The sequence below is a fragment of the Micrasema longulum genome, unplaced genomic scaffold (assembly GCF_059751315.1).
Source record: "Micrasema longulum isolate JH-2025_06_02 unplaced genomic scaffold, ASM5975131v1 h1tg000566l, whole genome shotgun sequence".
Classification (NCBI taxonomy): domain Eukaryota; kingdom Metazoa; phylum Arthropoda; class Insecta; order Trichoptera; family Brachycentridae; genus Micrasema; species Micrasema longulum.
In genome coordinates, this window is record NW_028277762.1 from 947,387 (window position 1) to 1,009,178 (window position 61,792).

The 61,792-nt window shown below is 32.0% G+C and overlaps 1 protein-coding gene across 1 annotated transcript; it reads right to left on the reverse strand.

The window, feature by feature from the left end:
* Positions 1-19,570: 19,570 nt before the first annotated feature.
* Positions 19,571-56,737, reverse strand: LOC148280584 (roundabout homolog 2-like). The gene is made up of 11 exons (XM_088228162.1): positions 56,481-56,737; positions 25,442-25,750; positions 25,180-25,333; positions 24,966-25,096; positions 24,587-24,859; positions 23,397-24,475; positions 23,072-23,303; positions 22,644-22,986; positions 22,387-22,559; positions 21,933-22,306; positions 19,571-21,841 (listed from the first exon to the last, which is right to left on the reverse strand). The coding sequence occupies exons 1-11, from the start codon at positions 56,539-56,541 to the stop codon at positions 21,212-21,214; spliced, it is 3,759 nt and encodes a 1,252-aa protein (XP_088084288.1). The 5' UTR covers positions 56,542-56,737; the 3' UTR covers positions 19,571-21,211.
* Between the last annotated feature and the right edge of the window lie 5,055 nt (positions 56,738-61,792).

Sequence of the window (61,792 nt, forward strand, 5' to 3'; positions counted from 1 at the left end):
TCTTAAGGACTACCCAGCCAAACATCGGTGGTAAAGTATGAAGTATGCAGCAAGGGTGGTACTGGCACAATGAAGCCAAACAAGAAACACACAAGTCTTCTTACTTTTAGGGGATGAGAGCTATTCTCTGATGTATACGTTGTTTCGTTTACGTACTTGAAATGTATGAATATATTTATAATTATATTTTCATGTAAATATTTCAGAACAGTTACAATCTGAGAAAGATAAATGATTAAATATTTTAAAAACTTATTTCTCTGACCATTTAACCAGATGAAAAAAAATATAGTAGATACCATAAACGTTTCAGTGTGAAAATTAAGCTTTTTATAAAAAAAACATTTAGAATATTTGTAACGTAGGTTTTTATACTTATTCCAAATTATTTATTATTTTTATTACGTTTTTTATTTATTGTCAAATCAGAATGAAGATTCCATCTTTTTTTAAAAGTAATAATAATACATCAATTTTTCTGTTAGCAATGCAAAATATATTAACAATATTTATATTACAAAATGACTTTTTTAATACTACCATATTAACAAACATATACTGGTGATTACAAATTCGAAAGTATTTAATACTTTGTAACTATTTATTTATTTGTTTATTATCGTATTATATATATATATCATTTTCATTTATACAAAGTTGCTTTGACTATATAACTAAAGTTATTAACTCTGCTCCAAGACAATAAATAAAATATATAAGTAACAAAAATCAATATTCAGAAACAATAAAAAAGATAGCGGACATAGTGAAAAACATAGTGAAAAAATTGTACAAATCAAAGTTTAAAAAAACATTTGAAAACTCAGTAAAATACGCAGTAAAAACAAAATACAAGTACATAATAGGAAACATATTTAAAGTCATTGTAGCCAAGCAAATAACTTTTTCCTTTTTTTTAAATTAATTATTGTGTTAATTAAAAATTAATTATAATATTATATAAATTAAATCCCGACAAAAATGCGAAAATATTTTTTTTGCAGGGATTTGGCAATTTAAATATTTAAGTAACACAACATTATACACACTTTAAAAAGTTAATCTTTAATATGTATAACAACAAAATAAAAGTAAAAAAGTCTTTTTTTGATACAGAAATATATTTTTTTTAAATAAACAAAAAATACTTTTTTGAACATTGTTTTAAACTGTTTGCTTGCCTTTTTTACACACTAAATTTAAAAATTAAGATAAAGATTTTGTATAAAAATTTAACTCTTTTTCTTTATTTCGTCTGGGAGTCTTTTTACTTTGCCTTAGAGTATATACGCCCTGGTCCTCTCTCCATACGCATTTAGAGCTCTTTTTTCTGTAAAATTTCCTTTCACTTTTTGGCGCGTTTCATACTTATGGGATAAATTCGTTTTGTAGGTTAGAAATGTATAAACTTGACTATAATCATCTGTAAGAAGGTAGTTGTGTGCCTAAACACTGCATAAAATGCAAAACAGGTCAACAAAAGGCGCTCTTAAAACATTATATAAACTCAACAGCACAATATAGATCGCTTTTTTTCCACGCCGACAGTCTCTAAACGAATATTTTACGTTCAATCTCTAAAGGTCTTGAATCTGAATTATTCTTACCTTTTTATCTTCACCACAATAGGCCAAAAAGCTCAATTACAGTGATGAATCACAGCACAAAATACTATTGTAAACGCAATGAAAAAAAGTGTAAGTTATCCTTTTGGCGTATCATTTAATAATCATGACCTATTGTAACTGTAATTAATTAGTATTAAATATTGATAATCTACAAACGGATCATATCCCAACATCATAATCAGTAGTATTTAACACATCGTCATCAAAAACCAATATCATAATTATGAATATGATTAACAAACCGTTTGAGTTACAAGAAACAGTGTTATCGTGTTACAAAAAGTCCGGATTGGGATAAACAAATATAAAGGTTTTACAAGCTTTTCAAATATGTAACTAATGTAATGTAATACTATTTATCTACATAAATTTTCTTAATTATGTAATATGCTTTCGTCAGCGCCAACATAAAATTCACACAACCGTAGTACGCATACTTATTCACAAACTCATAACTAATTAACTTTAATTCTGGAAGATCAAAGAAAAAGGCAAATGTCTTCCTTTCGCGGTTTTATATTGCCTCTGCATATTATCCTTTGATAACAGATCACTTCTAAAATATGTTTTTTTTTTATCGGCATTAACTTTGTGGAACAATATTAAATTTGTAATCAGACCACTTAAAATTGTTTTTCTGCATTACTATACAGTTTTCGAAAACACAGATCTTTCCATTTACGAATTTCAATCTTCCATTTATGGAAACATCTGTACTTTTTAAAACTATATATTTGTATATGAAAATAAATCCAAGTGGTGTCGTAATAGAAGTCTTAGTTAAAATATACAAAACATGCATCAGACTCTTAATAACTTATGGAATCAAAGTAAGAACAGATACTGCTTTTGTCAATAATGTGTCTTAAGTTATTAAATTATCAAATTTAATACTTTTTGACAAAAAAACGTTAACAAGAACAAAACATCTCTTTAGAACTTCAAAAATTGATATATTGCAACCTATCGTAGGCAGAACACTCAGAAATAGGATATCTAAGGAAGAGATTCGCAAAATTTGCAATATATAGAAAATTGTGATATTTCTCAATTTTTAAAATTTATTTGTTTAATACATGTAGATACATTTCAAAAATATATTCAAGGCATACATAACATGAAAAAAATAACTAGCTTAAAATTGAAGTGTGATAGAAAGGTAAAATAAAAATACCCAGTAATTAGAATAAAAGGTAGCTATCATTTGTGTACTTTCAGTACCCCGAAAGATGTCGATATCCGAAGAAATGCGGTTGAGTAAAGACATTGCTTTTCTTACTGGCATTACCATTGGCAGGCTAGTTTTACAAGCAGGAAGATAAAACAGTTTAAGCTGCCTTTGTCTATTGTAGTTATTAGGAACATAAAGAAAAATACTATTCATTAGATGGAGATGGTAGAAAATACAATTCCGAAGAAAGGATGGACCCAGCGAGGATTCCCAAGACGAGACTTATGAGAGTCATCAACCACTTGGACGACAACCAAAAAGATGGAGAGAAAGTTGGTTCCCTTCATCACAGGACCAAGATAAATATCTTGTCTGAACAGATCATAAGATCTATAGAAAGAAAGAAGAAGGTCTCATAACAACACGTTTAAGTTAATAAGTTAATTGCATTTCTAAATTTATTGCAACAGAGAGGAAAAACATTTTTGAGAAGGGAATGAGGAAATCTAGGCATTTGACCTGTCATTGTCTGGTTTAATGTGTCACTTTACACATTGTGTAACATTCATCATTTTGTTCTTGTTTAAACATACACATTTCCCTAACTCTTCCATTTGTTGACTTTTGTGAAAAAAAAAGCTGAAACCTTTATTATGTGGGTCAAATTTCTCCGGCTCAACTAATTCACCGACTAGGCAACGCTTAAAAACATTTTTTTAAATTTTTATACTTTTTTTATACCCAATCAGTGTTATCAACAATGTTTTAAGTATGTCCTAATATTTGTAGACAGGCTGGACTTCTTCCCTAGGAAGCTATTGTGGCAACAAATTTACAGTCAAATAATTGCACATGTTGTCGTGTTACCCACTGATAATTTGAATGATATTTTGAAATGTAGCAACCAGCGCAAAGTCAATAAAACAGGTCCCCACTAGGACGCGACTCTCTCTTGTCAAAATGGCTTTGACAAGGAAGCATATATAATTTAAACTCGAGAAGGTGAATCACACAGAAAACAGGTTGTCACCTTAAACCAAAAGGATCGGGGTCGAATGGTAAGTTAAAACCCCATATTTGATTTAACCAATGTAGAATTGAACAAGGCACTCATCGTATTGAAATGTATACAGAGCCCCGACTTTCATTATCCTAACTTTAATGTCGTGTGCATATTCAATATTTTTATAATAAAAATAAAAATATTGAAAATAAGATTCAAGCTTTCGGATGAAAAATCCACTACATTTTATGTTACTTTGGAAATTATCCATATTTTACATTTATTGAAGTATTAAATGAGAGGTAGTTGCAAAGTAGATACCCACTTCATAAGGAATCTTTGGCAGTTCAAATAATCTTTGAGGGAAAATACATGAAGAAGATCATATTCTTAAGTAGATGACTAAAACACCGAGAAGATTGTAGTCTTATTAAATTTACCTAGTTAGATAGATAAATAGTTTTCTAGTTGTTAAAGTACAAACCGAGCGTTTATCGTAGATTTAAACATTGAACATCAGATTGCATTTATTCATATATATATATATATATATATATATATATATATATATATATATATATATATACATATATATATACATATATATATATATAAAATTTGTCATTCGGACATCTTTTGTTTAATGTTTGTCCGATCATCCATAGAAATCTGTGAGTACTGTCAATGGAAATGTATTTTTAAAGAGTAACTTGTGAGAGACTGAGTTGGTTTGGTTGGTGGGAACACTTTGTGACGGGATCATGGAGAAACTTTTTAGCGACTTCCCTAGAATTCTCCATGCACCCGGTCCAAAGCGTTACAATACTTAAAACCATAGAATTAAGAATAGTCCAGAAGGAGCGTAGAATCATTTTTGAATACATCGGACTGTGTCCAATAATCTCCCCACTATGACCAACTTTCGCCACGCGCATTCGTGATGTCGCCGCGTAATGTTGCACGATGGGAAAAAAAAATCATAACACAAATGTAAAAAAGTAACAAAGGTTAAAAAAAAGTAATCTGTTAATTTCTCTAAAATTTTATTGTTCACTCAGAAATATTGATTGACAAAACAGAGTAGATAAGTAAAGGGTCATTTAATAAGAGTAGTTGAATAAATGAACTTTAAACTTAAAATATAAAATAAATTTGATTTTACATAAAACGGATATTTTTATATCATGTTAAATAATATTTGATGTTTTGAATATAATGTCGGTCAAATGTTCACCACAGAGTTGTTTAATCCGAGGTCCAATTTTCATTCGTTTTCTCATTAGATGAGCAAAGTGGGGTAAAAAAATTTACTACCCTGGCAACACTTACGAAATTTCAATTTTGTTTCTTTGACAATCTGACAGACGGAAAAATAATTCGATTTTGAATTAATGCATTTGCTACTTAAACATTCGTGTGTTAATTATACATGAAATATGATACCATCCTGTTTCTTTAAGACCCTAGCAGTATTTCTACACTCTAAAAGGACACAAAACGGCATAGTTGAATTCAAATCAGGAGTTGCGTACTGAGCAACGTCTACAAAGAAACTAATGGGTCGAAACGTAAACCTACTTATTCATGAGTAGTTTAGTCGTCTTCTGATTAATGTACGTATGCGGTTTCTGGACTATTCTTAATTCTATGCTCAAAACATTGTTTACTGCATCTTTTTTACTTTGATATTCTACGGATGGTTCACAAACATATTATTGTCAATAATCAATTTGTTGTTTATTGATTGGAATAACGAAAACTGTGTCATCTCTCTGCATGGTTCGCAACATGTAATTGAGCAACTTGTCACCGCCTGTAATCCTATTTTCCGAGGTCCATTGTACTAGGCCGGTCAACATTGTTAGGACAGGGACTACATTTGCCAGTGCCGACGTAATACGTAGTTCCATAGTTCCATTGCACGTAATAAGCCGCTTTGAGGCGATGTATGATGCAAGAGCCACTTTGAGAGAGTACCACATTATGCTGAATTGGGCGGCTAAATAATGCTGATCGATAGCCGGGGGTATATTACGCACACAGGATCTAACAAGTACGTGCTATGAGATATTAGAGCAGTACATTACATATCGATTGCGTTTAAGTTAACGAGAGAGCTACCAACAAAATTGAAATATTGGTCGCTCGCGACCTTTATTTTAGGCGCCCGCAAACAAAAAAATGGACAGAAAAATACTTAATATCGAATTGCAAAGTTTATGTTATAATTTTTGACATTTAAGAATACATGTCTTTATAAATTTATGGCTATAGAGTGTAAATGTATCCATGTAAATTTTCAGGTTAAAACATTTTTATCTATGGTATCACAAACACGAACATGGCAATAACGCGTACGTCAAATTGTTTATCTCAGTTTATTCGAAGCGTTTGTATTGCAAATTGTGTAATTAGTATTTTTTACGTTGAAAGTTTTGTCTGCTAACATGGGCGATGAATCAGGGCCGTCAAAGAAGAGGAAAACCTATTATTTCAATAACGAATGGGAGGATTAATTTATTTATTATATTTATCAATACAACGAAAGTCGAACTGAAAATAATTACACTCCGTAGTGATATTGCACTTAAAAGTACTGTTAACGAAAACGATGCAGTTTTTAAGATAATGGACCCAATCAAATACAAAAATATACTCAAATGTGCACTAAACGTCAAAGCATTTTTTGGGTCAACCTATTTCGTGAACAGGCTTTCTTCCACTGAAAAATAATTAAAAACAGATACAGAAACATGTTGACAGACGAGCATGTAAAAAACAACATGATTTTGGCATGCACATCAGAGCAACCGAATTTTAGTAAGTTATTCAAAATTGTAAATAGTCAAATATCACATTATTTTTTATGTATATAAAACGAATGTGCTTTATAATGAAGTTTCTTTTATTATACATAACTGTATAAATTTATTTTATTCACAATATTAAATATATTCATAAATTTCAGTAAGTAGAATACATAATGTAGGAAGAATAAAACGAGCATTGAGCAGTAAAGATTGAAGTTAAACCAGGCGGTGCCCGCGAAGATGGCAATGGTTTCAAAGTAGTTCTTGGTGCGAATTCGGTTGAACACCACAGCTTTACACAAAACATGTAACTCTAAAAATGTATTTCCATGTCAAATCGGGATTTTTTCTCAATACACGTTTATAATTTGTAAAGATATAGTGGAGCATGAAAACTATAGATCCATTTCATTTGCCTACGATAGCCAAATGTGTGGTCATATTTTTTGGTATTAAATGTATGTATTTTTAAATCGTCTTGCGGTGCTATTCTGAACCGCTCTTGCGGCCGTAGAAAATGCTTTTATCTCGCGTATTTACATGCAAAATACGCGGAAAAGCAGAAATTTAACAGTGAACAGCATAACCCACCAGTTCAGTTAATTAATTATAATCTCAGCATCTACTATGAACATTACCAGGTTTTTTTTCGAAATTCTTAAATAAAACTTAACACTTGGGAAAAAAAAAACATTTCTGGTATTTTAGATCATTTTAAATTAAATGTTTGGTCCCTCAACATCTCCGAAAAAGACTAAATATCTAGTACTCTGATACAAAGATTTAAAACAGTCGTTTGAGAGAAAGATATGTAATTGTAATAAGATGCAAAAAAAGGCAATGATTATGAGTTAATTATTTCCTCACCTCAGATTACCTTGGCGGCCTCCACGATGTAGTGGTTAAGACGCTTAACTCATACACGAAAGGTTTCGGATTCGATTCCCGGTGAGAACACAAAAAAATAAATGTGATTTTTTTAAGCCTGGGTATTCTGTGATGTTATTCTCCAATGTTATAGGGCCTCTTGGCCTGTAGTGGTGCAAATTAAAAAATAAATAAATTAGGTAACCTCCTGTTACCACGCTGTGATTCGAGGGACTTTTTTCTCATTATTAATGTTCAAATCAAACATGAAAATATCAGCGTAATCGAAAATATGTGGGCAGTAATTTTATACACAAAGGTAGTTATAACGTTAAAACGAGAAATCATTTTATTCAAACACGTATAATAAATTTATAAATGATTACATGTTATATTTATATTTGTGAAAGAAATGCAATTGAACTCAAAGACAGTTTTTTTATTTATATACTCCTAATTCATTAATTCACAAAAAAGGAAAATAAATAAATAATACATACATTAAATACAACACCAAAAATTTAAGCGGCTATTTGAATTCTGATATTTTTATTACTACCACGAAAATAGAAAAGGCATTATCTACGACTCGTGCCATTTATTTTATTTATATTATGAATACAAAGCTGTTTTTTAACAGTTTAAATACATCTTTATTTTTACAATGTTTAAATGTCATCATACATTATTTAAATTTATACAGATAAAGATAAAACAACGTGGTACAGACGCATAGAATATCAAATTGCATTTTAAGCTTTGCCCGTCCTGAAAAAGACTTTTGTTGACTGAAATCATTAAGGCGGATACGGATACCTCGCCGAGTCGCAGGCGGTATAAAGCCTTCGCGGGGACTTCCTTTGAATTCCCACCGCAAACAGGAGTGTATCGTTTCCTGAATGTCACAAAGCCAGGGGTAGTTTTTAGGAGTTGTAGTATTGCATTATGCAAGGAGTATCACGCAGCTTACCCCATCTGGAGAAATACCATAGGATGGAAAGTGCATTTTCCACTTCACTCTACGTGAACATTTTACACTGTACCTGATTTATTTTTTATCGAGTAAAATATTAACATAATGAGGTTTGAGATGATTTTATTTGATGTTGAGATAAACCTTTTAAAAGACTTAGAACCTTTTTATTCCAATTTTTAGAATCTCTGTATACTTGTCAGGCGCGTGCGGTGAATATTATTAGTAGGGATACTGATACCAAAATAATCATGGTCTTACTTTTAGTAGGCATGATAGTAGATTTCAAATTAAAATAAATAAAGCATAAAATCATTTTTGTAAAGTGAGCTCGATGTATTATATTACGAAAATGATGCGATATAATTTTTCCATTATAATAATAAAAAATAACAGTTTAGAGCCGGAACGTCTAGCGGTGAGACTATAAACATTAGGACATTACCTAAAACTCAAGATGTACTTAAATTTTGGCCAAATTTTCATATTTGCTATTTAAATATTTATGAAATATGTTATTTGGGTCGTTATTTGCATTTAACGAGTTAGATGCTTTTATCTTCTGTATTATTTTTCTAAAACTGATTTATTGTATGTCATGTACGGACCTGTTTCACACAACTTTTTTTTTTTTGGTTTTATTTATTTCGTTTCTACTTGCGGGTGAGGTTAGTCGGTCTCATGGTGTAGTGTGGTGGTATCACGTGCGTTTAAACATTTTTTGCAATCATTTTAGGAATATTTGTAGATTTTCTTTTTCATCTATATATTATTACTCTAGAAATGATTGATTGCGTCTGACCGGTACGGGCTGATTTTCCGTGTCTAGGCAGATAAAGAGTAAAATTCTGTGGGTGACCTTAACCCGAGACAAGTGTTTTTGACCAGATGGCTACTCTCAATTAAAAATTCTAAAAACAAAACTGAGTGAAAATAAAGCCATCTCGTAGTGTACTTGTCTAGCGCGTTGATTCTGGGTTAGATTCCTGACAAGGTCAAAACGAAAAGTTTTCAAAGGTTGTTTTTTACGTAATATTAATTTTTCCTTAGGCACCTGGAGCGTAAGACTGATCACCTTACCTTCCATGAAAAAAATATCAAGATACACCGCAATTGGAATACCAATAAAGTGCCCTATGTACCGCAGGGTGCATATAAGGAATTGATAGTGATGATGATATTATTTTTAAATGTCGCTTTTTCTATATTTTTTCAAAAATATACAAAAAGTAAAATACAAATAACCAAGTCCTACTGAGCTGCATAAAATGCAGTTTGTCAGCAGGTGCTTATAGTAAAGCTAAGTTCTAATATTTATACATAACCTTTTCTCTTAAGTTATATAACGTATAAAAAACTCTTATTACTATGGAAAAAAAATATGCATTCTCATGTGCATTGGAAATATGTTACACGTAGAGAAAGAAAAATTGTTCAAATAAAAAAGAAAAACACAAAAAAAATTCAATATAAAAAGGAACGTTCTAAAAGCCAGATTTTCAGCATACGTCTTTTTCTTGAGCCTGATAAGTTTTTTTGTTTTTAAATATTTAATCAATAAAATGATTTAATTATTTTTTTTATCATTTTTTTAACAGAGATCGAGAACAATGTTAAGAAAGAAATATGAAAGTTAACACACTTTAGACACATATAGAGACAAAGCTTATAATCCGTCATCGACTTGTTTACGTAAATAATTAAATCAATCAATAATTAATCATATAATCTATAAATGTTTTCAATTCAAAACAATTGTCATCAAGCGGTGTCGATACGGTTGGCTGGGCCATATATTGTGAATGAGAGCCTTAACCATGCTTGCCTACTTTACAAGGCTTCAGGTTCTCAACGTCCTGGACGGCCGATGCTGGCTGTTCGTTGACAGTTTATGTCAGAACTACGGGACGCAAACGTGCCTTGGGAGGATGCACAGGAGTTGGCAGCCAACCGAGATGCCTGAAAGCTTTTTATGGACACCATTTGCTCCAATTAGGGATTGGACATGGAATAAAGATGATAAATGTCGAGACTTTCATATTACTTTTAACAATCTTACAAGCACTTATCATCACGCATATTTTTATCCCCCAAGCACATATGCATCTGCATGAAAACATCTACACAAACATACACAATAGGAAAATATCAAATACTACATATACCGATAAAAAGATGTGAAAAAAGTACCCAGGTACCCTCTTAAATTCAATATTTGAATATTAATAATTTTTAGTTTTGGTAGTCAATCATTAACAAGTAGCTAGGTACCTATTTATCAATGGAAAGTCTTTTTCCTTTTTTTTAACAGTTTTTGCACGCTTTGCGACAAAAAGCTCAATTTTTATGATTTTTTTATCTGTGTTTGAGTGGGTCCCTGGATGGCGTTGATTCACAATTGGACCCAGTAGGTAGCTGGTGATATTGCAGTTTTTTTTTATTTATTTTGCTTTGGGCAACAGTAAATCAGACAGCGAAACAAAAATATTGAAATGTCATACTCAATGTCACTTAGTTTACAGTTTTGTTGGAAAATTCGAATATCTTAAAAACGTTTGCTGAACCAGCTAAAAGCAGAAATTCCAACGTTTGGGCAGGACAACGTCTGTCAGATCTGCTCGTCAACTATATATTAACTACATCAATTGAATCAAGTCACGGTGAAAGGATTGTTAAATGTTGTTATCTTCGTAACAACTACGTTTCTTCTTCTTTATTTTTCTATACTCACTACTAAATGGTATGCATGGACATCACTAGACGTCTGCAGAAGATCCTATTGCCAGCCAGTACTCTCGCCTAACCCCACGTCAATTCCTTGTTCCTTGGTTCCGCCTATTATAATTACTTTCCATTTATAATTTTGAAAATGTTTATAAAGCAATCATATAATTAGTTTTGTCATTTGTGGAATATTTACTGTAGATATTACGACTTTGACCCCCCAGGGAGTCCTTCTTTATCCAAAGTCGTTCTCTTATTGTAAATATCCGTGTTTTTACTTACGTTTTTGTGTAAGTTATGTTTGTTATGTTACTATAGTTTTAAGAAATTAATTATGTTTATTTGGATACGTTTATTTATGTAAATTGTTTGTGTACATATTTTTTTAATTAAAAAAACAGAGGCATTGAGGGGATCTTGAGGGGTGGGGACGACGTGTTGGCTTTTGTCCATACGTCCTCCTCCCCCTTCCTTAATCTGCATAGAGTTTGTATTTCTTAGAAATATTAAAATAATTTTCCTCTATGCGCAGCTGATAGAGAGTCCCCCAGGACTATATAACAGCTGCGAGTGGATGGTGGGCTTAATGATCTCCCCTCAATGTAGGTATTATGATTATTCGTAAGTTTATAAACGCAGTTTGTTCCCAATAAATAAATAAAATAAATCCCGTCTCTAATGAGGAAGTTCAGTGTTTTTTTTATTTGTTATTAGACGATTCAACCAAGCTAACACTGTTTAAAAAATATTTTCAAGTATCTTATTGTCAGTGCTATGATTTTTTTAAGTTTCGTGATTTTGAAATTACTCCACCTGTGACGTCACAAGTTCTCTACATTGAGTAGTCCTGATTGGTTGGTTGGCTTACCGGTAGCCAGAAATGTATCACAACCCTATGTTATTGGTTGATTTTGGACAACTAGTGACGTCGCTCGACGTAGTTCATTTTTATTATTTTTTTCACACATTTTCGAGAAAACTTCGAAAACCAAATGTACTATTTTTTACCGCGCTCAGAAAAGATTTTTAATATTAAATTTTCCATTGCACTGAACTTCCTCATTAATGTATATCTGTATTTAAAAATTCTATTTTGGTTTATTTTAGAGCTGCAATGATTTCTTAAGTCAGATTAAAAAGTGAGAGCTTTTCACGTTTTACTCATGTAACATAAACTGTGTAATAATATCCGCGCTGCCTGACGTTTCGTACAATCCGTTTTATTTTAATACAATGCCCCGTTTCCGTTAGATGCATCAATCACCGTCACACCGTCCCATTTCAGATTCCCGTCTGCACTTCTGTCCCTCACAAATGGACGGACTATACAAAATTCATGGAGTGCCGTATTTTATTATCATGTTGTGTGGGTACTGGGGGGCAAGAAATGTGTAAACTAAGTTCAATATTTAAAAAAATACATTACAGATTACAGCATTACGTCTTCCGATTACCCAATGTTGCACTCATCATCATTTCCCTATCCGCACTAAGTGCTCCACCCTGCCAGGAATTGAACTCAGGACCTTAAGAATGGTAGGCGAATGCGCCGACCACTACACAAGGAGGTGGACTTATCTCCACTCGATATCATTTTTCATGGTTTTTACCGTAAATACTAGCTACTTAATTTCCTTTATTATTTTTTAAATGCTTATTATATTTGGTCTTGACAAAAGTGTGTACGTTTTTTTTCAAATTTAAAAATAATTACCAAAAATAAAACAAAATGGTAAAGTCATTTGAAAGAAAATATTCTGCTTTATAAGATGTTGTGTTTGCTTTTACTTTATAATTTTTATTTTTTTATTATTTAAACCTTTAAAATGGAATGTAAAAAAGTTCGAACACAAGTTCGCGTTCATTCGAGAGAATAAAAAGAAGAAATTAAATTAATTAATTAGATTGTGTATATTATATGTACCTATGTGTGTATGCGTATACGTATGGGTATATGCATGTGTGTATACATAAAAGTAAGTTTACATTTTATAACAATAAATGTAAATATGATAAAATATATAAATAAAAAAGTAGAATACAGTATTGACTTATCAGTTAATCAGCTGTTCTTTCAAAAACGGCATATTATTTATTTATATATTTATTGGCGGACTTAAGCAGTCCATTCAAACAATGGTAAATTCAATTTGTTAAAATCAATAAAGGTACTTATAAAATAAAATACAACTAAATAAAATTAAAGCTAGCAATTAATTTTTTTTTATCAAAGTATGTAAGTCAAGTCTTTGATTTAGATGATCATTTTGCTCTGGGACATTTATAATTCTGCCTATGCTTAAACATCCTTATTTATATAATTCCTCCAAATTATTTTTTCTGCAGATCTTTATGTATGTTCATTAAATTGTTATTTTAATACTTACCAATTCATATCATAATGGAGTATAATATAAGGTAAAATAATTATTTCCTATCCTAGACTTTTCTTTTGGCAGCCAACTCCTGGGCACCCTCGCGCGTCATATCCGCTTTTCGTAGTTTAGACGTGAATTGCTTAAGATTTGTCAGCAGATGTCTAAGACTAAAAAACCTGATGCCTTTAAAGTATTGTGGCGTAGAAAAAGTCATTAACATTGTTACTTAGCCAACGGAATCATTTTTTCTTAAATAAACATCAGTTCGCTGCATAAATCTTTTTTTTGTATTCTTTATAAAGCCACACCACGGCACACTCAGAAAATTGTTATTTTCTAAAGAAACCTATATTTAAAAAAATATTTGTGCGTAACGGCATTTAAAAAATGTTTATTTTTTAATCTATTTTATTTTATTTTATCAATTTATTCAGCAAAATGTCCTCTTACAAAAATTACATACAAACATATTTGGTTTAATTATTATAAAAAACACACATTTATTTTTTACCAAGATTTAGACGCAAAAATTAAATCTAAAAATTATATAACGCATTCAGTAGAAATTAAAAACAATTTAAAAATAAATGGTAAAATCAAATTAAATCATTTAACATTTCGAAGGATCACAAGAAAATAGAAAAGTCGCTAAAGTATAAAAAAATAGTTTTGCAGCTTACCCAATGTAAAAAATTGAGATTTTATTATTTTTGTAAAATCAAGAAACGCTGTATAATATACGCACCATTTAAAGTTGATAAGAAAATGATATTAATAAAATGAGATATAAGATAGGTACATATAATAATATAGATAAATTAATTAAAATTCATGATTCCAAATTTATAAATATATATTTATGCATATATTAAAAATATGTAGCATTACACTGATTTCCTATGGGATATAGAGAGAAATCAAAACAGTTCATACGTCTGACACTCATTTTACAATAAGACATTTATTTCGTATAAAGCTCTCAAGGACAAAAACTATTTTCGAGAGAGAAGTTAAGGCCTGGATTTTCCTTAGTTGGGAGGATTTGAGTCGGAAACTCCTTGATTATTTTACGAATATGTGACTACTTTATTTTCTCTTCAAGTGTTTGATTTTGCTCTTCGGCATATGAGTGTGCCATGTATTTTTTTTTAAAATTATTATGTTTTATGATCATACATAATATTTCTTGTAATTAAAAAAAAATTAATTATAGAGGCAACGGAATACAAGACAACAATCATATCAAAACAACATATAGGAATTGATTTTTTAAATTTAATTTATTTGGAATTTTCACAGCTATTTACATAAAAAAATAAGTTGAAATATACGAGTATTAACAATACTAGAGCCAATTCATAAAATCTACTGTTAATCTAATAATACATAATATATGAGAAAAGAGTTGGTAAAATTGTATGTGTTCGACGTTTGTAATCATGTTTGTGTGTTTGTGTCGGTGCGTAAATAAAAAAGCAATTTAAAACGTGTAAAAGATACAACTAAGTAAGAGGTTTGACTATTAAAAAAAATATTAATAAATAGTTTATAGCTACTTTCGAAACCTTTTTAAAAATATTTTTCCTAAATAATGTAATGTTTCGATTGTATTTTCAAAAAGTAAAGGAAGTTTAGTGGCAAAACCTTTTTCTGAATAAAGAATTTTAATTAGTACATATTGAATGAATTATGTGCAAAAAATAATTCTAATGTGTAAATTGTCATTTTTGTTGTGTTCCAACATCGAGCCTGAATTTGTTATTAGGAATGTCAAAACCATCAAAACAAGGTATGTGTGTGTACTCGTATGTCTATGTTAACCAATTACTCGTCCAAACTTTACCCTAGGACTTTTGGTTCCATGGATATGGGACTTGTGTTTTGAAAAAGGTTTAATAAATTGTTTATAAGTAAACAAACAAATATAACAAATAATAGTACATCTATACACGTGCCTTTTAATTTCGACTATTTTAGACATGTCCAGACTTATCCATGTCGTTCTTTTCCACCGTTTTCATAATCATCATCATTCCCTTTCCGCATCTAATGATGCAAAGAGCACTGCATCGGTACACCAATAGCCATTTTTGGTCATTTACGTTACATGAAGCTAAGATGATCGTCGGCCTCGTGGCTTGACATGGTTGATGTGAAATATTTATTCAAAGGGGTGTTTTCACGCAAGAATATTTCATCGTCCCTGGACTCGTACTTAAAGCGTAAGAGATGAATAAGCATCTTACCTTCATGTTACAAAATTAATCAAAATACGCTGCGATTGGTGTACTAATGCAGTGCTCTATGCACCATTAGGTAGGGAAAAAGAATGATGAAAATAATCAGTCTTACGCTTTAGGTTCGAGAAAATATTATATTGTAAAAACATCTTCTTAAATCCTACGTTTAACCGCTCATCATTGAAACAAAGAAGTTGTAAAAAAATATTCGATACTTAAAACGTTAAAAATGAATAATTTTAGTATTTTATTCTCGTGGTACAGATTTTTTGGGATTTTTTTCGGGATACCCTGTACTTTTGCGTATGCAGGCTGTAAGACTAGTATAAGCAATAAGTATACATGTGAACAAGTGTGTGTGTGTGTATGTGAATGTATTAATATTTTCGAGAACAATTTTGAGCCATGTCGATCATTTCTGTTAATCTTTATATTGCGTGTGGAACATATGAAGAAATACGTACTATCGGTTTGTTGCACAACGATGTATTTATGACTCAATTTTCCGTTACAAAAATGCAGAATAGATGGTAGAATTTTTTTTCACTTCATTCACATATAACAGTGTGGTCGTATGATTTAATCGGATCAAATTGAAAACTCACCAAGTGAAAAAAAAAACAACTATAAATAAATAAAATTATCCGAGGTTCATAAGATGTTTGAAAGAGAATATTTATCGTTAATAGTTAAAGAAATACTTATATTCTCATTGGTGATACAAACGATAAACTACATACGGAAATACACGTCTATAACTAGAGCCCAAAAAACTCTATTTTTCCGCTACAAAATGAATGACCAGAATCTGATACGAACATCAAATGTTAAGGATCTGGGCGTTAGATTTGTGAGCACCCCGACATTTCATGAACAGATAGAGACAATCAGTGGTAATACATTGAAGATGTTGGGATTCGTTCTGCGCACTGCCATGGTTTTTGAAAATACCCGCATACTGAAAACTCTTTACGACTCCTTGGTGCGAAGTAGATTCGAGAGTGGCTCAATGGTTTGGGGGCCACATGAACTAAAGTACTCTCTTATGATAGAGAAAATCCCAAATAAGTTTCTCAGATATCTCTACATGAGAGAGTACGGGTATTATTCTTGGTTCTATCTGACCGAGTTTCTCCAGGGTATGCTTGGCTACAACAGTTTAGAGACTAGAGGGAATGTGTATTTGACTACACATTTTTATCGATTGTTGCGCGGTATTGTCGATAATCCTGATAGTATGATGAACATTGGTTTGTATGTTCCTGATAATTATCTAAGACAGCGTCAGCGTAGATTGTTTCATATTCCGATATACAGGACCAACCTGCCTATGTTTATGCCTGTTGGAAGGGCTACCGCTATGCTGAACAACATCGCTCTGGATATTGATCTGTTCCATTTATCCGAAGGGGTTTTACGGAGCAGGATTCTCCTACTAATTTGACATAAGTTTCTATTATGTATTTGTTTTTATTTTATATTATGTACGCATTGAATGTATGTTTGTAATGTATATGTTTTATTTAAATAAATGAATTAAACATTGAATAAATTGAAATAAATGATAAATGTTTAGACAATAAAATACAACAAGGATCGATTTATGACTTCAGTCAAAAACTTAGGTATTATCATTCATAAGCATTTAGGGTGGCACGATCAGGTTAACGAAGTTAATCGTAAACTTTAAAGCACTTTGCACTCGCTTTAAAGATTACAGAATTTCTTTCCAAAAAGGAACTTAAGCCCTACGGGAAATTGGAAACAAAAAAGGTTTCTTGCGCGCGGTAAAAATTAAAGCATTACATTGTAAGTTAAATTTCTTGACAATGTACGAAAAAAAAATTATATATTTTATAAAAACGCACTACTTTGAATGACGTCACTGCTTCATATAAACCATCAAATGATATGAAAGCTTTGAAGGATATCGGGTTTGGTCAACGTAAACGAACCAATCTGAAGATCTGTAAGAAAACAACCTATGACGTCACACGCGGAGTTATTTCAGAAATTTAAAACTTTCAAAAATCATAGCGCTGATAATACGATATATAAAAATAAAAATAAAGTTAAGCTTAGTTTAATATTATATCACCAAATAAAAAAATGAAAAAAAGACACTGAACTTCCTCATTAACGTTAAATAAACATTAGTCAAGAGCTTACTTTTTCCATTCCTGGACTATGCAGATGTATGTTATCCAGATGCTGACTCTGAATTACTTGATAAGTTGGAACGATTGCAGAATGTTTGCAGGTATACGTTATGTCTTTGATCTTCGCAAATTCAACCACATAACCAAATATCGCACGCAACTACACTGGCTCAGTATCAGGCATAGAAGAAACATTTACATTCTATCACTTTTTCACAATATTTTACATTATTCCACTTCGCCTGTTTATCTTAAAGAGCTCTTCCAACCTTTATCACAACACGAACTATATCTTCGTTCTAGTAACGAGAGAACCCTTTTAATACCCTTTGATCGCTCTAATTTTCTTGCCTCCTCTTTTAGAGTAGTGGCTGCTCGAGTATGGAATAATCTACCCATTCTCTCCACAGTATCCATATTTATTTTGAAAATTAAATGACTTATTTTTTATCCATTTCATATATTTTTATCAGTATGTATTTTTATTTTTATTTTTTTTAGCATGTGATATTTTCTTATTACAATTTTCAGTTACTACATGTACCAAAACATACTCGTGAATGCAGCGCGAGCGGAGTAATGCAGCAGTGCATGTAATGTCTATTTCACGCAACCGCTGTAACCAAATTGCCGGAGGCTCGACCAAAACTCTAATCTCCGGAAGCGCCTTGCAAATTCAATTTTCTTCTGCAGGATTTCAATCTTCTTTCTCTCAAAGGATCCGTTCCCTAAAAGCGCATAATTTTAATGGGGAAAAAACCTCGTACCTTCTTTTATTTTCATAAATATATTAGTTTATGTGCATCACAGTGGAACATGGGACTCAATTGCAGTGATGAATTACACCACAGAACAGCCTGGCTAAAGAAAAAACACATTAAATTACTGGAAATCGAACCCGGAACCCAATGTGAGAGACTTGTGACTTAGCAATTACACCACGAAAATTCTACATCTAAATTTTATGTTCATTTATTCATTCCTTTCTGTGGTGTATAGATCACAGATTTAGTACACTAATAGGAACATATTAAATTTTGTTTTGTTATATAAAAGGTAAGGTGATCAGATTTACGCTTCAGGAACCAGTCTTCGAACAGTCAGCGGTGGACGTCCAGGACGTCGAGAACCCGTTGCCTTGTAAAGAAGGCAAGCGTGGTTAAATTCAGAATTAGTCAACTTTATTATAAAGATCACTCTCCTCCAGTTTTTTCCTAACTCCCAAACTTACTTCAGTGCTCATCTTTTCTTTTCGTATTTAATTTGTCATGATATACTTGTATGTCTGTGTTAACGAATTACTCAACTCAATCTAGGACTTTTAGTCCCATGGAGTTGGGACTTATGTCATGTAAAAATTTGTTATAAACTACATATCAGTAAATAAACAAATAAAAATATTTGTCTCTTTATTGTGTATTATGTTCTTTCATATATTTGCAAAATTTTTTAATTGAATGAATGTACTGTTTTTGAAACTTTATTGTTTTTTATATGACATCTGTTGTTTTTCCTAACGAAAATAAAATAAAAAAATACTTTTTTTTCAGCATCACATCAGGGTGTTAGTATTTAGTAACTTTATTGTTTATGTCTGTAATTTTCAATAAAAATGCGTTTTAATTTATAAATCTTAGGTACATTTTATTGATAATACAAATTTTTACCACATGAAGGATGATACAGTTATAATACTATGTTTTCTTTACATCTAAACTTATTTTAGTTATGGATATGCTCGAAAATCTTTAATAACGCTTATTATAATAATCTTTTAATAACTGATCATATACAAGGTTTAGTTTGATCTTTGTATAATTGCTACATATGTTTATAAAATGCTTTATTTCTATTTTAGGCTTTTAGCTTAAATAATATCGATATGGTTTAATTGCCTTGTGAAATTTTCCATAGTTTAATGTTTTATTAAAAGAATGGAAAATAGCCATATTATTTTCTCCTTTCAAATAAAATAAATAATATGTTATATCATTCATGTTCTCCAAAATTAGTTCTAATTCAGATTATTTTCTTGTTTCGTTTTGACTATTAAGTATGAACAATAAACAGAATAATAATTTATATCAGTTTGAAGCATTTCTTTATGATTTTCTATTTAAAATAAAATAAATTTAAAGCCGCTTTTTTAAAAATATTTATTTGAAATATTTCAAGGTCTAATTAAAAAATGAACATTAGATAATTATACCTTGATCAAGAGGCTTGCGTAACTTTGAAACTGGTCTGTAGAAAAAAAAAGTGGTCTTTAATAAAAATTTTTTTTATTTATTTTATTAAATTTTGACCACAACATTTGTTCTTCAAACAATTTTTTTTTTAAATAATTGATTATATATGTTTCAACTTTTTTTCAATGACTTTAAGAACGTACAATATTTTTGACACTATTCTATTTAATTAAACAAAATTGCAATTTTAAATAAAGCAATGAATATTAATTGTAAGAAAGAAACAATCTTTGCAGATGGTATAAAAACATTTAAATGTTGTTGGATCCGAATAAATTTGAAAACGGAATGGCTGAGTGTTTTAGTAAAATAAGTATAAATTTTGATAAGTAAACAATCTCAACGGGCTTAAAATTAAATGTTTTTTTCGATTGATGACACAATAAAATTTTAAAGCTTTTATTATTTTGATTAATATGCGATGCGTTGGCCAATTTCATATACCAACTATAAATTATTGGTTAATTTCGCCATTTCATTTATTTACATAATTTACAGGAATTTAACTTCTTCAACTCTTTAATCTTCGATATGGTTATCACGTACCCTTACTTAAAATAAATGTGACAACTGTAAATATTTCGAAATTTGTAAAAATAGTATTTAAATTAATCAGTTTAACCATTTGTATTTTGGCAATCACACAATACTAATTACATGCTCATTGACCTACAGGATAGACATTTTAATTCTTGTGTTATAATGTTAAAATTAAATTCGTCCAAAAGTTGAATTAAATTTCATTTCGATTTGCAATTTACAAGATTACAGATTAATATCGTTATTTACATTTATACATGTGTATTTTTTATTGCTAACTAAAAGATATTGACTTGTTTGTGTTTTTTGTAGATACACGGATATAAAAAAAAGTATAACAAAACCCTTATGCATAAATAAAGGACTTGTTTTAAGTATGTACATTTTATCACCACTGATTTGTTTTTATTAACGTTTTTAACAGAGTTAATGTGATTTTTTACAGATTGTTTTTAAATCACTAATCTATTCACAAATTATTCCCTGGTTCACTTCTTGTTGACGTGTGATACTCAGTCTCCCTATTTTTAGCTTTGAAGGAGGCAAAAGCTCGCGTTCCACTTGAATCATTAGGGGATGATCTCAAGTTAGTAGGGCGGGAGTATTGATGATTCATCACAGACATTGGAGGAACATTTCCTAAGCAAAACTGCTCCCCATCATCATCAACGTAAGTATTACACCTTCCAGTGGGTAGGCCGAAAGTAGGATTCTCTCGCATCCTAAAATTATTGTGATATGTTTCATTTCTGTCTTCTCCGTTTGCCTTATTGTCATATTTGCATAATTTTTGTGGCCGGTTACTTCTTCGTTCTGTTCCGAAGCGGTTTTGAGGCATCGTAAATGTTTGATCCTTTGCTGAGTTGCAAGCCTTTGCACCGTACTGAGAGTTGTCTGTTTGCAGTGATAGATTTGATTTATCGCTATTTCGTGTACTACTGGGAACCTTGGGTATATTGGAGTTCTGCTGAGCAAAGTAAGATTCCGCAAAAAGGTTTCTATTAAAGTAACCACCATTACTTGCTGGATAAATTTCTTCATCTTGTTCATCGTTGGATTTGTTTGATACACTACTTTTAGCATATCGATTGGACCATTCCTGTAAAAATGAAATAAAAAAATTAATTGTATTTCAACACTTTTAGGAGCGGGATGTTTTAATTAAAAAAATGTGAAAATGCAATATTAACCATCGATGTGCTATTATTTCCTGGACTAGGAACTAACGTTACCGAAGCGTAGGCTGCGGGAGAGCTTGGAGTTATACATCCATCCTTTCTAAATGATATCATAGACGCATCGACTTCAGCATAATCTGGCATATTTCCGTTTATTTTATCATATTCTGGCAAAGGTATTTGACCATATTCAGGTTCTTTATTCTCTCTCGTCCAAGAGTTAGATTCTTTACCTCTCCAAGAATCGGGTCTGCTCTTGACCCACAAAAGGGAATCAGTTTTTATATTTCCATTTTGTTTATATCCGTTGGCTATTGGATGAGGCAGACCCATTGCTGCCTTGATGCTCATGTGACTAACGAGACTTTTGTTTCCGGATTTAGGATCTGTAAATAATATAGTTTTAGTATTCCATACAAATAAAACAATACGAAAATAACATTCAATGAAACGTTTAGTAACTTACCATATAGGTTGGGCAAGGGATTTTCTTTCATCATTAAATGTCTTCTTCTTACTAAAAGCATTGCCATAAATAACAATATCATTGTTAAGAATATTGATCCAAGAGAAGCCCAAAACCAAGTCTCCGTTAAGAAATCATCGGACACCACCGTTTGAACGTCTTGTCTTAAATTTCTAAAAAAAATGCATGTTTAAAATTTGTCACCTTTCTAAAGTCAAGGAAAAGACAATAAATGTAAGTCCATTATTTGATTTTACCTGTTTGGATCGAGAAGTCTTGTTGATGGATCGAACCCATGAGTTGGTACGTAAGGTAGTTGTAACGTAGCGTGATGAGTATATGGTCCGATTCCCCTTACAGTGGCAGCAGCTAACTGCAACCAGTACGCTGATCCGGGTATGAGTCCATTGATTCTTGCATTATTTCCAACCACTGACACGTTCTGAACAATACCAGAATTGTTCCCTGCTTCCTTGACTACAATTTGATAGCATTGAATTACACCATTATGAGTTCCTGCGGGAGGCGGTTTCCATTTCAGTATCACAGAAGAACTATTGATTAAAGACGCTTCGAGATCAGTCGGTGCAGCATCAGGAACTAAAAAATATAATTAGTAAAACATAAGTTTATAGAAAAATATTGTTTTTATTTTTTGTGTTATTTTATTTAAGTGCTCTCTTACTTGCTTCTAAAGTTCTAACAAGACGGGTGTTAGAAGGTTTTCCTTCGGTGCTTTTATACAGTGGAATGACGAAAAACTCGTACTGGGTGAACTTCATTAAACCATTAATTTCGTAGTTTATTGCTCCTGAGTTTAACAAAGTGATCATTCTATATTCTAAAAGTGAAACATTGAATCCATCCAAAGGCCTATAGTAAATGTTAAGCCCATCTAGTTTAGGTCCGCTTACAACCTGCAAATTATTTTAAAATATTTAAGTTTTTCAAATGTAATTATTATTATTTTTTTAAATATGTATTTAACTTAACGCATCAATTTAAATTACCTTCCAAATTATCTTTACCGATGTAGATTCTACTCCGTTTGCCTCCAAGAGTTTAACGGTGTCATGTAATTTGAAATTATTCCGCAGTTTGGATGCTTCGGAGTTAGTGTTTCCTCCAAAACTATTTTCATCTTCTTTATTGAAAATTATTGTTTCAGAAAATTCGCTTGGCGGAGAGAATCCATGGGAATTTTCAGCTCGAATATAAAACATGCAGTTAATATCACTATCTATAAATCGTTGCGTGTACGATGTTTCTCGAAGACGACGTGCGACAACAATCCATTTGGCTTCAAATCGTCCTCTGTCTGTATTGTCTCTTCCAAACATTTCTACTTGGTATCCCAATAAAGAAGACGAACCGATCTTGTTATTCTGAGACCACGATATTGTTACACTTTTACTGGACTTGCTTACTACAGTTGGTTTTGACGGAGGACCTGGAAGAGATGACAGATCAGGACCTCGGAAAAAGTTGACACTTGGATTAGTCGGTGCGTCAATCATGAGAGAGGCCGTCCAAGTAGATTTCCCTGTTTTCGTTGAAGCAACGCAGGTATATATTCCATTGTCATCGTTATTTAGATCTTTTATCACTATTCCAGTATCGGTTATATTTATTCTTTCGTCCGATATGAGTGCGTTATTTTTATAATACCAAGATATAACCGGTTCGGGATTTCCATCGCCATTGCATGGTAAAAACGCTGTTGATTTGTGAGGCAGAGTTTGGTTCGAAGGTCCCAAAACTATTACTGGCGGAGGTCTTTCATCTTCTGTAATTACGAATAATCTTGTGTTTTGTATTGCAGACCCCGCTAAATTAACTGCCGAACACGTTATCATAAGATGTGAGTCAGCTTTTGAAATATTTCGTATTATCAATTTTGCGGTTCCGTTTATAACGTTCAGGGCAGATAATTTTTCTGTTGATGTTCCGGGCAGTATAAGAGAATAATTTCCATCAAAGGACCAAAATATACTTGGATTTGGTGTACCCTTTGCGGTGCACTCGAAAAGCGCATCATTGCCTTCTTCTATTATTTGTTGTTCGGGGTGTAAATTAATCGTTGGTATTGCTGAAAAATAAAAATGTTTGTTCATATTTATATTTTATCCCTTATAATTGAAATTTAAATAAACGTATTATTGAAAAACGCTTGAAATATCAACAATTATTATTATCTCACCTTGAACAGTAAGTGATCCCCACGCAGATATTGTTCCGACGGTATTGTCGGCTTCACAAATATAATCTCCTTCGTCTTCAACGGTCACGGATTCTAGCTGCAGACTTCTATCTTCCAATACATGAACTCTTCCCAGCGGCATATTCCCGCCATCCGCAGTGCGTCTCCACAAAACGTCCGGAAACGGGTCCCCTCCCACGCGGCATTCAAATATGACGGTCTTTCCGGAAAAAACTGTTATATCCTTTGGTCCAGATATTAGATATGGCTTAACTAAAAAAGTCATTAATTTTACAACTCATAGCAACTATTGACCGCGAAAAGGAGAAATAACATTGATCCTGATCTATTTACTCGAGTAAAAACGTATGGTACTTACTATAAACTTTTAAAATAGCCAATGTTGATTCTCGCACTCCAACTACATTTTTAGCGATACATTGATATTTTCCTACATCAGAAGTCCTTAAATCTTGGATGACTAGATTTCCGCCATCTACTACATTTATCCTAAAAACACATAAAATCGTATTAAAAATTATTTACTTATTTAAAAAATGACTATGAAGGGTCCATATTGCGTTACAACAAACCTTTCATTATTTTCCAAATCAATTTCTTCTCCGTTTTTCTTCCAAACAACAGTCGGATCTGGTGTTCCTTTTGGAGGTTGACATTCTAACATTGCACTATCACCAGCTGCTCCCCGAGTGTCCGCTGGTTCTAACCGGAAGTCTTCTCGAAGAACTGTGTAAGTAATATATAAGTTAGGAATACTGCCAATACATTAATTACTCGTACCTGTAAATAACCTCTGTATCGTTTTTCTAATCGTGACTCTTTGATTTTACATACCTGCCACAGTAAGTGTTGCATTTCTACTTCGTGCGGCCCCCAAGTGATTCGAGGCTTCACACCAGTAAACTCCGTGGTCTGTGTCCCTCCTTGCATGAGTGGCTCTTAAGAAAAAGAGACCTCCAGCAGGAAGAAGAACTCGCCGCGATCCTCCGACACCTCCATGGGCCAAAGGAAACCCGTCCTTGTACCAGCTTATTGTCGGTACCGGATCACCTTCAGCACGGCACTCGAGGGTGGCTGGCTGGTGTCGGATGACTATAGTATCTTTAGGTTCTTCAACCATTCGCGGAGGTGATTCAGTACTCCCTGAAATAAAATAAATAGATTAATCACAGTTGGTCTTAAAACATCAGCTACGTCCAATTCTAAATTAGTTTACTAAGTGCGAGTGGTGTAAGTTGAAGAAATTTCTTATTATTGTTGCCATAATTTTGTTTTTTATTTTTTACAGGAGGCTCAATTACAGTGGTGAATTACATCACAAAACACCCAGGCTTGATGAAAATCACATTTTATTTATGTGTTCTCACCGGGAATCGAACCCGGAACCTTCCGTTTGCGAGTCAAGCGTCTTGATCACTACACCACGAAGGCCGCCAATAATGCGAACTTAAAGAGGATTCCTTTCGACTTTAGTGGGATTGAATTTGTTTAAAGGTCTAAAACTATCATGGGATCATCTTTATTACGAACCCCATATCACTCTGTCTTTGAATACAGACCTCGCTTCCTCTCATCATACACCTTCTCATACACGCACGCCAATTATTCCTACTCTTGACATATAAATCTTTAAGTATTTGATGGACTTGATCGTGCCACGTCTATCTTGATCTTTCTCATTTTCTGTATCCATCAACATTCGCATCGTAAATCTTTATAGCCATTATTTTGCTGTTCATTCGCTCTTCATGTCCAAACCAACGCAGCACCCCTGTCTTAATTCTGTCGATAATGCATGTCTCAGCCTTACACAGTTCACGGATCTCAACATCTGTGCACCTATCATACATCGTTTTACCATACATTTGCCTGAGGAATTGCATTTCGACAGCATTTAACTTACTTTCATCATTATTTTTCCAATTCCATACCTCGCTTTCATACATTAGAGTTGGCACTAGAACTCCAATAACATTTATAATGATTTTCAACTTCTTGTTTAGAACCCTCCGGGAACTTGAATGCTGGCATTGAAAATGGGATTTCATGACTCACGAGATCAAAAAAATTAACCACCAATTCAATACATTTTTCCCAATATAATTATTTTATTAATGAACACATATTTGATGAAAAAACAAAGAATCCAGTACAGCTATGAACTAACATACTATCCTTTAAAATATACCTCATCTACTTCCTGTTAATAAAGAGTCATACAAAGAGCGGGGAAGGCGGGGAAGGCGGGGTAGTGGTGTGGATCAGTGAAGAGGGTTGTAAATTTATGGAGGGTACTTAAAATTTTAGCACTTCTAAGCTTCACATGCTCAAATTGTGCCCTCTCGACTATACGTAAGATTATGCGTTCCTTTATAAGTTTTGTTTAATGTTCTAGTAGTGAAAATATTTTTTCTTACGGAATTGTAAAAAGGAGGGAAAATGCCCCAAAATAACTTATGCAGCTAAAAATTAACATCTAAATACAAATAAACTCCTAGTTAATAATCGTATGAAGTAAAATAAATCTGAGACATCTGGGGTGAAATTTTACAATTATTGATAAAATAACACCTTCCGAAATGTCTAACGGGACCTATGCATTTCAGATAAATTAGCTGACAGACGTCTCACGCTTTTGTCAGCTAAATTTACCGCAAAATAAATGTTATCCCTCTACGCAACCAGAGCACTAAATTCGATGAACGCGTATTTGTGATCGCAAGCTCTATGGCATGGAATGCTTTCCCGTCGAAGTACAAAACTATGAGAGTAAAGTGATGTTTCGGAAAAAACTAAAAACCAACTTGTCTTATAAATCATTTGAATAATTTGATGTAAATTGTTTTACGGAAGTTGCCAATTTTAAGTAAAAATTTAATTAATATATTTTTAATATTTTCTGCAATAACTTTGTGTATCATTTTAAATTAAATTTGGAGAAATAAAACTTATACATTGTTTTTTGATACACTCACTTTATTTTTACTTTTATGTTATTATTAATTATTTTTACTATTCACTTTTATGTATGTTTAGTTATAAAAATACTCTGAAGAAGGTAACAGTTGGTTACCGTAACTAGTTGGTAAAAATAAAGTAAGTGTATCAAAAAACAAAGTATGAGTTTTATTTCTCTAAATTTAATTCATATATATTGAATCACTTTTTAAAGCGCCTTTGAGGTATTTTACTAAAGTTCTTAAAATATAGCATTATTAGAATGACAGCTGTCAAACTAATTTCATTAGTGATGGGAAATTACTGATCACTGATCAAATCGATTTTATCAGTTATTTCATGCAATCACAAAACTCTGTTTCCAAACATTGATATAAAAAACGAAAAAACAAGCCTTTTATAGGTGTGTTTAACATAATTTTTCACTAAAAATGAGACATTTATACTTTTTTCATGAACAACATCAAACGAATCAATTTACATCTATCAATTTGTCCCATCTCTAACGTTTTTGCAAAATGATGTAACCTTGTAAGAGCGTCGTTAATAATTAGGTTTATTTTAGTTTTTTTTTAGTTTTAAAGCTGATTTTATATATTAATGTTGATTTATGTTTCAATAATTGTAATAAAAAAATAAATTAACACGCCAGATACAAACGATTTTTCGTGTATCAATATAAATAACTCCTTCGACGTTACAACAAAGTTATGTCGTCACTTTTTCTGACAACGGTCATTCTAATCATGTTACATTTTAAGGACTTACCTCAATTAATCGAAATGCACAGTTTAAACAACACCTGCAACTCGGTAATTCACAATTGTTTTTGGTTTATTAGTCCGTAAATTTCAAATTACGAATCAATAATACTTAAAGTATTAACTTAAAACGGATCGATTAAGTGTTCTTATAAATACACAATCTAAGATATTTATTGGCCAAATTGTGACAAAATATGGCGCTTACAATAAGATTGAAGCTACGTGAAGTTACAAAATGTCAACAATTTGCGGAATCCAATTATTTCTGAAAATGTACCGAAATTTTATTTTGATTTTACGTAGAAAATAAATTTAGAGCCTGTGTCCCCGGCTAGGTATATATATTTTTGGGAAAATTTGTTGACAGAAAAGAAATGAACCGACCGTCATCCCCTTTTTAAATAAGGTAAATAAATTCCCTTTATGATTTAATTAAGAAAACCCCCACTTTGGATGAAAAACATTCCGCGAACTCTTGTACGGAAGTCACCACTCGACTGAAAATTTCCCCCTCTCCTTTCTATGGAAGAATAAGGTTCTGAAAGTTTTCTTTTTATATGAGATCAGTTCTTATTGCGGTATGAATATAAAACGTAGCGGGTTGTTCTCAAATATTTAGGGTGGTCTAAAACAGGGTCGGGAATAGAAATATGTAAAGAAAGAGGCTATTCTTCATAACGCATTCTAAAAATACGTCATCACTGATATTTTAGTATTTTCTTAAGTTGAAAAACAAATTATTAAATATTTGAGTTTGTTTTTTAGCATCGCGTAGATTAAATCACTACAACGGCTGTTCATAGTCCCTGAACTGAATCTAATGTGCAAAATAATTATTTTGATTTCATGTAACTCAAGTCCGATACACTTTTTTACAACATCACTGTTAGACTAACGCAAATAAAGATAAGAAGAATAGGTAGCTTTAATGATTTCATTGTCCTAACCATCAACAGTATTTGAAAAATATTTTTTATTTTATTAAACGAATATTTAAGTTTTTATGTTTTACTTAAATGCATTTTAGTCCCAAATCCTCATTTTAAGTCCAGTCGCTTTAAAATGGAGAAAGTTGCGTAATAATATTTAACTCTTAAAAGACTGTGATAAACAATCCCTTTGCGCGCGGTGATGTAACATCGTGTTACCACTAGTAAAAGACGGAATAATTTAAAGTTCAAAAATTGAAAAAAAAAACATGGTGACATACTGTTTAATAATCCCTTTTCCATTATTTGTGCGAATAAACATAAAATTTAGCCCCGTTACAGTAAAATAAAATAATAATCATAAATACGCCGCTCAGATTACGCGCGTGCGTTTCCCATCACTGTTATCAACCGGCTGAAATCTGAATCTATTTTACACTTTACTTACTTTTGTTTTTGTCTCTTTCACACTGCCATAGAACAGCGTTTCTGTCTTCCTTGTGATGAGTTCTATCTTCGTGCTCTTTCTTATACATATGTGTTGCTGAATTAGCGGACACTCTTTTTTCGCGTAGCGAGGATAAATATTTTTTTGTATTAACATCCAGCATAGTTGTACAAAATTCACTTTCCAAATCCGGTGTGAAAATGTCCATTTGAAGATTACGAAAAATACGAATTCATCATTTTTAAAAATAAGAGAGATATATCAAGTTTTATGTCCAATGTCGACTAATGTGACATCACAGCCACACAAGAGTTAACTTGCAATATTTTAAAAATCTCAAATTAATTTTTGAGTTTTTATGTTTTACCTTAATACATTTTGGTCCTCAGTCCGCCTTTTAAGACCAGTTGCATTAAAATTGAGAAAATAAGTTGCATAAAAAATAATAATACAAAAACGCATTTTTTTCTATTTTTAAGAAAAGGCAATAATTATTTACATTAAATGTTTTTAAGCTATTTTTTAGGTGCAACTGACCAGAAGGCGAAATCGTCAGTTAAAGAAATAAGTTAAAGAAATACGTAAAACTAAACCGGAAACTTTGATTTTACTTTTGGCAAAATAAACAACTATGAAGTTTAAGTATAAATATATTCAAAATACATCAATATTACAGGTAGGTTTAATGATAACTGCATGCTTTATATGATAATAAATATGGATCTGATCCAAAAATTGTAATTTTACGACTATACTAGAAACAAATTCACAAATCTTTTATAAAATTTGTAATTTAGGTAATTAGTTACCTGTCTATTAACGTTTTTGTATTGTGTAAAGTGTTATCAATCTACAATAATGGAAATGGTGGAAGAATTGAGCTAAAACTTTAAAAAGTTCTTGTTCGGAGGTTGTATTTGTTTCTCTAAGTGCGTATCTGCTCCTTGAAGAGGGTGGGGCACATCTGGTCGGGTTTTTATGAAAGAGGGAAGGTTAAGAAGCGGCCGCCAGACGGAGAGGGTAGAATAACAAGAAACTTGACTTTTAGTGGACACATTACTTGGGTGAATCCCATTTGGTGGAGGGCGCGAGGATTTGCAAGCGATCTACCAAAATATTCCCCAGGGTAGAAGTTTTCGCCGAAATGTTTTGATTTTATTTGGGGAATTTAGACAATAGACATATTATAATGCATGTTTGAACATTTAAAAAATAATTTTAAAATAATGTTAAAATATTGATATAAATTCTTGATGGAATATTATTTCAAAAGAACCAAGCTTTTCATGAAAGTTCTTAATTTACGGGTACGCATTTTAAAATTCTTTATTGCTTTAATCAGCATTTTTTTCATCATATTAATTTAATGATTTGTCAATACTACATAATGCAATTCAAAAGAATGAATCAAGTTTAACCTTAATTTTTATTAAAATTATTTCATTTTTATCCCAAATTACATTGTAAGTTATAACTTATTAAGGTGAGCAAAGTACTAATTTTATAAGATTTTAACCATGTTTTTCCTACGCTTTACATGCTTTTTCCCAGGATTTAATGTTGACTTTTACTGACTCCACTGAACAAACTTGAGGCACTGAACAAACTTGAGGCACTGAACAAACTTTAGGCACTGAAAAACTAAAGGTACTGAACAAATTTAAAGCACTGAATAAATTTAAGGCACATAACATACTTGAGGCACTTAAGATACTTGCGACACTAAACATACTTGATGCACTGCATATACATGAGACACTAAGCATACTTAAGGCACTTAAATACTTTGTATTATTGTTTTTATTATATTACGAAGGTACCTAATGTACAATAATTTTTATCCTAACGCGTCTTGCAGCAACAGGCTTTAAACTACGATTAATTTTAATAACATATATGAGAAAGATTAAAACTTTTTTACAGTTTTGACAGAATGGTCAATAAGAAATTTAGACCCGGTTTTCTTTTTGACTCTGAACATACTAATTGGCCCTTAACTTTGTTGAAAAAAGGGTATATTATTACCATCGTGAAAAATCTTAGTTAAATCATATTGGCAATCACTACAATACAAGAAGCGTGCGTCTTTGCAATTACATTTTGCCTTCGAGAATTCAGTAAAAAAAAGTTATTGGTTGAAATTTTATTTAAAAACAAAACCAAACACAAATTTAATTGAACTTCATAATTGCTCCTTTTTTGCGGTATTGATTTTATTGAAACTGAGACGGCGAAGCTCATAGAATATTTATTAAAAACACCGACGATACCTCCCCACTGATATTTACATTTTGTTTTACACAAGAAATAAATTTTAAAAATAAAATATTCTAATGCTAACCCGACTAGTCGAGTAAATTGGCAAATGAGATTGTTATTTAAAAATAATAATACCTGAAGACGACTCCGAGTCTAAGGACTCCGGCCCTAAATTCATAAAATAAGGGCTGGTTAAGGCTCAAGATGCTGAGCATGGTGTCTTAAGGCTTTCGGGGAATAGAGGATGAAATATGGGGGGAGAGGGCATAGCGAAGTAGAGGGGGTTGAAGAAGAACGATACAATGTCACCAACATCCCTTAGACGATGGTTTAAGTGTAGAGTAAAGTTATGGGATATTTTGTTAGAAGTGCAGTATAATGTACGCTCAGGCTTATATAGCTCAAGAATACATTACAGACAACAATATGAATTTTCTTTTGTAAAGATTTTTGATACGTTTTTTCGAATTGTGTTTTTACACGAGATGATCTTAGAATAATTTTATTAGCCTGAGTCGAAACATTATAGTTTTTCAACGTAACGACAAGTGTAACGTGCAAACAATAAACAACAACAAACAAACCAACACGCCATTTCCACGTAGGGGTAGGCAGAGAGAAAAGAACGCCATATCACTCTGTCTTTGCATACAGACCTCACTTCCTTTTAATTCATATATATTCTCATGCACGCACGCCAATTATTTATACTGTTGACATGTCCATCTTCAAGTTTTTAATGGATTTGATTGTGCCATGTCTTTCTCGGTATTCTTCGTTTTCTGCATCCATCAACATTCGCGATGTTAAGATCAAGTGTAAAGTTTAATTCTTTTTTATTTAGATGGTGTTTAATCCTAATACATTTGCCTATGGTGCTTAGATAGTTTTTCAAATCAGTACTTTTTTTCCGTTTAACTTATTTAGAAATTATTGATTTTCCATATTTATGTATATACATATAAAGCTTGACTCTTAAATATTATTGATATAACAAAAAAAACGGAGCATTTTAACTATAAAAAACAATAAGTAATCTAAATATACTCTGCTCAATGCATATGTTTTATTTAAATCATTCTAAGATTGCAATCGTTTATGCGCTTTAAAGCTGCAAGACATTTATCTAGCTTTCGTATGTCGTCAACCATATTCCTACACAGTCAAAAATATATAAACACTAAGAAGTCAATGTTTTGAGTTTATCCATTTAAAAAAAAAAAAAAAAAACAAAATTAGTTTAAGAGTATTTCTCACTAGGGAAACCTGTTTTAAGGCGGACCATGCAGTGTTAATGTTTTTTCAAATACATATTTTACATTTATGTGTATGGACAGGCTAGATTTCTTCCCTATGAAATTATTGAGCTCTTTTGCAAGAATGAATAAAATGGCTGCATAAACCAGCCAATAACATATCATAATCCCTGTAAATGCATAGGCTTCCTGATTCCCTTCTCAAAACTGTTTTCCCTCTCTGTTACAACAAATTGAGCTCTTAATTATTTCGTTAGGAGAAAATCACACTTGTCACATACATGCGCTACAAACATTTTGACATACTAAAAACATTCTTAATTTATCGTATAAAAATTTAAAAACTGTTTTTAAACGTTGGCAATTACGATAAATAATTCTACTAGATAAATCTCACCTACACGAATAAAGGTTTTTAGCTCTCTTTTTTCTCAATAGTCAACAGATAAAATAGTTGAAGAAATGTAGAAGTTTAAACACAGGCAGAATGGTGAGTGTTACACCTATACTTGAATACCTATAAATGCAGGACAAATTTACCGTTTATGATGCCTGTGGGGAGAATGATTGGTCTGTTGAACAGCCTACGGAGAGAGGTTGTTTTTTTTCATACTGGGATTACCAGCTTTAGACCCTTCCTCTCTAACTATGTACAAGTGTGTATTAGTGACTTATTCGTCTTTTTTACTTTTGTTTTTATGGACCTTAATAATTTACTTTTTTTTTTTTTTTAAATAAATATTTGCGTTCTTATGATTAACCCAAATATTTAATTTTGAGGGCCATTTCCAACGAGTTGTAAATAACTCACTATTAGAAAATGGAATCAAGTTGAGGTAGAGTGGGATTCGAACCACGGACCTTTGGTCTGTGAGTCCGAGACGCTAGCCACGGGACCACAACCCGATTGTATGTTTTTTAACATACGAAAGCAGATAGCTACTAAACTGCCGATATGTTCAGAAAAATATATCCATATTATCCGCAGAGGCTGTATTCAGCAATTGAATCGCCCTCTTAATGGGTGAATTCTGACTTGCATTTATACGGCTACTGGGTGTGTAAAACAGTACACGAGATCTCGTTCTAGTATAATTTTTAGGAACATACAAACTGATCTCTTTCGGTATATTTGGATTATATAAACTTTCAGAAATCAGCTTATAGAAATGTTTTCCAAGAAAAATTTGACAAAGAAATCCGAGGGTTTGTAATCCAGCATTGCATACAACATGGATCTTAATATAAAACCCTTAATACCACCTGCTTTGTTATTTATTTATTCAAAACTTCAAGTACAAAGAATAAGTACTTTAGTAAACTTATTGCTAAAAGCAATATCTTCCAGCCAACCAAAAAACAGACTTGTCAAAAGAAGAGATTGGTCAAAATATTGTACTAAAAAACCATAAATATATTAAAAGATACATACATATGTTAATAGATACATACATATGTAAATATTTAAAAAAAACCTTTTTAATTAAAAAATAACATCTTTTTTTTTAATGGGAGATAAGGCTAGCACCTATTAACATTAATAAATATACAAAAAAGTACATTAATTACATTGTAGGTATTAAATTATGAGAACATGTGGGATCAGATAATAAGTTTGAAAGGACAGAAAAAGGATAAAAAAAAATTGTTTGAGAAAAATAAAATAGAAAAAACTCAAGGAGTTCAGGATTCTGGGGATATATAAAAATGTTTCAGGCGTTTCTTGAAAGTGGCTAGAGAAGGTGCATTTTGTTATGAAGGAGTAGCTCATTCCAAAGTCAAGCAGCTTAGACGGAAAAAGAATAGCTGAAAAATGATAAGCTTTGTCGAGGAATGGAAAGTGTTCTCTCCTGAGAAGAACGAAGTGAAAGACCATGATCAGAAAGGTAAATGAAATTCTCAAAAGATGTTTTGGAGCGCAAGGATGGTGAAGAATATTATAAAGAAATGAGAGAGATTATTTGTTATATACATGTTATTGTTTACAGAATACTATTACTGTTATCAATAAGATAAAAATCTACATTTAAAGATGACTTTTTGGTGTGTTATCATATTGTTTGTTGATCGGTAAGCTGTTTGCAACTATGGTGTATTTAAAACCTCGCTAATAGATTAATAATTTACATTAATGGCGATAGCTAACGAGGCATCGATGACTCAGTTTCTGCTTACTATTAAAAGCATCTCAATCAGACTTCCCACCTTGTTACTAGCAAAGCTCACATTCCTACCACTACGTAGTACTCCCATCTCTGTGCATTCCTCCCTTCCTCCACCCACACCTCGCTGCCAGAATTAAGAGGGCGTGCTAAAACAGGATTGACGAGACGTGCTCTAATGTAGTTTTGAAGTTGTTTGGACGATTTTGCTGCACAGTAATTTCCTGTAAAACTTTATTTTAATAGTATCCTATTCTTAAACGTCACTGCATGTATTGTGGAAGCAAAACTCTCAATCTAGAAGATAGAGAGTTGAGATAGGTGGGAAATTACGATTAAAGTCGCGACTCCTGTCTTCACTAAAATGATCGCGATTAAAACAAGAATTAATCATAAAATAAATACTCGAAGCGCATTTTGAACTTTGCACTGTATAATTTTAAAAAAAGTAAATTTGCTATTGCTCAAAATTTACACGGGCAAGATGTAAATTTTAATAAATAATCGTTAAAAAAAAAAAAAAATTACCTGCATTAATGTGAATATCTTAATATTATTTTTTTCTTATCCGCATCCAGTGATGCATAGGGCAGTGCATTGGCATCGCAATCCCATAGTATCTAGATATTTTTTGCTATACATTATAGTTTTGCAATTTCGGAACACCTTTATAAAAAATATTTCACGTCTACCATGCCAAGAATCGAACCCAGGACCTCAAGCTTGGTAAACGAATGCGCCGACAACCGCACAACAAGGCGGACTTACTCGATTTCTTTTTTAGGATTTTAACCAGAGAGTAGCCACCGATTCAAAGTAGAAAAGGAGAGTAGCCATCGAGTCCAGGGTTCTGGTTTTATTTCTCACATATAGGTGTAGTGTATTCGGTGCGTGAAATTCAGAAATTCAACCAACCCAAAAAACACAATTTAGAAAAATCGCAATTCTAAAGTTTGGAGAACTAGGAAAAATCAGATTTTTGTGTTTAGGAAGTTTTATATGCACAAAACATTTCCTTCGTCTCTTACTTTTACTTTTCAAAACTCTTACTTTTAGATACCTTTTTGCATATCTGGAAGGTTTTTCATGTGGCAAGGTGGCTAAAATGCTAGTGACTACTGCTTGTTGCAATCCAAAAGTGTCAATATCCGGAAGGAAATATTACAAATATTTTTTAAATTTTATGTTTAAAAATATGTTTTGTATACAGAAACATTTTTTCACATATTTATTGTTTAACGTTTCATTATACAAATGCCTGAATCAAAATACTGTTTTTAAGGAAGGAAACTATCTTACTAAAAAATTTAAAAAATCTGCTAAGCTACCAATAAATTGAATTTGCCTTTCGTAATTTTTCTGAAACTTTAATTTTTAGGTTTAGTGAGTTTTGCCTGAACGGCGACGATATGTGCTTTTAAATACTGACTTTTTTTTTTAAAACTATTTTAAATTATTATTGTTAAATAGTTTTCAAATTACAAACGACTTACTTTAATTCATTACATACCATCAACTCGAGCCGTAAATTGATAATCTAGATTGATATTTTGTAATGTCATTCAATTTATTACGTAATATTATTAGTGTGGACGATAAAAATGAAAGGTAATTTAATTACGTTGGCTGTAAACGATAGTTTTCTTTGTTTCGTGATAAGTAATGTCGTGTTGCATCACGCAACACTCAGACGTGTTAATAAATCATAGGACTCAAATGCAAGAACGTAGTCTTCTTAGAATAATTATTACAGAGGGGTGGGGAGTAAAAGTTCCCTTCTTACATTCCAGAAAGACAACGTTTAAAAAGAACACGCAACAGGAAACAACAATGGTAGCAAGATCGATAAATTCTAAAGGGGATGCACCAGGTTTAACCGCACTTAAAATCAAATTTATGTGACTCTTCAAGCGATCCCCATGGGCTGAACAACTACGACAACGCGTACGGAATACTTTCTTTGTCTCTCTTGGAGACTTGAACACACTCACCGTGCGTCTTAGCAAAGGTCTCGTGTTTGATTATTTCGTGTCTTCAATTTGTCTTGTGTCACCCAAAATAAAAACAGATGAATTTATTTACCGAGCTTCAAAATGTTTAATTAAAAGGAACGTGAATTGAAGTATCAATAGATTTCAGGAATTATTGCACTGTAGGGTTACTAAATAATTTATTTTTAGGTAGAAGAAACTTTATTTTTTTACCACGTTATATAGTTATCGGTTTAATTAATAAGTGAATTGCACTGGTTTAGAATTTCAACAATTACCATAGTCTTAAATCTGACGCATTTTGTAATTATTAATCGTCTTTATCGTTTTAAATAAGAAGGCCAGTGTTTAGGTAAGTCATCATTCGAGTGCTGTTTTATAGTTTTTCAAATATTTTTCGTGAAAAATAGAAAAAAAAACATCAAAATTGTACTGAATTAAAAAGCAATAATTTGTAAATAAAAAAACTTATTATATGACCTATCATGTTCCTATCCGGACCTTATTATCCATAGGGCACAGCATTGGTACACCAAATGCAGCATATATTTATCATATGTTATATTAAAGCAACATGCGAGGTGCCAGTCAAGAAATAATAAAATATTGCAGCATAAAACCACCTTTTCAATCAATATTTTATGACTCCGAACCCGCGTCCTTAAGTATGGCGAATGCGCCAACAACTACACTACGTAACGGACTTATCTCCACTCGATTCCCTTTTTCAGTAATTCTACCTGAGAGCAGCCATCGAGTCAAAAACGTATCCAGTGTTCTGGTTCTACTTAACACAGAACTCTATTCATCGTCCGCCTGGACACGGAAACATATAAACATTACTATTTCAATATTAACAAATAACAACAGGGGTGTAGAATACCTTAAATAAGGGAATATGGAAGTTTAGGCACTTACAAGGCTTATGACCTGTCATTGGCTGGTTTAATTGGCCACTTTACACACTGTGTAACATTCACCATTTAGCCTATGTTTGAACATCCATATTTCTTCAATTCTTCCATTTGTTGATTTTAGTGAAGTTAAAGAGCTGAAACTTTTATTGTTGTGAAGATATTCATCTGACTAAATTATTTCACATACTAGGCAACGCCTGAAAACAATTTTTCAGTTTTTAAACTTCTTCTTGGACCAGTTGGTTTCATTACAATATTTGAGTTTGTCCAATTTGTCCTATTTCAATACTTCGGTCTTCGTGGTTTATAATGTTAAGTGTGTTATAAGAAAATTAGTATATTTATTTTAGGTTTACGTGATTTTCAAAAGGAATGCGTCTTATTTGAGAGACGGGAAAATCGCAAGAATATTTAGCCCGCTTTCGGCTGCAACCCTTTAAACCTGCTATGGTATAAATAGTTCCTGCACGCGTATCGATCTTCCAATATCAGATGTACATAAGGATAAATGGATTTACAGGGAAGGGGTATCTTTAGGAAAATAGGAAGAAAAACGGCCTCCGGGGACTCGCGGTGCTAGTGTCGCGTGCCATGGCGTTCTGTAATGGCGGCGTCGCGTGTTCGATTCCATTTTACACTCTTTTGACAGCTCTTTTCTTTTTTTGCCATCGGTTTACATGCACATGCCTCGTACAAAACCGATTTTGTTTGGTCGATTAGAAGGGCATGCCTGATCACAGTCATGATGGTTTAATCAACACTGTACTTTCCCGGCTTCTAGCATTTATGATACAAGATAAATCAACGTAATAATTATTTGCAGAAATAAAAGTATATTCATGGCTTACAAGGTATTTATTTAGTACGATGCGTTTGTTTTACTTTTTGCTTTTGGCGTTTTTAATTCAATTATTATTTTAATTAATGCGTCCGGTTTAATAATTATCACGAACAGTAGAATTCATTAACGTTTTTAATTGAATTGATCTACATAGTTACGTTAGTTGTTTGGTGTTCAGTTTTACGTCAATCTAATTTATTTTATTCAGTTTAGTAACCATTTTTTGTTCAACGATACACACATATTATGAAAATGAATTTATTTATAGTATTATTACGAGATCCGTACATTTTATAAGCCTGAGACAAGCGTTATCGACCAAATCGAGAAAGGAGCTCTGCATTGGTTTGGACATGTAAAACGAATGGACAGCGAAAGAACGGTTAAGAATATTTAAAATGCAAATTTTGATGGATGCAGAAATAAAAGAAGACCGGAAAAGAGATGGCATGACAAAATCCAACAAATACTTGAAGATGGACATGTCAAAAGTCGGAATAATCGGCGCGCGTGCATGAGAAGATGTATAAATGTAGAGGAAGCGAGATCTGTATGCAAAAATAGAGTGTTGTGGCGTTCTATCCTCTCTGTCTATCATTACGGGGAAACGACGTGATGGTTTGTTTGTTTTATTATTACATCGTATTTTTTTAAGAATCTAGGTTCTGAGTCTAGGTAAAACACAAATCAAAATTGAACATGTTGCTCTGTTGTAGTGGCAAAAATCTATGAGTTAAACTAAAATAAAAGTTTTTTATATGTTATAATATAAATAAACATATTCACTTTTTTTCATATATTACAACAGATTTTTATATATATTTAGCAAATAATTTATTTTAGAATATCTTCTTATTAAATTCTCTAAAATATTTTATTTTTATTTTTATGCAGTGTAAATGGGGGCGAGATTTCTAAACATCTGTACGCTATGTAGTTGCAAGACTTGTTTTAATGTAGCTCTAATATAATTATTAAAATTAATTTTATTGGAAATGGGAAGCAAGAGTCTCAGCCGTTTATGCTCTCTGAAGCAGCAAGGCGTGTTAAGATGCTTACTGTACAGCGCCCTTGAGGGGATTTTCACAAAAATAGCGCTACATAAATTATCTTTAATAAATAAAAATTAACAATTTCATCGTGATTAAAAAAAAAAAAAAAATAATATCTGTTTTTGCTGTACTTATTCCAATTTTCATTTGATTTGGTGTATCAACATTGATTTTTTTAATAAAAATATCAAGTACAAATTACATTTTTTTCATGCAATTCTAAATAAATCATATGGCTCAAATTGTGGGGAGAATTATAAAATTAACGTTAGCGCCGATAAAAAATATATTGACACAATTCTTAATCTACGTATTTTAGATTAAAGACGTTTATTTTATTTCAAATAAATAAAATGTACATTAAAATTAGCCATATCTATTTGTTATCATAGTACATTGAACATACCAATTGTTTAATTGACGCTACCCTACCGCGACAAGACTTTAATTGCACATTATACCTGACACCGGTTAGCGGGGTTAGTTGTATTATTACAGGGGTTGTAACAGAAAAGAAAAGAGGGAAGGATTGAACAAATTACAGTTATAAGAGCGTGGTGTCGCGGGAAGGGGTAGGTGGGGGCGAGTTATAGCACGGGGCAACTAGTAATTATCACGTCGCATATTTGTCTTCCGTGAGACCATTCGGAACTCGGACCGATTCCTCAACACGGAAGAAAGGAATATTACATACTACGGTCCTATTTAAGCCTTAATTCTCAATTATTTACCAATGTTATGTATTTTTTTATTTATTTATTTGTAATTTTAAAAAACCCATAACAACAAACCATCACGCCGTTTCCCCGAGAGAAAAGAACGCCACATTGCTCTATCTTTGCATACAGATTTCGCTTCCTCTACATTCATACATCTTCCTCTATTTCTGCATCTATCAACATTTGCATTGTAAATATTTTTAGCCGTTCTTTTGCGGTCCATTCGCTCCACATGTCCAAACTAGCGCAGGGCTCCTTTCTCGATTTTGTCGATAATGCCTATCTCAGCCTTACATAATGTACGGATTTCGATATTTTTAAAATTTAAAAAAACCTGTTTCTAAGCAATAAAAATATTATTTTCTCTCGTCTGATTAGTGTAGTTATCATACGCTTTTTCAAGTCGATTCAAAATTTGTCTCCAACGTTATTTTCAAATAGTGAGATACTGTATTTTGCGAACGATAAGACACATCAAGCCATTAGACGCTCGCCAAAACGTATCTTTCAATTTTTAGAAAAAAACATATTTTGGACAATGAGACGCATCAGACCATTAGACGCACTGAATTTTAATTGTAAAAAAGTGCGTCTTATGCGTAGTGTTTAAGTCTATTGTATAGAATTGTTGAGTGTCCTGCGTTTGTTTTTGTTGGTGGATTTGTGTACATAAACATTTTTAGGTTATGTTATGACATCGTTTTGTTTATTTCCTATCCAATTTTGTGTACAATTTTTAGGCTTAATTTTCGTCAAGTATTATGTAATATGTGACACTAGTGTGTTTTTTCGTACAGTTTAGTCGTAAGGGTCTGGTAAGGTAAATTGTATATTAGGATGGGTGCGCGTGAGTCGATTTGGGGTTAAATGAAGAAGATGGATTACAATTGAAGCCTTTTTATTAAGTAGTTACACACGGGTTGCATCTTATTATTTCATTCAGAAAAAAAATACAACAGTGAGCACTGGCGGAGGGCTGGTGGCTAGGCAACACGAACTGTCAAGACAAAATGTGTCGAGTAATTTTGATGTGCGGTGTTTAGTAGCCTCGACCGGGCTGACGTTGCAGCTGACTACGCGTTGCGGGCCAAAGCAGAGTTCGGATCTGCCAACCTCACGGCTTTTGGTGTTTGCCCGCCACAGTATATTAGTTTCATTCTTTTATTTTGTTGTCTTTGTATCCTTATGTCTGTTTTGTTATCAGTTCCCCTGAACTTTTTACTTTGGTCAGCCCCCGAGCACTTGCAGTAGTTAGCAAATACTCTAGTGAAAAAAAATAAGGTTTTTGACCCGTGATTGCCTCTTTTACATGCAAGAGTTTTTATTATGTCTTAAATCGGAATTCAAATTGCGGAACATAATGCTTAAATTTGGTAGTCAAAATATTATGTTATGTATGAGACCACTTGAATTCGTTTTGAATATCATTACTTCTTCATTAGTTCATCTCCCCACCCCTGTCAGTATCTAGATATATTTTTTCTTTTTTTCTGTATATTTTTGTTTCAGAAGAAGTCTAGAATTCTGGGATTAAATTCGCGACATGTTCTTCTGTGAATTATTATTTTTTATTATTTGTTTTTAATGTTTTAATTATTTTCATCTCAAAAAGTAGCCGCTTTTTTCAAAAAAAGTTTTTTATTGTCATTATTTTTTTAATATATGATATAAAAAAAACATTTTATTATAAATTATGTTTCTGACTATTATAATAATGTAAATTTATTCATATATTGCAACAGAAATTAAGAACATTTTATGGAAAAGATTATAGAAATCTATGTATTTATAGGGCTTATGACATTAGCTGATTTAAGTGGCTACTTTGCAAACTGCGTAAAAATTTTGCATTCCGCCTATTTTTGAACATCAATATTTTTTCAACTCTTTCATTTGTTGATCGTTGTCAAGGTAAGGCTTGTTGGGCTTTTTTTTGCGCCCTTGAATTGATTTTCACAAAAATGGCGCTAGAGAAGTTATTCAGAATAAATAAACAAGGAGCTAAAACCTTCTTTATTGATGCGGGTGACATTCTGACCGAATTATTTCACTTACTTACTCGGCAAAGCCTGAAAATATTTTTCAATTTTTGTACCAGCTGGTTTCATCATAAATATTTTGAATCTATCCAATTTTTTTAAGGCAAGAACTAGGTATATATATGTTTAAACAAATACAGAATGGTGAATGTTACACAGTGTGTAAAGCAGCCACTTTAACCAGCCAATGACGGATCAGAAGCCCTGTTAATGCCTAGATTTATATTTCCTTCTATTATGTGTTTTTCATCTCTGTTGTAATATATTAATATCAATAATTCCCAAGGGGAATGAATCTAATTTATTTTTTTTGCCTCAAACTGCATTCAATTCTACAACAAGATGCCTCTTGAAATTCAGGCTTTGCCAACAAAAAAAAAAAGGATTGTGTCAAGCACAGCCTATTTAAAAAGAGCTACTGTAGAATCGAAGAATATTTGTAGGACAAGACAACTTGGCATTAGATTCGTGTTTATTGATGTAAATAGTGTTGATGATTTAAATGTATTTGTTTGTTAGGTTTAATTTATTCATTATTAAATTGTATTATATGGTTATAATTAATTGATGTTTATGAGTTATTTAATGAATCCTTTTTAAAGAATATACTAAACAAAACGAATATCGCGAAATCAAACGTTCCCCATTTTTCATCGATCACGTTCCGGGAAAAGTCGGCCTTGTTTATAGTCCCAAGAAATTAAATGAATCAACGAACAATCATCAAATGTACTTTAAAAAACAATTATTTCTACAAGTAGAAAATAAAAACGTTTTGGATTCCACTAGCCGTTGAATTGAATATTGCTTTACCCACAATACGCGACTTTATGGAGCTTGCATTAAAACATTAAAATGCATCAAATAACTGAATGTACTCGTGTAATTCACAGCATTGTTGTTTTCTGAGTGAGCTTCGAACGTTGCACGATACCACCATTAAATGCAAAGTACTCTGACCCATGCTTGGTTTTGCCGTGTGAACAAAATTACACCATTCGAAGGTATTATGAAACCTTTATTTATACCCAATTACATGAATTTTAAATCGAAATTCTTGGAAGAAAATGAAAAATCTAACCATCCCATATATGTATGGTAATGCAATTTGAAATTTATTTTTGTATTGATCTATGTAGATACAAACAATTAATGGATTCAATCAACAGTAGAACTCCGTTTATCCAAACTCCTGGAATCCGGAATGCAAAATATTAGTATCGTTCTCAGGAAATAAAAAAATAAGGAGATGTTTTATTTAAAAATAAAAAAGGGCGTTGGTGGCGCGCCATGTTTGAGTAAGTGTTTAATACGAATATGATTCCAATTCACTGTATTATACAAAAAGCAATAAAAAAGTTATATTAGATTCGATTATGCGGTTTATTTCATAGTATTGCCTTAAATTAATTATTAATGTAACTTTCAATACGAATTTTTGCATATCCGAATAATGTCTGTCACTTATTGATATGAATATTTGAAGTTTTACTGTATATGTTATGTGTATACAATTATTTATGTGTGAAATAGAACCGGAACCTCGAACGACTACTTTCGGTTCGATAACTACTCTCAGGTAAAAATCCTGAAGAAAGGAATCTAGTGGAGATAAGTCCGCCTCTTAGTATAGTGGTTGGTGTTTTCGCTTACCATGTTTAAGGTTTCGGAATCGATTTCCGCGAAGATCGATATGAAATTATGATGAAAAAGTTGGTTCCCATTGCAATATTTCATATTCCCGGACTGGCAACTTAGACTTTGGGCAAATTACCCTGCGTTCATGAAATATATGATCGATATATGTTGTAATTAGAATAACAATTCAGTGCTCTATGCACCATTAAGTACCGATAGGGGTATGATGATAATTTATTTTAAAAAGAGGTTTGCATTTTATTTTAAATGAAACACTTTATAATTTTTACGACATAAGAGTTTAATATATTATGACACAACTAGTTTTAGGTATTCTGAATGGTAAATTACTAAATGACTTAGTTAACTTATGTGGTAAAAATTCCAAAATGTTTCATTTTAAATAAATTCAGAAGGTTTTTCCACAACATAAATGCTGAAACAATAAATAGTATAAAAAGAGTTTTTTTAATTATTTTTTTTCATTTGCCCAGTTAATGGGTTATCATTATTATTATTATTATGGATAACTTATAAAGCGCCATTTTCGTAATAAAAATACATTTTCGTAATAATAATAAATAATAATAATAATTAAATAAAAATAATATATTTTTTAAAAAGGTTGCTCTTAAATAATTTATTTCAGGTTGCATTTATATTGACTGCAGTTAAATCTTTGACACGCTCAATCTTTCCCCCCCTTGATATCAGGATCACGCCGCCATTTGTGAGCGGGGGAATATCCCGTCCCCCAGTTCCGTAAAATATCCCTCGTCCGATTTCCCTTACCTTTTCTGTTAGGATAAGCACCTTCCCTAGTATTCGTCTACACTAGGTGGGCCTCAGGTAACCATGGCGGCAAATAGAGCGAGGGAGTATAGAAAAATGCCGTAAAAGGGAACGAGAATCAAAGCCACGACGCACTTTATAAAAATAAACTTTTTTTTAAGGAATAACCCGCTAAGCCTCTATTTCGAGGCTTGTCAGCAGGTGGGAAAGAGGAATATGGAAGAAGGTAATGAAAAATACACCACAACACCCAGAAAAATTGAGAAGAAATCTTTCTTGGATTTTTTTCTTGCTACTGGCGGGAATCGAACCCGCGACGCCAGTTTCACAGTTGGCTATCTAACCAACTACGCTACTGCACCTTGGTTAGAAAAACTTATTTCCTATTTAACATATTACAACAGAGATGAGGAACACTTTAGAGAAGGGAATGAAGAAGTCAGGGCTAATGATCTGCTTTTGCTATTTTAAGTGACTATTTGACCCACCGTGTAACATTCACCATTCTATCTATATTTGAATATCTATATTCTTTCGACTCTTCCATCTGTTAATGTTTGTGAAGTTATGAAGTTTAAGGGTGCCTAGACTTCTACATTCCCTTCGTTAACATGATCTTCATCTCTGTTGTAATATGTTAATATTAACAGCTCCCTAGGGGGTTGAATCCAATCCTTGTCTACAAAAATTTGGACAAACTCAAAACATTGTTTACTTCCTATTTATCTACCCGCTTAAAATATCAATATTTCAACAAATTTGATGAATACTTAATACTTAGAAACAAAAGTTCCTAAGCAATATCTAGCAGCTTTATGAAAGAGTTTGAATGGAAGTTTTTTTTTATTTTTAAATTAATAAAAAAAATCTTACATAAACCTTTTATTTTGGGATGATTTCTATTTATTTTAAATTAAAACTTTTAGTAAATACTTTTTTAATTCATTTTAAAAAAAAATTAATTGGCTATGTTGTAATGTTGGCTACATGTCGCTTAGTATTTTTTTTCATTCCACCAGCGATGTAAATCTAATCCTCGATTTTTTTTTTTTACTGACAATTCTTGTCTTGTAATTTGTTGATAATAATAAATTGAACTTTTATTTTAATAAAAGTTATGAATCAAAGTACTTGGAACACTTTTTCCTCTTATTTATTTGACCAATTAGCGCTTTCACCCTCTAACAGGAATTTTCAGACAAGTCTGTCATGCATTTCGTAAGTAAATAACGTCTATGTTCACGAAATATCTCAAATTTGAGTGCTTAGCCGAGAAATCTAAAAATGTTATGCAATAGTGAGAATTATTGCGAATAAATCAGGTGGGTAAATAATAATTTTAATTAAATGATATAGATTATTTGCAAACCGGAACAATAACGTGAGACGAGAACGACCAAGGAAGACGTGGCATTATCAAATAACCCAAAGTCTTAGATCTGGGCATGTAAAAAGTCAAAAGCAGACAGAACCGAAGGGCATGTATGACAAGATTTATGAATGTGGAAGAAGCTAGGAATGTATGCCAGGATAGACGTGTGTGGCGGTTTATTTGCTCTGCCTACCCATACGGGGAAATGGCGTGATGGTAGTAGTGTTTGCTTTTATTTATTTCAATTTACAATAAAGCACTACTTCTAATCACAAACAAACTAACCATCACGCCGTTTCCTCGTGAGAATAGGTAAAGAGGATAGAATGCCACATCACTCTATATTTGCATACAGATCTTGCTTCCTCTACATTCATACATCTTCTTATGCACGCACACCAATTATTCATACTTTAAACACGTCCGTTTTCAAGCATTTGTTGGATTTGGTCGTGCCATGTCTCTCTCGGTCTTCCTCTATTTCTGCATCCATCGACATTCGCATCGTAAATATTTTTAGTCGTTCTTTCGCTGTCTTTCTATTCGCTCTACATGTTTTATATGTTTTTTTTATTGTTTATTATGTTAATTATAATTAGGTTAATTGGTTTAATAACGTTTTTCTTTTTGTAATTATTTTGTTAACTTTGTTAAATAGCTAATCTTAGGCATGTTTCACATTTTGTAAAATGTTTCTCTCGGCACGGGACACCCCAGTATAGGGAACATTATATTGTATAAAAAAAAGAATACAAACAATGTAAAAGTATAAATAAATAAAAACATGTCCAAACTAACGCAGAGCTCCTTTTTTTGATTTTGTCGATAATGCTTATCTCAGCCTTACATAATGTACGGGTCTCAACATTTGCGCATCAAATGTACATAGTTTTAGCACACATTCGCCTGAGAGATCTCATTAAGACAGCATTCAGCCTACTTTCGTCCCTGTTTTTCCAAGTTCATACTTCGCTCCCATACATCAAGGTTACAATGTACTTATATTATTAGGTAATTTCAAAACATGTTTTTAAAAAACACAGTCGATTATTAAGGTCCAACATCTTCATAAAAACAAAAGTAAACAAAGACAATTAAGTCACTAATACATATTATGATGCATAGTTAGAGGGGTGATCTATTCATTGAATATATCTTTGAAGTGATTCTTCACAAAAGTGGTGGTAAATAAATCGCTCCTTATAATGCTATTTCAAACATCATAAACTTTTCTGCTCACACAAATTTAAAACTTACATTTAATCATGAAATTCACAACTATAATACACGACATGCAAAAAATCTTCACATTTCTAAATTTTGTTCCACGAAGTTCGGCAAAAGGTCTCTGGAATACATTGGTCGTATACAATTTAATAAACTGCCTGATGACCTTAAAAATGAAATGTCGAGTGGTAAATCTCAAAGACCAGAAATGAAGACCTATTTCTTGAATCTTTTTGAAAGTGATAGTTTTTAGCTCAGTTTCTGTGAATAGTCTATATATTGTGTTTTAGGTTTAAATGTTTTTCTTTTCTTTTTTTAATATTAAGTTCACAGATTGTTTGAATGTTTTTATTTTCTTCTTTAATATTAAGTTCACAGATTGTTTAAATGTTTTCTTTCCCTTTTTAATATTAAGTTCATAGATTGTTAAAATTTGTTAAAATTTTTATTGTTTAAATGTATACTATGTATTGTTACAAGAAATGTACTATTTTTTTTATGTACCGTCCCAAATGAGTTTTCTCGTACAACTCCTGGGAATATAATATCATGATATTCATGTCTTATATGTTTTATTAATAAATAAAAAAAAAAAAAATAAAAAAAAAAAAAAAAATATTTACCAAAAGCTTCTAATAAAATACAAAAATGTGATATGCATTTATAACCCTGATATACTCGAAGTGTAAAGTTCATTACTTTATTATGGATGTGGTGTGATGTGTTTTACATCGATTTACAAACTATTGATATTAATCTTGATTGATGTACAGGAAAAACCCCACTTGTACTACAGAATAAACCTACTGTGAACACGCTATACCTCATGTACATACGACTAAATGGTACCAAAATATTTCTCGTTTATTTTTTATGTATCGTAGAGTAAAAATTTTAAGTAAGACATTTATTTTTATTGGTAGATATTTTTAATTTAATTATGTATGTGTCCAGGCGGGTCAAAAATACTGTTCAGTGTTTGAAATAAACTCTGATTCCTGGACGAATGATTTCGACCCGATGACCACTCTCAGCTAAAAATCCTGATTTTTAAAATGAAGTGAAGATAACTCCACCTCGTTGTAAAGTGGTTGACGGTTTGGCCTACCATTCCTGTGGCTCTGGATACGATTACTGTCTGGGTGGATGAAATAAATATATAACGAGTTTAAAGATTTTTTTGAACCGTGATATTCATTTTTTTTCTAGACTTATGCCTGCAGCGTGAAAGTATACGTTCAAGTAACGTATGATAGAACTTTGATGTATTTTTTACAATCTAATGCAGTGCCCTTTGTACCACTTGGAGAAAGGGGGATGATGATGATAAAATTCTAAAATATAATATCACCCTAATTCTTTGCAATATTATTTCGGCACCATAATACAAATATATTGTTTTTTTACATCAAAAGTGGAAGAGATTCATTCTAATGGAAATAATCGAATGCATTCGATTACTGCGTTCATTCGAATGAAATCTTAATGCAGTTATTCATTTAAATGAATAAACAATTGAATAAATGAATTTTAAAATATCTGTTGAGTCCTTGGCTACGGACTTTTCAGGATAAGGGCACTACCTTAGGATATAATTTTTATTCATCCCGTTTAAATCCACAGTAATAACCGTAACGTCCCTCTCTATTATATACGGAATACCGGAAATAAATACCGGAAAATTGTTTAATTTTTTTGTTTTTTTTACAATAAACATAAGAGGTAAAACATAGTATTAAAAAAATAAAGGATAAATACCTAGCAATGAAATACATATTAACAGTAAAAATAGTCAAAATATAATCTCACAAAGGAATGGCCTGTTTGTGGGTATACAATAAATGTTTATGAATTTTTGCTCCTTTAATAAATAAACAGGTATAATAAATTTGAATAACATAAGAAAGAGAAAAGAAAATATTCTGTAAAAGATTATACAGTACTTTTTTATTTTATAGTAATTAAAAAAGAAATTAATAATATTTTTAAAAAACACGAAAATATTCCTTATTTTTAAAGGGCAACAAAATATATTATGGAAAAAAGTGTTAATATCTTTAGTTTGAATCTAGAATGTTGCTTTTTTTTAAATGAAATGTTATCAGTAAAAAAATTGTGGAAAATTTGTCTCTATTTGTCTAATTGTCTCTATGTTTGACTCGTTTTACAATGTGATTCATTCGATTTTTTCATTCATTCGATAATTTTTATCTCTTATTAAAAACAATTTCCCCTTAAAAAAAATTACGATTATAATATACTCAAAGTTTTAAAAATTAGAAAAAATACCGCTCGTATCGTTTTCAAAGCAATGCTGTTAAATGGAAGTGCATTTTTTGTAAACGAAAATGATTTCTTTGCCTAAAACCGAGTAGGCACTTATTTGTTAATATTGCATCTAAAATATGTTTACTGAATAAAACTCATGTCTGATGGATAATACGTAGGTAAGTATAATATCAACCTATCATGATTGCTTTTTATGTTCCTAACCTAAAATATCGTTTCTATTTCCAAACTCTTTGATCTGACAGTTTAATCCCGGGCTTTCCAGAAAATTAATGTCTCGCAACAATACAACAACGGTTTACTTTTGAATACAAAACCGACGGGTAGATAGAGATAAGGGAAAACGGAGGAAGAAGCCAAGAATACGAACCCGTATACATTACTCTTTAAGTACAATTGACAGCTGAGACAAGCAACTAGAACTCGGTTCAATTCAACTTACGGAACCTAAGGTTAAGCGGGTTAAGCCCCTCTATGGGGTTAACTCAATTTACATTATTCAAAATATAAGTGACTCAAATGACTTTTGGGCGATTCCATGAGAACTTGAACAAAAAAACTAAAAACAATTTCATTTACCGTCCCATTCATACACTGTTAAAGTTATCTACCCCTTTACAAATCGTCATGATCGTAGAACAACGACGGATGAGCGGAAAATGCGACACTGACTTTAAAATAATAATTATGGATAACTTATAAAGCGCCATTTTTGTAATATAATACCTCAAGGGCGCTTTACAAAGTGATTATATAAAGATATAAATTTAATTTTAACTTTTTAATTTAAGAAAAATAATGTACTTTTTCATATTACTTTTCCAACACATGCTAAGAATTTATTCAAATGATTTAGATAACAAGTGGGTTTTAAGTTTCTTCCGAAACATCACTTCACTCTCACAATTTCTGCTGAGAGAGCATTCCATGCCATAGGGCCTGCGACCGCAAATGCGCGTTCACTAAATTTAGTGCGCTGTTTGCGTAGAGGTTTAATAACTTTTCCTCTCGCCGTAGACGTAGCTGATCTAAGCGTGAGACGCCTGTCAGCTAGTCCATCTGGAATGCAGAGTTCCCTTAGATATTCTGGAGCTGAGTTGTGCAGTGACTTATACATAAGCCGACAGAGTTTGTATTCCACCCTCTGTGGAAAACGTAGCCAGTGCAATTCGCGAAATAGTGGAGTGATATGACTGAATTTAGAGATTCCAAAAATAAGTCTGGCTGCGGCATTTAATACAGCCTGCAGGCGAGTCATTTTATTCATTGGTAGACTTGCGTAGATACCATTACAATAATCGACTCTAGACACTACAAACGCATTTATTAATTGACGGGTGGCATCAACTGGCAAATTTTTGCGTATGCATTTAATCTGTCTCAGCTGGTTAAAGCATGAACTTATCGTTCTACTAATTTGAGCGTCAAGAGAAAGGTCAGAATTAAGGATGACTCCCAGTAGTTTAACGGTGGGTAAAGCGGTACTCCTTACTTTGGGTACTACCCAAAGTATCCTTAATCAAATTCTGTCGTCTGGCTGAAGCCATTCATAGTTGTTCCGTTTTAGATGGATTAAGTGTTAGTGTATTTTCAGCCATCCAGTTTCCTATTTTCTCAATGCATCCATTAATCAAATCAACAAGCACATTTCTCTCGCTCGGTTTACAATAAAAATAAATCTGCGTATCATCTGCACAGCAGTGAGACCACAATCCACATTCTTTGATAATATTCTCTATATCTTTGGTGTACAGGAGATTTTATTTATTTATTGTGGATAACTTATATAGCGCCATTTTCGTAATAAAATACCTCAAGGGCGCTTTACATGGTGATTCTACTGTTAAGTTAATTTAATTGAAGCTTTAAATTTGTAATTTGATTAAAATAATTTATTTTGTTGTCACGTGCTACGGATTTATTCAAATGATTTAGAGAACAAGTGGGTTTTAAGTTTTTTCCGAAACATCACTTCACTTTCACAGCCTCGCACCTCTGCTGGGAGAGCATTCCATGCCATAGGGCCTGCGACCGCAAATGCGCGCTCACCAAATTTAGTGCGCTGTTTACGTAGAGGTGTAATAACTTTTCCTCTCGCCGTAGACGTAGCTGATCTAAGCGTGAGACGCCTGTCAGCTAGTTCATCTGGAATGCATAGTTCCCTTAGATATTCCGGAGCCGAGTTGTGCAGTGACTTATACATAAGCCAACAGAGTTTGTATTCGACCCTCTGTGGAAAACGTAGCCAGTGTAGTTCCCGAAGTAGTGGAGTGATATGACTGAACTTAGAGATTCCGAAAATAAGTCTCGCTGCGGCATTCAATACAGATTGTAGGCGAGTCATTTTGTTCATTGGTAGACCTGCATAGATACCATTACAATAATCGACTCTAGACACTACAAACGCATTTATTAATTGACGGGCGGCATCAACCGGCAAATTTTTGCGTATGCATTTAATTTGTCTCAGCTGGTAGAAGCATGAACTTATCGTTCTACTAATTTGAGCGTCAAGAGATAGGTCAGAATTGAGTAAAACTCCCAGTAGTTTAACGGTGGGTAAAACGGCACTCCCTACATTGGGTAGAGCCGTATCCTGGATCAAATTCTGTCGTCTGGCTGAAGCCACCCACAGTTGTTCAGTTTTTGATGGGTTTAATGTTAGTCTGTTTTCAGCCATCCAGTTTCCTATTTTCTTGATGCATCCATCAATTAAATTGACAAGCACACTTCTCTCGCCTGGTTTGCAATAAAAATAAATCTGCGTATCATCTGCATAGCAGTGCGACCACAATCCACATTCTTTGATAATGTTCTCTATATCTTTAGTGTAAAGGAGATAGAGAAGTGGTCCGAGTACTGACCCTTGAGGCACTCCTGTAGACACCCGAAAGTTGGTTGAGCTTTTACCCTGGAACACGACTGCATATTCTCTTTTATTAAGATATGAACTGAACCACATATGTGCCTGATCACGGATACCATAAGTTTTCTCCAGACGTTCAAGCAAAATATTATGGTCTACAGTATCAAATGCAGCACTCATGTCCAGAAGAGCCATCAACACCAGATTACCAGAGTCCACCGACGTTATAATGTCAGACAGTACTCTTATCACTCCCGTCTCCGTGGAATGAAAACGTCGGTATGCCGATTGCCTTACCGAAAATAAAGAATTCCGCTCGATATAGTTAACGAGCCTGTGAGAAACTATTTTTTCTAGTATTTTTGATACGATGGGAAGATTTGAAATAGGGCGAAAACTGGAAAGATCTTCCACATCTAGTTGGGAATTTTTTAAAAGTGGAGTTACATTTGCTTTTTTTATGGCTCTCGGAACAATGCTGCGCTCCATGGATGTATTAAATAAATCTGTTAAAAATGGAGCTAATACGTTAATGCATTTTTTCAAAAGCCATGTTGGCATCGGATCTAATATACATTGTTTGTTGGGTAATGCCGCAACAATTTTTTTAACCTCATTTATAGACGTTGGTTCAAATTTACTGAATTTTTGAAGGGCATTATCTAAAATTACAGGTTTTTTCGCTGAACTACACGCCAGTCTGATTTTTTCGACTTTATTTGTAAAAAAGTCGGCAAAATCAGTGGCAGTAGCGCTTGTGTTAGATGTCTCTGCTATACAGTCACCACGAACAGATTGAAGGCTTCGCCAGAGTTGTTTTGGAGACTTTTTCTGTTCAGTGATTTTTGTACACCAGAAACTAGATTTTATTTCTTTTATAAATGTCCTATAAGAGGCTTGCATATCTAACCATATTGATCGGTCCAAAGTTGACAGTGTGTTTCTGTATTTGCGTTCTAGACGTCTTAGCTCTTTCTTTTTGAGTCGACAATTTTCGTCAAACCATGCATCAGATTTCCTTTTTCGAATAGTTTTCGTAGTAAATGGTGCATGTTTGTCTATCAGGTTAGATAGTACCTCATTGTACAACCCAACCAATTGATCGACGTCGTTTGAGCGACGGTCAATGTCCGGACCAATCAACGATGTCAGAAGTTCGGATTTAAAATGTTCTAAATTTAATTTTCTCCATGGCCTTGATGCGAGTGTTTTGTAAGTTGGTGTTGGTTTTTGGATATTAATTTTACAGTGCACTAATCTGTGGTCTGAAAGTCCGATGTCTGTTACAAAAACTGTGATTTTTTTATCACAATTCCGTCGTATTATAACATCAAGTGTACCTCCCGCATCATGTGTAGGGGTATTTACTTCTTGTGAACAATCGAAATCACTTAAAAGTGCATTAAAACGAACCGATTCTGAATCCGTCCATCCGGAGATAGAGGAGTAGTCCGAGTACTGATCTTTGGAGTACTCCAGTAGACACCTTAAAGTTTTATTTTAATAAGACTTTATTTTATATTTAATCTTGAAAAAGTTATAAAAATGCTTTATATCCTAGTTTTTAAAAATAAATTAAAAGTTTAAAGCATCAACTTTGTAGTCAAACATTTTATTGATAAGAATAAACATCTTTTCCTCCCCCCCCTACCCATTCTCCAGCATACTCATTTTTTAGTGCATGTTCGGACACGGTGGCGTTTGCATTTCTTTTACCTCTGCCTGTAAATTATGTAATTTGTCTTGAATACTATGTGTACTACGGTGATAGTTAAGGTGAAAGCGCATTTCAGTATTTGCATATTGGTGTAGTGAGTTTCCTGATGAAGAGACGGATACGTCTCGAAACCGATAGACACAAAAAGTCGGTATTTGACTATATACTTATGTTTACTGGCATTAGTTAATATTTAACCAACGCAAGAGTCAAATGATACACTTTTGTAATTATAAAGTTGTGTCAAAAATATATTTTAGCGGCTTTCATGTTAAGTTAAAGAAATAAAAAACATTCATAAAAACAGTTAACAACACGATCATTGAAAACAAAAAATATTGATAAGTTCAACATATGAAAACAGAGATTGAAAACATTTTAGTGGAGGAATATGGGAGTCTCGGCATTTACAGGGATCATGCTCTGCTATCGGCTGGTTTAAGTAGCCATACTACAGCCATAAACATTGTGTTAACACTTGTGTGTCTGTGGTGTAACGCGTGTCTTCAAAGGATACAAGAATTAATATATCTCTTTTATTTATTAAAATTATGAAGTTTTATTTTTAATAATCTTTTAATGAACATTTTTACACCGGGCAAACAGGTTATAAAAAATATGCAGGTTTTAGTACAAAAATATTTATCTTTTCTATGCGAAAAATAATTATACGAATGAAAGTGATGCCAATGCTACAACAAATTTGTTTTTTTTTTTTTAAAAAGAGCAGGAGAATAAAACGGAAGAAAGAGACGTTGTTCTCTCGATCCGGTGTTTGTGTGAAAGAGACAAAAACAAAATAAGAATTCATTCAATCAGTCGGTTATTAGCAGTGAGCAGGAGTGCACGATAATTAAATAACTGGCGTTTAAATGATTTAAAATTTATTTTGCTATAAAACACCTAAATAATATTATAATTTTTATAAATTACGTAAAAGGAATTATTTAACTGCATGATTCTATGTTTTTTTTAAATGTTTGAACTTCAGAATATTGAAAAAAAAAATTAGCACAGCCTTTTAAGAGTAAACTTTTATTTTGAACTAAAAAGTAATGTTTGTGTTTTTTTTACAGGAATAATCCGTTAAACCTCTATTTAGAGGCTTGTCAGCAAGTAGGATAGAGGGGATATGGAAGGAGGTAATGAAAAATAAACCAAAACACTCGACCAATTGAGAAAAAAAAAAATCTTGAATTTTTTTACTTGTAACTGGCAGGAATCGAACCCGCGACGCCAGTTTCATCGTTGGCCGTCTTACCAACTGCGCTACGGTGCCTGTAGTTTGGTATTTTTAGAAAACATTTTCTTTGTAAATATGACTGTTATTACCGTTTCTATGAAATAACCCTTTAATCTTTTCTCGACTTAAGCCCGGATTAAAACTTGTAATCAGTTAATAAAGTTTTTCAGTCTTTTTTTAAGTTGGGCTCAGAAAACGTCTCGCGCGAAATTGGATTAACTTCATGACAACGGATTTGAGTAAAAAGAATCCCTTCCGAATTTCAAATTGTAAAACATGAAAGAATTAATTTAAGTTTCGAACAATGGAATTATTTTGATGGTAAGTGAGTAGGAAAAGGAAATGGTTTTCCAATTAAGAGTCCATTAAAACGTTTTATAAATTGAAAACTCACCATATCTGGCCTGGAGTATGATGACAGTAAGTGCGAGCAGTGCCTCTCTGAGAGGTGCCATCTCCCTCGCACTTACACCACGTGACAGCGGAGCGCCAAATTCACCTCATGTTTACTTCCATTAAACTTTTTTATTTCACGAAATTAAACAGATTCCGCCGTTTTATATCCCTTTTAAACACATTTAAACTATAACCAATATTATCCCCAATGATATTTAAACAACACACGCTTTGTTCTGCTTTTGATCTGAAACAAAATAAAACATAAGTTGTAAACATACGATCAAAAATTAAAGGTATAGGTAAGTATTTTATAACAAAATAAATATTTACATAACTACTCCTACTTCTATAATCACGCCATTGCCCCAGACGAGTAGGTTAAGAGAATGGATCGCCACTCTCGTCAATCCTGACATACATTCCTGGCTTCTTACACACATTCATACATCTTATCATATATATGTGTCTACTTTTGACATGACCAGACTTTGAGAGATTTTGGTTTATCTGATCCTTCCACGTCTTTCTTTGTCATCTTTGCCCCACGTTACCATTCATTTTCATAAAATATCTGTTTTACCAATCAATTGAATAATATATACATATAGTTGGATAATTTATAAAGCGCCATTTTTGTGAAAATCGCCTCAAGGGCGCTGTACAATTAATAAATATCCAGTACGTCTTGCAGCTACAGAGCGCATGGACGGTTGGGATTCTAGTTCCTCGTTTTCAATTAAGATCAATCAAAAATTATAACAGAAAGGAGCTAGATTACAGGACGTCTTGCAGCTACAGAGCGCATAGACAGTTAGAAATTTAGCCCCCATTTACGCATTTTAAAAATTGACAAATAATTTAGTGTATTAAAAAATAATAATAAAATTAATAATAAAAAGGAGCAAGATAACAACACGCCTTGCAGCTACTAAGCGCATAGACGATTGGAATTCTAGACCCCGTTTACAAAATGTTGGTATTTTAAAGTTGATATATGAAAGCTAGATAACCAATCATCGTGCAGCTACAAAGCGCATGGACGAGAGGAATTCCAGCAAAGTTAAAACCATATCAATAAATTTATAAAAAATAGATTATAGTAGTAAATTGGTCAAGTGTTCATATGCCAAGAAGTAAGCAGTAAAAAACTAAATAAATCAAACACTGTTTCAACTCCATGGGAGATAAGGGAGATAGATGTCCGAAGAGAAGCGTTTGTAGATAGTAGGTAGATACCGTCGCCATGTGGCCCACTGGCTGGTAGATAGTTTCTGGAAACGCACTTGTGTAGTACTATTATACCTTTTGTTCCAATGACTTGGTGTCCATTTTGGTCCGTATTATTTCGTTTTTGAATTGTATACGATAATTTCGTAGGTATACTTGAAAAAAAACTTATTTTTTTATTTATTTATGACAAAATACAAGGTTTTTAAACTTTAAATATTACATTTTATTACATATTTTATTAGTACGAAATATTCCCAATCAGCAAAAGTGCTGGTATGTGCACGGGCTGTAAGAATTGTTTTATTTGGGTGTTTTTTAAGTACGTACATGTTTTGTATATTTTTTAGATCATTAGAAAGTGAATTGTAAAAATTTATTGCTGCATACAAAAAATTGTTTCTTTTTCTGTTGGTTCTAGGTTGTTCGCAAGTAAAATTATTTGATGCTCTTGTATTTATTTTAGGTATGTTGTAGTTAAAATTAAATTAAATATTTTTCTTTATTTTATTCTTTTTCATCTTAAATATCTTTTTTTTTTTTCTGTGTAGATCAATTCCTCTAGATTGAGCATTTTTATTATCCTATATAATTCTGTATTTCTAGTATATTTATTAAAACTAAATATTTCTTTAAGTGCTTTATTCAAATCCCTGTTATGAGAATTCAAGCATTTTTTTTTCAATTTTTTTATTTTATATCTTATTTAATTAAAGTAAGGTATTAAGTGCTCATTTTAGAACTTTTTTTTAATTTTAACGTTTCTTAATTTATATTAAGTCAATATTAAGTCATTTAAAGCTTTTTGCCTGAATAAAATACCCGGTATACGACTTAACCTTAAATTTATTTTTAAAACTACAGATATATGAAATTAAATATGACTTAATGTATTTTGCCAATTTGTAAAGCGTTAAAAAAACTTTACATAACTGCATCATTAAGTCAAATCTGCATATTTTTGAGTTAACGTGTTTTGCCAGTATACCCACGATTTGTCGCAAATAAAGTACATTTTTTTATATAACATATGGAGTTCGAAAAAATAGCAGTGATTTCCTTACATTCGCTATGATAATTATGAATGTATGACTGAAATGTCTATTTTTGTATTTATTTAAACACGGTTTATAGAATGCAATACAATATTTAAACATAATATGAGGGCGGTATTGCCTTAAGGCAGTATTTTCCATCATAACACATTGTTATTTTTTATATTTTCTTCATTTGAAATCTAAAGTCGTTAATGGTTATAACCGTAATATTATAATATAATTATTGATACTTACCACTAGATTTAAAAAGATTTTAAACTTTTAATTAACAATAAACGTAATGCATCATAAATAAAATTATATTAATACAATAACAGAATTCGGAGAACAAAAAATAAATGTTTATATGTACATATTTACCTTTATAAATTTAAAATAAAAAAATATATATATATTGTATTTACCCATCATTACTAACCCACGACGACAATGCCTGCATGCTGTCGCTGATTTCTCTATTGAATTTATTATTATTCAAGTTGAATATATCACTCGCATTGGCTCCAATAATGTTATTATACAATTTGCAAATTCGATGTTTGCATGATTTTTTTCTGCACTAGTATTAACGTTGGCACAGCAAAATAATTTGGTGTGACGGATACGTGTAAGAGGTACATGAAAATTAATTAAACTAACTAAATTAGGGCACTCAGTAATGCCATTTAAAAGCTTTAATAAAAATATTAAACTAGCAATCTGTCAATATTGTGCATCTTTTTTGGGTGATACCGTGTATGTTGGATTTGATCCAACAAATCATCAAATCCAACATACACGGTATCACCCAAAAAGATACATAATATTGATAACAGTGACCGTGAAAACCTTCGCACCTATTTAGCAATCTGTCGTCTATTATATTAAATAAAATTACACCCAATGGAATAATAAATTAATACGAGTAGTGCACTTGCCAAACACAGAGCCTGGCTCTTTTATGGCAAGTTCAACCTGATTTGTTAATTATTTTTCTTTTGTGTATATTTTGGAGTTAAAGAAAGCTTTTTTTAAATATTTAAAGGTTACATTATTAATTTTTTAATAAAATTTAGATTTAATTTAATAAAAAGTGAAATTGGGTTTTTAAATTAAGGTAAAAAATAAAAACTTATAGGTACTAAGTGTGAGGTGAGGAGAGCGTAAATGTGGAAAGAAAACATGAAGAGGGAAGGGTAAACTTGAATAATGTCTTTTTTTAAAGTAAAAACTTTTTCCTAAAAATATTGCTTTTTATATAACTATTGTGTTTTTGTTAAGTAAAAAAATACATTTCTACTGTTGTTAATAAGACTTCTTAACGTTGTAGACAGTCAAAGTAACTTATATTAATATAATCATTTTATGTGTATAAATTAAGATAAACATACGTTTTTTTTTTTAAATAGTAATATTTTGATTTAGTTATAACTGTACTTAGTTATAAGGCTTAAACAAAATTTTAAACTTTTATTTCTTTTTCGACAAACTACAACGTTTAAAATCAAATGGGAATCTTATTAGTGTTAGTTTTGTGTAGTTCCACTTATAATAATATTGATCCTTGTCATTTACACTTTCAGTATTCTAGATAGAATGGAATCCTTTCATGTTCCATAATGTTTATTCTGTCAAACAAACACTTCAGCATTACACCTAACCCTGGGGCATTTTTACCATTCCTCCCTGACAAAAAATGAATTCCATTAACCCCTATTTACTCAGGCATATTTTGACGCCTTTAAGTGCCCCTTTACCCTACCTCGCATACGGTGAGCTTTCACACCTCGACTGTATACAGATCATATCAACATGTGACTTAGAAAGTGCATTGTCAAACGCATTGATGGATCGGTAAATATGATTTGATAAAAATCTTTGAGAATTCACGTACTCTGTATGCCGCATGCAACGTAAAATGCTTTTTATTATTTTTTATCACAAAGTCATTCTGCTCAATCTTTTTACTTAAACCAAACTGCCGAACGAAACCAAAAATTTAATACTGTGGCAGTTATGTCTAATTAAAATTTGTCCTAAGTTGTTGGAACGAAGAACTTTATTCTTTTTTTTTTGACGCCTTTGCCCGTCATGCATAATGCTTCAGGTTTATTCCACGGTCGGGTCATATTAAATATCCATTCCAAATATCTGTAAAAAGTATCAAAAGTATGTATTTTGCAATACGAAAATCGATTTTATAGTACGGAATTGTGGGATGCGGAGGATGCCATAAATCAAATTTACATGCTTCGTTAATTTCACAACAAACATAATTAATTACAAAATTTTAATACCTAGAACGTATTTATCTATTTAAAGAATTTTGTGCAAATACAGTAGAAGAAATATTTCAACAAGAATCTATTAAACAAGTTATAAAGAGAAAAAATGTCATAGGTAACCAAATTTTAGAAGTTGATTGATTTTTGTAATTAAGTATAATCGTATGAATACTTTTGTAAATGTTTTTATATAAATATTAATGTAAAATAAATGTTTTACTTTTACGATTACATAGTAAAAAGTTGTTTTTACAGTAAAATATTTCAAAGTCTCTGGACTGCCAACTGAAACGTAGGATTGATCACATTTCTTTGATGTCCTACCTTATTGCCATCAAAAGTATGAAACAATATCATTCTCTTCAAACACATTTATTATTACAATCATATTCTTATTTTTCAATACTTTTACATGTATTTCTTTTTATCTAAAAACAATATTATCCTAAAACAAGAACTATTTTTTAACCGCGGACACCTGTTGTATATAATTGGATTAGTTTTCTGATTACTCGCTTGTACTTTATTACGAAGTATATTGGTACTTTCATATTAACTTTCATCCAACAATTGGGCATAGTATTCCTACAGAAAAGATTAGGTACAGTATTTTACTGTGGGTAGCATTCTAGAGGGTAGGGTTTGTATTAAAAAGGTCCGGTAGTCCCCGAATCGACATTGGCCATTGTAACCTATCGAGAAATGTGTCTGAATTCTGAATAGCGGTTTCTATTTGACTGGGTTTAGGGCTGACTACA

Excerpts from the sequence above, each read along its gene's own strand:
- LOC148280584 (XM_088228162.1), bottom strand. The coding sequence starts at position 56,541 with ATGGCACCTCTCAGAGAGGCACTGCTCGCACTTACTGTCATCATACTC. Across the intron at positions 24,476-24,586 it reads GGGATCACTTACTGTTCAAG|CAATACCAACGATTAATTTA; the intron begins GTGAGATAATAA and ends TTTATTTTTCAG. Across the intron at positions 22,987-23,071 it reads TGTTAGAACTTTAGAAGCAA|TTCCTGATGCTGCACCGACT; the intron begins GTAAGAGAGCAC and ends TATATTTTTTAG.